The 64,449-nt window shown below is 36.2% G+C and overlaps 9 protein-coding genes and 1 pseudogene across 9 annotated transcripts; 5 read left to right on the top strand and 5 right to left on the bottom strand.

Annotated features, from left to right (window-relative positions):
- Positions 1-706: 706 nt before the first annotated feature.
- LOC139884052 (uncharacterized) lies at positions 707-1,141 on the top strand. Its single transcript, XM_071868134.1, has one exon. The coding sequence runs from the start codon at positions 707-709 to the stop codon at positions 1,139-1,141; it is 435 nt and encodes a 144-aa protein (XP_071724235.1).
- Positions 1,142-8,965: 7,824 nt separating this feature from the next.
- Positions 8,966-9,679, bottom strand: LOC139884051 (transcription factor MYB102-like; the record flags this gene model as incomplete). Its single annotated transcript, XM_071868133.1, has 1 exon — positions 8,966-9,679. A coding segment is annotated over one exon (714 nt), but the record flags the coding sequence as incomplete, so codon positions are not given.
- A 235-nt stretch (positions 9,680-9,914) lies between these two features.
- Positions 9,915-11,308, top strand: LOC139884050 (coumaroyl-CoA:anthocyanidin 3-O-glucoside-6''-O-coumaroyltransferase 1-like). The gene is made up of 2 exons (XM_071868132.1): positions 9,915-10,599; positions 10,806-11,308. The coding sequence occupies exons 1-2, from the start codon at positions 9,915-9,917 to the stop codon at positions 11,306-11,308; spliced, it is 1,188 nt and encodes a 395-aa protein (XP_071724233.1).
- Positions 11,309-22,972: 11,664 nt separating this feature from the next.
- On the bottom strand, positions 22,973-23,517 carry LOC139884049 (phenolic glucoside malonyltransferase 1-like). Its single transcript, XM_071868130.1, has 2 exons — positions 23,322-23,517; positions 22,973-23,232 (listed from the first exon to the last, which is right to left on the bottom strand). Exons 1-2 carry the CDS (start codon positions 23,515-23,517, stop codon positions 22,973-22,975), a joined length of 456 nt encoding a protein of 151 aa, XP_071724231.1.
- A 3,198-nt stretch (positions 23,518-26,715) lies between these two features.
- Positions 26,716-31,125, top strand: LOC139884048 (coumaroyl-CoA:anthocyanidin 3-O-glucoside-6''-O-coumaroyltransferase 2-like). The gene is made up of 4 exons (XM_071868129.1): positions 26,716-26,913; positions 27,837-27,894; positions 28,651-28,715; positions 29,734-31,125. The coding sequence occupies exons 1-4, from the start codon at positions 26,716-26,718 to the stop codon at positions 31,123-31,125; spliced, it is 1,713 nt and encodes a 570-aa protein (XP_071724230.1).
- A 2,808-nt stretch (positions 31,126-33,933) lies between these two features.
- On the bottom strand, positions 33,934-35,322 carry LOC139884047 (coumaroyl-CoA:anthocyanidin 3-O-glucoside-6''-O-coumaroyltransferase 1-like). The gene has a single exon (XM_071868128.1). The coding sequence runs from the start codon at positions 35,320-35,322 to the stop codon at positions 33,934-33,936; it is 1,389 nt and encodes a 462-aa protein (XP_071724229.1).
- A 638-nt stretch (positions 35,323-35,960) lies between these two features.
- Positions 35,961-37,361, bottom strand: LOC139884046 (coumaroyl-CoA:anthocyanidin 3-O-glucoside-6''-O-coumaroyltransferase 1-like). The gene has a single exon (XM_071868127.1). It carries the CDS (start codon positions 37,359-37,361, stop codon positions 35,961-35,963), a length of 1,401 nt encoding a protein of 466 aa, XP_071724228.1.
- Positions 37,362-38,418: 1,057 nt separating this feature from the next.
- LOC139884045 (protein THYLAKOID FORMATION1, chloroplastic-like) lies at positions 38,419-45,756 on the bottom strand (annotated as a pseudogene).
- A 6,620-nt stretch (positions 45,757-52,376) lies between these two features.
- LOC139884053 (uncharacterized) lies at positions 52,377-52,652 on the top strand. Its single transcript, XM_071868135.1, has one exon. It carries the CDS (start codon positions 52,377-52,379, stop codon positions 52,650-52,652), a length of 276 nt encoding a protein of 91 aa, XP_071724236.1.
- Positions 52,653-62,670: 10,018 nt separating this feature from the next.
- On the top strand, positions 62,671-62,931 carry LOC139884054 (uncharacterized). Its single transcript, XM_071868136.1, has one exon. It carries the CDS (start codon positions 62,671-62,673, stop codon positions 62,929-62,931), a length of 261 nt encoding a protein of 86 aa, XP_071724237.1.
- Positions 62,932-64,449: the final 1,518 nt, after the last annotated feature.

Here is a 64,449-nt window from a genome sequence, read left to right as displayed (position 1 = left end):
TGGCGCTTTGTGGTGCCAACTCATGCCTAGTCAGCTAATGGACTCTTATAATTGCGTCACGTGTCAGTGATATGTCACTTTCTTGGCCATGTCACAATTTTTCGCCTAGAAAATATGGAATTTTTTTGATGACGTGCCAATTTTTTTGACTATTCAGATGACATGTGTCATAAATATATTGATTCGTTAGCTAACTAGGCGCCACTAGGTGCCACATATGTAAAGTTAACGGCAAAGGAGTATGTACGGTCGCTAGCGAGAAACATGCGATTTTTTAGGCTAACAAAACGTGAGGAGTTGAAAAAGTGTTACAGGTATCACGTGAGGGACGAAAGTATATGTTTTCTCCTAGATTCTTAGGTAGTGCTTCTCTTCTTATCAATAAAATTTTTTGTTATTTATATTAAAAATATAGTTAGTGTTCTTTTGATTTTAAAAAAGGATGATAGTAACTTTTGATTTTAAGAATTATAATAAAGAACAAAGTTGTAAATTGGAAAGAATGTGGAAAGAGGAAAATTTGTTGGGCTTCATGGGATAAGCTGTGCATGCCTAAAAGAGAAGGAGGACTCGGCTTTCGCTCTCTTATAGCATATAATCTTGCCCCCCGACCAAGCAGAGCCGGAGAATTCTTAATCAACCGAGTTCTTTGATGGCCCGTATTCTGAAAAGCAAGTATTATCCGAATTAGAATTTCCTTGATGCAATGGTAGGAAAAAATCCTTCTGACCTCTGGCTTGCGCTGTGTGAATCTCGGCAAGTCTTGCTACGTGGAGGTCGATGGAGGTTAGAAAATGGCTTGAATATTCGTGTCTTTTCACATAGATGGGTTAAAAACTTGCCAAATTTTAAGGTACCTTTCCCTTCAATTATGATTGATCTTGATTTACGTGTCAGTAGTTTGCTTGAATGGTGTCTTCTAAAATGGAAGGTGTCTTTATTGAGATCTCTTTTCTCTAGTGATATAGTAAATGCAATCATTGTCTCTTCATTGCTGAGTTTGGAGTGTTCTGATCAACTTGTATGGTGCCATTCGCGTAATGGGGATTATCAGTTTAAATCAGGTTACTATATTGCGAAGCAGTTACTGACAAAATCTCGAGCTATTGAGGACCGGCCTGCCGTGTCGACCTTTACATAATGGGATAAGTTATGGTTGCTCAAATTACCTCCTCATGTAAAGTACTTTGGTTGGAAGCTTTGTAAAGGTCTTCTCGAAACTCGAATTAACCTTAATCGTCGGGGCATGGACCTGCCAGGCGCATGTGAGGTATGCATGAACCATCCTGAGACTGCCTTGCATTTATTTAGAGATTGTTGTTGGGCAAAAGCTTTATGAGGATTGCTTAATTTCATTCTTGAAGATCTTACTCTAGACTATGCTACTTGGCTCAATCATGTCTTTACTAGATTATTGGATGATGAACTCTTGCTATTTGTGGCTGCTTCATGGTGGATATGGACTAACAGGAATCGAACAATTTTCGAAGGGGCTCGTGGAAGAGTTACTTGCAGCAAGGAAGCTCTTAACCATTGGATGCCGGAGAACACAACTTTAGACCAAGTGCTTATTGTATAGCGCTCGAGCAGATCACAACAGTATCATGATCATTGGCATGTCCTACAAGAAGGAGTGATTAAGGTAAATATTGATGCAACCTTTTCCTTTGGCTTGACTACAAATAGTTTTGGATTTATAGCTAGAGATAGTGAAGGAAGGGTTGTGTATGCTGAATCTGGTTTGTTGGGTGTAATTGAAGACTCACTACATGCCGAAACTCTAGTAGCATGGCTTGCAATTATGTGGGCGGCAAGAATGGGCATTGATAATTATTTTTTATGTATAATTATCTATATCTTTATATCTAATATTTTGTATGTTATCGAGTAAATTAGTTGTATTTATTTGCATTTTATGTTCGTTGTGTTATTTCGTGTCATTGTAGGAACCAAGGTTGAATTGTACTAAAAAAAAACGAAGTTTTGGATTAGATTTGAAGTATTGAAGAGTTCAAGGGATAAAGTGCGAAGAAGGCAAAAGTTGAAGGATGTGGAGTGTAATAATGGAAAGTTAAAGAAAGTATGGCGTGAATTGGCTTGAAGCAGCCTGCCACGGGCATGTCCAACAATTCTCAAGACCGTGACTTCGTACGGCACACATGGCACTTGTGTGGCGCCTACGTGGCACGATCGTGATGTGTTGCTTCGTTGTTATTCCTACTCCTATTTTGACATGATTTTGAGCAAGTACAAATATCTATTTAACCTAAATTTGAAGACACGTTATTCTGCAGCAGAAAAAGACACTCTGACGAGAAGAAAAACACAGAGAACAAGATTGAAGGCGGATGAGTTCGAATCAACCAACGACCATTCATCTACTACTAATTCTATCTCGTTATTTGTGTAATCATGTATAACTCTCGCAACCTTTGATTTCCTACTATGATCATGAACTAATTTTATTATTCTAGGATTAGATGGAGCTTACTTAGCATGTATTGAATTCCCGTTATTTTAGTTATTATTTATGAACCTCGTATGCTTTCTTGTTCATTTACTTAATGCTTTCAATTGTTTGGCCAACTGTTGAATTGTTGGTTAATCTAGTGAAACCTGAGAGGGTAAATTAGGTTTAGAACGAAGAACAAGAATAACTCGATCAATTGAATTGATTTGCTATTAGGATGGAGATATACAAAAAAGTCGAGTTAACCTATCTTGATCGTAGAAATTAATGCTGTCAACTTCGTTAATAATTATCATCGAGAGATAAAAATTATTGAGGGTTGATTAGATTGTAGGATAGTCGAGAGGTCCCTATAATACGAATAGAGTCGTAGGTAGTAATTGGATTCATAGAAATTATAATCTCTTTAAGTACGGAAAAAAACAAGCATAGAAATTCAATGCAAGAATAAAATCAACAAATAAAATAATTATTTTTATAAATTATAATTGTTTTGTCAATATAATTGCAACTGAAGTAACTTAATTTTGTTATTCCTATTCTATATATACAACTCAGGCTTCTATTCGTGGCGATGAAAATTTCGTATTATAAATCGATCGTATAAGTAATTATTAATAATTCTATTAGAATTTTTTTAAAAAAATTTATGTGAAAATATTAGACTAAGAAGGAAAAAAAAATACGGTAGTTATACGCTTTAATTAAAAATATACGATAAACCGATTATAGTTATTTTGAGTTTATTTTAAGAATTATAATCTTATTGAAATATATGTATATTTTTTTGGTAAGTAAGTAATTTTCATACACCATAGCAAACTGCCGGAAACAAAGTATACAAAAATAAACACTATCAATCACAATAAAGCACGCAATGTATACAAAGCGCCATTGTGCTATCAAACTATCAAAATTCCTATTTGCGACACAAGTAGAGTAACACAAAACTAACTCTCTAGTGCCACCAACCACTCTTAGAAAATTAGCCGATTGACCATTAAACACACATCTATTCCGTTCCTTCCAAATGTAGTATATAGTCGCGCATAATATATGTTTTTGAAGCATAGCCAATTGTGACTTACCTACAGCCCTGCGACACCACCAATTTATCTCCCTTCTCCAGTGTTTAAGTGACCATGTCACAGAAGCAAACCTCATTACTTCAGCCCAAACCAAAGCAGAGAACGAGCACTAAAAAAACAAATGATCTTGTGTTTCATCCATCACACAAGAACTAGGACAAATAATATCAGAACATATTTCCTATCGATAGATTCGTTTTATAATAGCTAGTCGATTAAGGATGGCTAGCCAACAAACAAAACTATGTTAAGTGCTCGGACCCTTACCCCAAACCAGCTTTGCCCACCATACAGTTGGGGCTTTACTTTGGAGTACTTCATAGGCCGAGGAAATAGTGTACGCACTTTTTTTATTGGCAGTCCAGACGATCTGATATGGCATCAACGAAACGAAACCACTTTAGTAGCCTCCCAAGCTTCTGCAATTTCGAAGCTTATTGGTACATGGAGGAGCCACTGTCAGTAATATATATATACCTGGTTAACTTTGCAATCTCCGAGAATTGCTAAGATAATGCACCTTTCGTCAACCATGGATAAAACCAGAAAGAAACATTTCGTTCTAGCCAAAAAAATGTTTTAAATCACCACGCAGATCCAATAAATTTCCTTAAGCTATACTAATGTCAGGAAGTTTCTGGAGACCCCAAAATCTAAGCCTCTTCACTTTCGTTTCAGTAATCCACATGGCCCATAGGGAGGACTTTACAGTAAGAATAGTCCATACCTATTTTTCGACAGCCGCTTTATTCCAAGTAGCCAAATCAAAAACTCCAAGTCCTCCTTCTTGCTTTAGCTTACACACTGATTTTCCAAGCCACCAAACTTTTCTTTGACTCCTCTAATCTTGTCCAAAGAAAAGACCTACATTTTGCTTCAATAACTTTGATGATGGCTTTTTGTATAAGAAAAGCGATACACCAAAACACCGATATGTTATGCAATACAGAACACACTAAGGTCAAACGACCAGCATATGACAACTGTTTAATTTTTCAGCCACTCAATCTAGAAGAGACATCATCAATAAGTAACGATCGGTGCTCTTTCTTCAATTTTGTATAGATCAAAGGAACTCCAAGGTACCACACTAGTAGGACACCCTCCTTAAATCCACTGCCACGCAGAATTGTGACCCTCTTCTCACTATGTCCTCCATTAAAGTAAATATTACTTTTCTCATCACTAACTTGTAAGCCAAAATATCCATAAAATCTATCTAGCTGAGACTTCAATCATTGAATCGAGAATTCATCACCCTCTTACTGAACAAGAAAGGATCATCCGCGAAGTAAAGATGATCAATTTGTCAAAATCTATATTCTTCCTATTTGTATATGTGACGACAATATTCAATTCGATTCGATTCGTTACGGTTTGTCATCTTTGACCTGGTTTGGCTCGGCTCATTGCATTAATTTTGAAGAATTAATTCGAATTATAGCAGCCTTCATGGATTAAAATCAAGTTAAATATCTCTTTATAAATATAATCTCCACATAATATCTAGATATTCTTGATTTATGGAGAAGATATTTCAGAGATTGATTCCTAATTGGAATAAGAGTTTACATTTAAACTATATGTCTACATGCCTAAATAAACAAGTTAAAGGTAGAAAAATTTGGCGCGTGTTGTACTGTTCACGCAGTTATGGCCACTGTTCGTGCGTTTTACTGTTCACAAGAATACTATTCACACGCTTTACTGTTCATGAGCGCTATTCACAGTTACTATTCACGCGCACTCTTCACAAGAAGATCAGACGTCGTCTATCGAAGAGCTAATTCAAGGTAATCTTAGATTTTCTTGTTTGGGTTTCTTAGGACTGTAATATTGCACTGATCCGTCTATTTATAAAGACACATATAAAAGTATATTTTGCTACAAGTTAATCTTCTTCAAAAAGAGATCCTATAACCGGCTTGGTTGTAGTAGACTCTACTTAGGCTTTGGGTGTGTGTGTCGTTAGTCGCGGGCTAGCTAGGAAAATTCCAATTACTATCGGTCGAAGAAGTAGAGTTTATTTTACTAGGGGTTGGAAAGCAGTATAGATGGTGTAGTACAGTTGAGGATTGGCTAAGGAAAATTCCAATCTATACTTATAACCTCAGAAATAGTAAAACAGTTCTTGGACAAGGTCTCATGGATGTAGGAGTTATTCTGACTCCGAACCACGTAAAAATATCGCTTGTTCTTTCCTTATTATTCTGCAATTAATTATTCCGCTTATTGTTAAAGTAGCTGATGTTAGAGTAGTCCTGTGTTAAAATACACTCTACTCCAACATCTTGAAAATTGAACAATTGAATTAACTGTGCGATTAAGACGGTCTGTGTTTTTAGCATATATAATAAGATAAGATTATATAGAAATACTTATGTCATGTTTCCGTTAGATTCTTGCACATGTTGTTTATGTGAAGAAAATCAGAACATTTTTGTTTCTCCTTTCCAAGTCCTTTAACAAAATCGCCCCCATATTATATTATATATATAACACGCGTGAGGTTTTCTTGTTTGAAATTACTACAAATATGATGCATATGTACAACGTCGACAAACAAATACTAATAGACATGATAGATACTAATGTCAAAAGGTAGCTTTTGTGTGGTCCAGATCCCCTTCAATTTATCACATGGTATATATATATAACACTCTATATATATAAACACTCGGCCAGCTTCAATACACAACAGGAGATATGTAAGTAAGGAAATTCGTCTTTGCTCTCATTTAAAGTAGAAGTTCCTAATACAAATAAGTCAAAACTCGAAATTATATCGTGTTTTTAATGTGGTTTGACTTGATCTTTTCTTTGATCAACTCGATTGCTACGATAGTCTTCGAGAAAAATGTAACCTTTCCAATTCATAAATGTATTGAACGTGAAGGTTAAATAGTGTCTACTATACTAATTAGAAATTATGACTATCGATCTCTAATGATAAGAGTCATATGTCCATAAAAAAATAAAAAAAATCATTTTGAAAAATTAATTATGACGAGATGATTTCTACCACACCATATTAAGCTTGAATTGCTTGTACCATAATTTCGTACGCATTGGGCAGGAATTTTGCACGAGTTGTTTAAAGTGGAAAAAGAGACATATGTATGTGCAGACAAACTTTCACTTTTGAAACTAATTCCGATGGCTGGGAGTTGAGATTTACTATTACCATTCTTAATTAATTATCATTTTTCCAATAAATTATAAGTAACGACGAAGAGAGTATAAAAGTACATAGAACCAAATAGAAAATTTTATTCCAACTACGACATCAATAACCTTTTTGTTTTAATGATCTCGAGACAATTTGATCAACCAATCAATTTCCTGTAGAAATTGATCAATCCATTTTCGAAGAAGTAGACCCCGAAATGATTTAAGCCTTTGTACCCGAAATGCTTTAAGCCTTTGTAAATCAAAATGCTCTTTGCATTTACAAAATTTAGACGTCTATCATTTTGAGGGCAAGTCTTGATGAAATCGGTTAAGATTGTTCATTTGTGGCTTGAAGATCACGAGTTCGAGTCACATAAACGGTCTCTTTGTAATCACAAAGAGAAGACTGCAGCTACAACATCCTCCCTCATACTTATACGAATAAATTCTTAAGAATTTCTTGAATTCCATATATAGCTAGCAAAAAGTTCATTCGGATGACTTATTTATACTAATTTGGTAAGTATATTTCATTAGCAAGCCGTCCATTTACATGATTTCTTCATGGAAATGATTACAATGGAAAAACACGATTAATGAGCGTGTGTGTTAATATATCCCACATCGGTGAGGCACCAATGTTTAATGTGTCTTATAAGTGTTGGCAATCCTCCGCTCACTATGCTAGCTTTTTGGGTTGGAGTTAGGCCCATTTATATGGTATCAGAGCTCAATCCGTTTCTAGTGTTAGAATCCCAGCTGTGCTGCGCGTGTTGGCCCTAGGCCGTCTTAACTCCACGTTCCAACTGTGCCCGTGTTGGGCCCTTTCGTGTGAGGGAGTATTAATATATCTCACATCGGTGATGCACCAATATTTGGTGTGTCTTATAAGTGTTGATAATCCTCCACCCACTAAACTAATTTTTTCAATTGGATGTAATTTAGAAAGAACTTTTTCCTTGACATGTCACACTCACTTTGCATACAACTTTTGAACTAAATAGTAAAATTGGAAAAAAAAAGTTATAAGAAAGAGATTTCGATGCAACAACTTGACTAAATTTAAATATTTGATAGATCCTTATCTCTATAACCCCACATGATGTAATTACAATCATTCTAAAATGTATTTCTTCCATTTTTAATTAACAGCCACATTTTTTATAATATGATTATTAAAAAATGTGACTATTAATCGATGATGGATACAGTAATAACATTTAACTCTTCAACAAGTTTCGCGGGAAAGAAAATTCTAACCGATCCTTATCAAAATTCTAAGCTCATTGTTAGATTGAGAAATTTTCATTGAAGATTTTTAAGCTTCATTTGATATTACATTGTTGTCTTTGGACATTGAAATTTTCAATATATTTCTTATATATTTTACAAATTGGGATAGAGCATCGTTTTCTTTTTCTTTTTAAGTTAATCGTTTGTTTTTCTACCATTAATAATTTATGATTGTAGAATGTCCGCATCGATATTAATTTAGTGATTTTTTTATTTAAAAGTTAAGAATCTAACATCAGTGTATTATTATTATTTTTGAAGTATTTGCATCTAGCTATTTAATACCAATGGTCTTTCACATAATTGGAGTAATTTAACTAAGACCAATCTCTCCGATATCTATATATTGTGGTCATAATTACTAGGAGTGATTGTGCAAAATCTTCATTTTCTCTTAAAGTATAAGCAATATTTTTTCCTATAATAGTAGTAATTCTCAAGGTCTTGCTAGCACGTACACATTTGGATCAACAGGTATAAATGAAATAAAAGTCATAGTATATCTTTTGCATCTTTATTTGAATTGGCTGTACATTTTTTTTTTACTTAAACTTTGTAATTTCATTGATATTTAAAAAATTGAGTATATGAGATTACAACTCGAGATGAGTTAGCTAAATTTAAATAAAGATATCTATTTAAAAAGGAGTTGTGTAGACTTAAACCCATATGACAATAAAAAACTGCAATTCCGTCTGGACAAATTCAATGAAAGGAAAAATTACGTCTGATGGAATAGACTCCAAGAAGATGTGGAAAATGCCGTACATAAACAACAAAAATAACAAACTCTCCCATGGCAAAAATAGAAGGGAATGATATGCAGGATCTATAAGAAGAAATAAATAAATAATTTACTAAATTAAACAAATAAACAATAAATTAAAACAAAATACAATATGACCCCCACGAGGTCCATAATTTAAACTTACAATATCAGTCTTTACATAAAATCACTAATATCTAAACTCTCTGGAATCTCAAACTTCAACAAGCTGCTGCAATAGCTATCTCTTTCATCTTCAGTAGTATTCAAATTATTTGTTGACGATGAGTTCAGTGGAGTGGGGCTCGATATAGGCGTTGACATCAGAGAATCAAAGTTAAAACTCTGATTATACAAGTTTCCGTTGTTTAATCCTTGTAGACTCGAGTTCTCTGGAGCGGTTGGATTCGAACATCCATATTCGTAGTTCGGGTCATTAGGATTTAAATTTCCTTTCGTGACAATATTACTCATTGATGAGCAGTTAAAGTTGTGTGAAGATTCCCCAACATTAGATTGCGATAGAGGTTGGTACTGATTGTTATTATTTGCTGGTTGTTGCGAGGTTGTTGGGACTAATTGGGTTTGGATTTGAGATTGAGAATAGTTATTATTGTTGTAGAGTTGGTTTTGTTGGAGATAATGTAATAAATTTTCTGGGTTTTCTTGCTTCAATGTCGTAAGTGCTTTGACTACCCTCAAGATTTCAGGATTTAGTAGGGCTTCGTGTGTACCTAACAAGTTTGACAAATTGAGAATTGCAGGATTACACAAAGCTGAGGTTAGAATTGAAGAGAGGTCTAAGAGATCGAGCCGAGGAGCGTGTGTGACAGGATCAATTCCGTTTTTCAATAATCTTTTCCTAATATGAGTGTTCCAATAATTCTTGATTTCGAATTATTCATACAATTATTGTCAACTAATTTATTCTATGAATTCTTTTTATTTTTAGTTTCAAAGAACATTTGTCCGATTCTTGAACCAACAACCTATAGATGACAATGTAAAATATTAGAATTACGAATCTTATCTAACAACTCATCCTCCAGTTCATCAATCTTTCTTATTTATCCACACTATGAACATGCATCTTGATCAATCTTAACTCTAAATTTCGAATTTCTAAATGGAGCATAAGGTAGAAATTATCGATGAATTCCGAGTGGCTCCACCACCAGGCTCCCTCCCCTCTACTTTGAGACTGCCTCTTACTTTCCTTGACATTCCTTTCCTGATTAGATCTAAGAAATTTACCTTCAAACGTCTCTTCTTTTACGAATACCCTCACTCCCATCACGAATTCGCTGAAACGGCCATTCCTTTACTCAAATCATCTCTCTCTTTGACTTTGCAGTACTTCTACCCTTTCGTTTCCAATCTCATACTCCCACTACCGCCACAGAAGCCATACATTCTCTTTACGGAAGGCGGCGCCGTTTCTTTCACTGTTGCTCATTGTTCAGGTGAGTTTGATCATGTCATAAGTAACGACATAAAAGATGTCAAACTTTTGAGAAGTTTTGCTCTGACTTTGCCCCCCACACGAGTGTCTTCCGATGGCACACGTGTGGATTCTCCTCTTGCGGTTCAAGTTACTCTGTTTCCGAATCAGGGTATTTGCATTGGGATCGGGACTGACCACGCAGTAGCCGATGGAAGGACCGCTGTCGAGTTTATGAAATCATGGGCTTCCATCTGCCGATCCAATGGTGTTGTTGAAGTTGATAAGTTCCTGATGCCGTCGTTTAATAGAGATGAAATTGAAGATCCTTATGAGCTTGAGTCTAGATGGTTGCGGAAGTGGCAAGATCGTAATTTGAGTTATAATGGTCATGAAAGGCCCGAAAAACCGATCACCTAATTGACAAAGACAAAGTTCGGTCAACTTTCGTAATAAACCAATCCTTCATCCGGAAAGTGAGACAGTATATTTCAAATAGTAGTACTGATGACATTGTCCATTTATCTTCTTTTGCTGTAACATGCTCTTTTATGTGGGTATGTTTTATCAAATCAGTAGAAAGTGAAGATGGCGGCAACGACAAGTTGTGTTGTCTTTCTATCGCAGGAGACTTGAGAAATCGAATTGCCGGAATAACGACAACATATTTCGGAAATTGTGTAGCTAGATTTTCCGCGGATGTTAAGAGAAGTGAGCTAATTTCAGATAATGGACTTATTGTTGCAGCAAGAGCAATCGGAAAATGCATAAAAGATTTGGAGAGGGATGGAGCGATGAGAACAATGGAGAAGTGGGCGACGGCAGACGACAAACAAGTTTTTGGATCAGCAATTGTATTGGCAGTTGCGAGTTCTCCTAAATTTAATGTTTACAAGACAGATTTTGGTTGGGGATTTCCGAAGAAGGTAGAAATGCCTCATCTTGAATCTGTATTAAATGCAGTATCTTTTGCTGAGTGTAGAGATGAGGGAGGTGGGATTGAGTTTGCATTAGAACTCAAAAAGGCCGAGATGGATTCTTTCACTAAACATTTCAATCAAGGCTTGAAGCTGTTCTGAATAGAGTACACTCTATCATATACAGAATTTAAGTGTTTGAATGCCCTGATGACATTACATGTGTTTTTCATCATTCAGCTGTATAATGAGTGTTCTCGTTTTGTTATAGAGTGTGCCTTCCGCTGTGCGAGTGTTGTTTCCTTGTTTCTCTTGAAAATAAAGAAAGTTTTACATGAGCATATGATGCTTACAAATTTTTCGATCCAACGTAAACGAGTTTAATCGGATTAATCAGATTCCCGGGCATTATTTAATAGTTATCCAGTCTGGAATTCTTCAAATAAAACGTTTGCCATTATATGTGATATTCCCTATTGCAAATTTCTTTTTTTCCTTGTGGATTATTGTGAGGGACGGAATCAATCAATGATCTGCCGATAGATTTCAATTTTGGGGCCTCAATTTGCATGTATAGACAGTTTAAGAGAAGTTTCTTTTGAAGAACTCAGATGCAGCAGAGGAGAAAGCAGGCGCGACTCGACCAAACTTGTAGGAATTTAAATTCCCGATGACTATGACAGTAGGAATATGTTTTGATGACTTGACGACGATCAGATGGTCTCATTTTACGGGGACGTGCAGCTTTATTTTGAGATTTTGCATTGCTACTGCTGATAGAATTGAAGATTTTGAAGAAAGTTAATATTATCAACTGAAAATATAATTCTAATTCGAAACTCACACTAAGATCTTGAGCCGAAACAAAACTTTATTCAAGCCCGTTTCGTAAATCAACTAGAACCAAACTTGTAAACCTTACCGTCTTTATTCCAAATCTAATTTTGAAAATAAATCGAAACTTAATCAAACTGAATCCTTCATTAATACAAATTCAAGTCGGAATCAAAACCAAACCAAAACCTATTCTAAATATGAATCGAAACCTAATATAATTGTTTTAAGCTTTGTATTCAATAGTGACAGTCATGCATAATACAATTACTAAAGGATTGTGCACTTACAAATTTCTTTACAACTGAGCATTAAGGAAATCAAATATTCTAAAACAACAATGCCTTTGAGAAATGACCTCCTAAACATTTCATTAGGATTCCAATATGAGCTGTTGATGCAGGTACAGAAAGATCCGGCAAATCTGAGGGAGTCTATCGAATATAAAACTGGAGACGTAGGATCAAATTGTCGTTGTGAAACTTTATCGAAAGATGGAATTTTCAAACCAGCAGTTATCCATCAAATCCATTATATTAATCCTTCATTCTGACGGCTCCTGTAACTTTTTCATGTTTGTCAATTAGGTTCCCATATTAGCTTCGGTTGGCTCGGTACTCTCGTCAGCTTTTTCTACAGTTTTGCCAGTTTCAACTCCATCTCAGCACAATGCAGCTTCCTTTGAGATCTCCTGGCTTCATTTGAATGAACTCCAAGCATTCTAAGAGCTTCATAAGCACTTCTTAGGTCACTTTGCTCACCGATTATGGTTTCATCAAGCATCTTTTGTTCTTTACAACTTTAGTCTTGGTCATACTCATCATCAAGCATTTACCTTTTTTTTTGGGGGAAAAATTACCAGTGAACTTAGATTATTCGAACATTGAAATCCTAAGGGTCATAAATTTTTTCGTGAATGCAATTATTCACAATAGCTTCAAAGGTTTGTAAAAAGAGACGTGTTATAGACAACAACAACATTGCACAGATTATTTGCACAAAATTTATACATTTTCACAAACAGCTGGTATGTGCAATGTTTTCGTGCATTCTATCAGTTTCCTTGTAAAAAAGCTCGGTAAAAGCATCCATTTTGGCTTTATTGAGTTCCAGTCCAAACTCAATCCCACCTTCCTCATCTTTACAATCCACCATAGACATGTAATTATGAAATCCAGGATGAGAAAGTTCTACCTTCTTTGAAAACCCCCAACCAAATAATAGCATGGGCTTCAGCTCAAATCAACATCCACTAACCCCAATCCAATTCACTAATTCCAATTCCCCATCTATATTAAAATTTGCATTAGATATAATCCTTAAGTAGTTAGGTATTATAAATTGTATTATAAGTTCACCTCTCTTTGTATATAAAGAGGTATCTTGCTATTGAATAAAATACATCATTCTAGTTTAAACACTCAATTCTATCACGATATTAGAGCCACACGACTAATCGTCCAAAATACATTGTTTCTTTTTTTCTTTTCCCAGCTTGTCACCATGTCCGATCCTATAGCCATGACAACCACTTCATCAAACCTCATCATCATTAATCCCATCACACAAGCTCCTCTCAAACTCACTTCATCAAACTATATGGCTTGGCACTTTCAATTCTATAAATCTTTATTGGTTATGACCTCCTCGGCTTCATTGATGACACAAAGCCTCAGCCACCCCAAATTGTTCCTACTGATAGCTCCACCGCCCCAAACATGGCTAGTAGCTCCACCGCTCCATCCACCACCCCAAACCCAGCTTACTCGTTTTGGGTTCATCAAGATCGTCTCATTCTTAGCGCCATCACTGGAGCCTTGAGTCCTACCATCATACCATTCATCTCATTAGTAAAACACATCCAAGGAAGCTTGGGACAAACTTGAAGCGATCTATGCTAAAGCTTTGCGTGGAAAAATCAAACAGGTCAAAGCACAACTTAATAAAGTTTGTCAAAGGCCAAATGGACAATTATAGATTATATGTAATCTATTCGTGTTCATGTCGATCACTTAGCCTATCCAAAATCTCCAATGGATCCTGAGGATCTTACCGACAAAGTCTTAGCAGGTTTAGATGATTGTTACAATCAGGTTAAACTAAATGTCAATGCCAGGGATAGCCCGATTTCTTTTGATGAGCTGCTTGAAAAGCTCATTGTTGCTGAATCTGAGATGCCGCCAAGTTCCCCAGCTCACTTTCCAGGTACTGCAAATTCCACCAACCGGTCCTCGGGTAGGATCTTCACCTTCAATCAAAATACTGGTTCCTGGGGTACACAAGGGTCTCAAACTCCTAACCCTCGATCTCAAAACTCTCAGCAATCTGTTCACCAGAACAACCAATCATGGTTTACAAATACTACTCAGCAACCTCAAAGCAATCAACAAACATGGAATTCAAGCAATAATCAGCAAACTAATCGTACAGGAGCATGTCGAGGTTACCAAGGTAAATGTCAGATTTGTAGCATGCAGAGACATAGTGCCAGACACTGCCCGAGTGTCCGTCTTGTTCCGCTGACAACAACCCCAGCTGCTCCATGGCAACCGTCTGCCAATTTTGCTGCTGCATCTTCATCATCCGGTTCATAGTCCTGGTTGCTTGACACAGGGGCCTCACATCACGTCACAACGGATCTTGCCAACCTCTCCCTGCATAACACATATAATGGTCCTGATGACATTATAATCGGTGATTGTAAAGGTCTTTCTATTAGCCATATTAGAAACACTACTTTAAACACATCTACTAAGCATCTAAATCTTGACAATGTTCTTTTTGTTCCTCAAATGAAGAAAAATTTGGTGTCTGTTTACCAGTAATGTGCAACTAATAATGTTGCAATCGAATTCTCACCCTTTGATTTTTGTGTGAAGGAAATTTTAACGGGGAATCAAATTCTCAAGGGCGTACCTAAGAATGGAGTTTACGAGTGGCCAATGTCATCTACAGTCACTGCTTGTCCGGCAAGTTTTCCAGCGTCATCAGTTTCGTCCGTCAATTGGCACGCACGATTAGGACATCCTGCATCACCAATTGTCAAAGCTATATTAGACTCTTCTAGTTTTTCGTCAAAATCTATCAATTGCAATTTACATTGACACTCATGTTTAATTAATAAGAGCCACAAATTACCTTTTTCAAAATCGTCTCTTTCTTCCACCAAACCTCTGGAAATCATATTTTCTGATGTCTGGACATCTTTTGCATTATCATATGATAATTTCAAATATTATGTAATTTTTGTTGACCATTACACGAGATATACTTGTTTTTACCCACTTAAAGTTAAATTTGAGGTTAAAGATGTATTTCTTCGTTTTAAGAGTCTAGTCGAAAATTTCTTTGATCTCAAAATTAAAACCTTGTATTCTGATAATGATGGAGAGTACATCGCTTTAAAAGATTTTCTAGCCATGGCTGGAATTTCTTTTCAGATTACTCCACCACACAGTCCAGAACACAATGGAATTTCAGAACGAAAACACATGCATATTGTGGAAATTGGGCTTACTTTACTTTCTCATGCATCTATTCCTATTTAATTTTAGTCACATAGTTTTTGTACTTCTGTCTACCTTATAAATAGAATGCCCTCACCCAATCTCAACATGGTAAGTCTGTATACCAGCCTATTTAGACACAAACCAAATCTGTCCCGCCTTCGAGTGTTTGGTTGCCTATGTTATCCATGGCTCAGGCCATACACTCAACACAAGCTTGAATCTAGATCCAAACATGTCTATTCCTAGGTTACTTGCCCTCCCAAAGTGCCTACCATTTTTATGACAATTCTACTGATCAATTATATGTGTCTCGTCATGTCAAATTCATCGAGTCGGTTTTTCCATATAAAGAATTATCAAAACAGCCAGTTCACTTACCTGATTACTCAGCAGCTCTCTGGATACCTCCTGTAGTCTTTGTGTCTGTCCCAGTGCCTGCGTTTTCAGCTCCGTCACTCGTAGCTTCACCTAAAATTGCTAACCCTGTTAATTTTGTTCCTGCAGTTACTAGTGACTTAATGCAAAATAATCTTGAGAATGTGGCTGACTTACCATTGCCGCAAGCCGCTGCTGCACTTGCTGCAGCCTCACTCTTGCAGTCGTCCATTCAGGACGAGAATGTTGCTGTATCAGCTCCTCCGTCACAAGCAGTGGACAATCAGGTTCAAAACTCACATAATATGGTCATCCGTAGCAAGAATAATATCGTCAAGCCAATTCAGAAGCTATGTTTATCGACTCAACTGCAGACCAGCCTTGACTTTGAACCTACAACAATCACACAAGCACTTAAACATTCGCATTGGAGACAAGCATGTGCAGAGGAATTTAACGCTTTAATAAAAAATGGTACCTGGACTCTCGTTCCACCAGATAAAGCACGCAATGTTGTTGGCTGCAAATGGGTTTTTTGGGTGAAACGGAACTCAGATGGCACGATTCATTGCTATAAAGCCAGATTGGTCGCCAAAGGCTTTCATCAGCGACCTGGAATTGATTTTCAAGAAACATTCAGTACAGTTGTAAAACCTACAACCATTCGTATTGTTCTTACTCTTGCCCATACAAATGGTTGGTCTCTAAAGTAACTTGACGTGAATAACGTATTTTTACAAGGACCCCTAGCTGAAAATGTCTACATGTCGCAACCGCCTGGTTTCACGGACTCCGACAATCCTACCTATGTCTGTCATCTCAGAAAAGCTATTTATGGCTTGAAGCAAGCTCCGCAAGCCTGGTACCAAGCCTTGCGGCAGTTTCTTATTGATACTGGATTTAAAAATTCTTATTCTGATGCTTCTCTATTTATCCTTAACTCGGATGTTGGTACTATTATTCACGTGGTCTATGTCGATGATGTTATTATCACAGGAAGCAACTCTCCACTAATTGAAAACTACATTGCTCTCCTAGCTGTTAAGTTTTCTATCAAGGACTTAGGGACTCTACATTACTTTCTAGGGATTGAAGTTATTCTGAATTCTGATGGTCTGCTTCTATCTCAAAAGAAATACATTCAAGATCTACTTCATCATACACATATGACAGACTTACGCCTAATATGCACACCCATGGCCAGTTCACCGACTCTGACACTAACTTCAGGGACGACACTATCTGATTCTATAGAATACAGACAAATTGTGGGAAGTTTACAATACCTGCTGCTCACTCGTCCGGATGTTGCTTTTGCTGTCAATAAGCTATCTCAGCTTACTCACTTTCCGACAACCGATCATTGGTAGGCTGTGAAACACCTCCTACGTTATCTTGCTGGTACCATAGATGACGACATTCAGCTACACCAAGCTTCGAATTCCAGTCTTCATGCTTTCGCTGATCAGTCGACGTCTCAGTTGCTGCAAGCCTATTTCGACGCAGATTGGGCTGGTGACAGGGATCATTTTTAGTCAACGGGCGCCTACATTGTCACGATCCAAACCCACGTCATAACCGGCGTCGTAATCCATTCAACCATGGAAATACGACCAGCCTCAAAATACAAAATTCCGTCCAAGAATAACCAACAATAAGGTTTAATAATCACAAATCGACTTCCGACTTAAAACAAAAATCGGCATTATAACATCTATGCCAACAACAATCCCACAAGCCAGAAATCGCAAGTCATACAATCAAGTTCTACCAACACGGAGTTACACTAATTTCAAAAGTTTACATGGATAATTTACAAGTCTAGACTACTAATGTACATAGGGGATATACCAAAAAGGAAGATCCTAAAACTCCTGGAGAAAGTCCTCGAGTAGACGAATCTAGAGTATGGAACCTAGTCCTGCAAAATCTGAAAAGAAATATATATTTTTGGGTGAGTGGGGGCCACTCAGTAAGTACCGAATATAATATATTAAGCAATATAACCATAGTCTAATAAATTATAATCCCAAGTAATCTCCAAAACAGTTATAAAAACTGTTTTGAAACCATATGTGAAATTACAAATCGATTTATCATATAATTGAAAAAATATTGAATACTCCCAAATATCAATTTCACAAAGTGTAGTTCGTCAAAATACGATCCCATAATAAGTTAATTAAATCACAATATAAATTCGATTTCAAATCTTAATAAAATCACAACCTCTTATCACGGGTTAATCTTCATGGCACGTGCTCCCTAGAACATGTCTAGGTACGAGTAATGACACGCCACCACGTCTTTTGGCTTAGGTGCGCAACCTTTGGCCTCACCGTGGGCCCGTCATCATTACGAATCGGTCACTCTATCCTCAATGATAGCAAGTGACAGGACCCAAAACTAGATAGTCCTAAACTCGGTATACGGCCATATCCTACACATATGACAATCCAATCAAGTCTTGAATCTCTCAAAATAATCATTTTTAAGTCGAATCACGGTTCAAAAACCAATGTGAACTCAAATCAAGTTTTCAAAATATCTCGATATTATACATATAGGACATCACAATTCATGGTGAATCAAATCAAATTTTCAAATATATTTCGACAATAACATAGAAAACTATCACATTTCCTCAAATATCAATTCAAAATAACGTTTCCCAAACCCAATCATATACTATAGTAATTTATCATTAAGGAAATACTTAAGACAACGGTTTATTTGAAAACCGTTATATTACGTAGTATCTTATATACGGTACTTACCTCCCCAAAATGCACTACAATCTGGGACCACTCAAGTATGGTCACCTGCTCGATCTCCGTCACCTATAATATTAATATTATTATAACAATTCTCGATAATTAATAACGACCAATAATTCTATATGAAATGTCGTGAATGCATGAAATGCAAGCTAATATCATTTTCAATGCACTCAACCCTATATATCAAGAAAATTTATCATATAACCTTGCCAGAATACATTTATAAAGCTATAAAGCCCTATTGAAACATATATAATATGCAAGTACTCAAGTCTAAATATTTTTATAATTTCTAACACACAAAAATTTCAAGTCACAAAATCATACACCAAACAAGTTGATTTCAAAATTAATTTAACTTAACCTAATTAAACAAATAAAATACTATATTACAAAATTTAAACTAATTTATTAAGGAATAAAGATCTTTAATAAAAATAAGAGACTATTAATTAGATTAATTATGATTACCTTCGATTCATAAAATCACCTATTAATTCATTTGATTTTAAGATTAATTAATCTTAACTTAAAAAAATAATTAAAATATTTACTCTCAATAATATAATACAAAAATTAAATTAATTTATTAAAAATTAAAGATCATTATTTTTTGAAGCTTCAATCTTCCAAAACGAAAATAAAATCAAGCACTAAATTCCATCTTCTCCACGCACTCTATATATATGCTCAATTATACTAGTACATAAAGATGCATAGTATATATTTTTTCCACTCACTCGAGCTGACTGGTTTTTTTTTTTTTTTTTTTTTAACTTTCTCTTTTTTCTGTTCTTCCTCTGTTTCTTTCTTTCTTTTTTCTTTTGTTTTCTCGTCTGCTCCTTTGTCTCTATCTATATAATTAATTATTTTTTCTTTTGTTAAATCATGATCGTGGGAACATATATATATTACATATATTATTATATTATTATTTTTTATTATTTTTAAAGGGAAGCTAGAAGCTTCTCGTGGTTTTATTTATTTATTTATTTATTTTTGTTCCTATCTGCTATGGTCAAAAGTAACATATATATGTGTATTATATTATTATTATTATTAAAATGGAAGCTAGTAGCTTCCGGGAACATGCATATATATATATATATTTAATATAACACTTCAATAATGCACGTAATGTCACAATATCGTTTAATTCTAATCGTGCGTCTTATAATATGATGAATGCATGTATGCATGATATTAATTAAAAATTCTATGTCCAACAAATTAATATTTAGGGTGTAACAATTCATCTTCCTCGGACGCAATCCAATTTCTTGGAGTTCGAAAAAGTAGAGGTCCGTTGCTCTTTCTTCAACTGAGGCTGAATACTAATCCGTTGCTAATAATGTTGCTGAGCTTAATTGGATTTGTAATTTGCTTGCTGAACTCAATCATCATCTTCCTCGCGCACCCGTCATTTATTGTGACAACGTGGGTGCGACTCAGCTGGCTTATAACCCAGTTTTTCATTCGCGTATGAAGCACATCGCCATCGATTTTCACTTCATTCGTGACCAAGTCCAAGCTGGCGCTCTTTGGGTGTCTCATATCTCCGGCGATGATCAAACGGCATATACCTTGACGAAGTCTCTGCCAAGAGCTCGATTTGAGCTGCTGAAGTTCAAATTTGGGCTGCGTAGACGCCAGCCTGTTTGAGGGGGAATAATAGCATATGGGCTTCAGCTCAAATCAACATCCACTAAGCCCAATCCAATCCACTAATTCAAATTCCCTATCTGTATTAGAATTTGCATTAGATATAATCATTAATTAGTTAGGTATTATAACTGTATTATAAGTTCACCTCTCTTTGTATATAAAGAGATATCTTGCTATCGAATAAAATACATCATTCTAATTTAACACTCAATTCTCTATCACCAAACTCTATCTTGTAAGTTAGTGGCGGAGCCAGGACCCGACGACAGTGGGTTCATAAATATAAATTTAGTATTAGGTCCTTATAATTTGTACTTTTATATAGTTATAACTGTACACTTCAAATTTTGTGGGTTCAAAAATTTGGGTTAGTTTTAACTCATTAAAAAATATAAGGATTATTTTGAATTTCTTTTAAAACTTGGTGGTGTCATATGACACTACCCTAATATACGTGCCTCCGCCTCTGCTGTAAGTTGAAAATTTAGGAGAACTTAGAACTAAGAGTACATGCGCAGCTCCCAGAATTTGTTCATCCCTTGTGATGACCGTCTTCTCTGTGGCTATCAATGATCCGTCACTCTACAATTCTTTAATGACACTTCCTAAAGCTCTTGTTGTAGCAATAAGCCCATTAGATGCAACTACCTCACTTCTCTTAACATCAGCGGAACATGCTACTAAGCAATTGCCGAAATATGTCGAAGGAATACCATTGATTCACTTCCTACAGTCTGTCGGAAAACAAATACGGCATATCTCATCGTTGCCTTTGTCACAACTAGCTTCCATAGATTTGATCATACATACCCACATAAAAGAACATGTTACCACAAAGGAAGATAAATCGCTAATATTATTAGTGCTATTGTTTAAGATAAACTGTTTCAGTTTGTTGATATGGGTTCTTTTCAATACAAAAGTAGACCATACTTTTTCCCCATAAAGGTGATTAAACATCAATGTTTGGCTTTCATGTTGTTGGTGCCCTCCTGTGCTTACAGGCTCTGATAGCACTGTTGGAGTAGGCTCTGAGACCGTGACCACAGGACGAAGACACTGCCAATCACAGCTCAGTAAAACAGAAGCTAAAGGTAAACCTGTGCTCACAGTAAGAGAAGCACAGCAGTTGAAACAAATACAGCCCAGAAAAACAAAATGAAGAAAACGAAGATTAAAGAAACTTAAACTAAAAACAGGATTGTAATTATATCCATTTTGTGAACGATTTGATGCTAAACTTAAATCTAAGGCTTAATGTTGGTATCTAAATTGTTTGGATCCTAGGAAAACTAATTTCGGTTTTTGGGTAATCTATGGCTTCTCTCACCAATGCAACCAAGCTTTTAAAACTGTAAAAATGAAGAAAAATGGCGATTTCAATTTCTGATTTCAATTATCTTGTATTGAACGCCCACTTAACTTGTTTTCCAAAATAACAGAATGACTCTATATATAGGGTCGAACATGCTCGACGTCCTACTTGAAAAGGGAAAGCAAAATACAGCCTGAATTTTTAGAAAATCAGAAACCATAAAGTGAAAACTAAAAGTGGTATTCTCCCACACAATTTCGTTTTTTTTCTCCTAATACAACTGTAATTAACCTCTTGACTTGGTCACAAAGTATATCTGAGTAAATCCACACTGTAAACAGTAAAAATGAGCAGACTGTACTTCGTCTTCTTCCTTGCGAAAAAGCCATTTTTGTTGACTTTCGGGTTGACTTTTGTTCTGAGCTCAATCATGGTTGAATCTTCTTCTTAACTTCATCTACCTACTTCTAACAACTTCACTGAACTTCAACTTTAACAAAAACAACAATGAAATTTGAATTTCGCCGTTTGCTTGACGGCCAAGCTTTCTCTTAGCTACAGACCCATTTCACGATCGCCTTAGAACTTCAGTTTAAACCTTCAGCCTCCTTCAATGGAGTGTTCTCAACATTTTTCCGTCAACAAACACAGCTGCCATGCCTTAAACTGACAATGCTTGATTTTCGTTCTTCACAGAACAACTCGAACACACATTATAACTTCCAGTCTATCCCAGACAAAATTGAGCATACCAACTTCTTCGTTTCAACAAGACGAAGCTACCCATCAAACTAATTTATTGAAAACTGCAGAAATTAACGACTTAGACTGAAAAATAAAGATAGAACCCTAACCGATTTGGGGCTTTTCGATTTAGGGAATTGCTGGACAATTGCTCTTAGAAGTGTTATAGGCGACATCTTCCTGAGCATTTTGGCATAAGCCACGACCTCCGACTTTGCTCCGGTCGGTCCGCAGATCGTTTGCAGTGAATTCCGTCGAGAGCTTTTCTAAAACTCCACCCGAGTCCTCGAGTTTTCCTGCAGGTACAACCAAGTCCTCCTGTTTTGAACGGTGTGCAGTTTCGTCCTTTCTGCAGAAACATTTTTCTTCAACACTGCTCGACCTTTTCATGCACTGTTTTGCTTCAATCTTCTTTGAAAACTCCACTAGCATCTTGTAGAACTTTCCACAATTGAATTGTCGAAGACGGGCTTGTTTTCTGTCGACTGCTTCTTCTTCAAGTTAGATGACTTCTGCTGGAAGTTATCTCTAGCTTTCAATTTCTCCTTTTCTTTCTTCCCAGCTGCAGCCTGTGCTTCAATGACCTCAAGCACCTTGAGATGACCTACTCCAACACATGTCCTTTATCTCTCGAGTAATGATCCTGCCACTTTTGCAGCTGCTTAGATTCTAGCTCAAAAGGATCTTCAGTTGAATCACTATTAAAAGATGGCATCAAGAACTTATCTATTCTCGTGACACCTTTGGATCTGCATACAACAGCCCATGATTTGATGAAGTCTAGAAATGACTTTCCATCGGCTACAACATGATCAAACCCGACCCCAATGCAGATTCCTTGATTCGGGAAAAGGGTAACTTGAACTGCAAAAAGAGAAGCCACTCGTGTACCATCAGGAGTCGACACTCGTGTGGGGGCATAGACGAAGCAAAGGTGTGCAAAACTCTAGCACCTTTTGCCCGATCCCTTATGACATCATTGAAATGTCCTGAAAATTGAACGACCGTGAAAGGAACGGAATTCCCTTCGTCGAATAGAAAGTATGGCTTTTGTGGTGCTGGAGGGACGATGAGGCTGGAAACAAAAGGGTAGAAGTACCGTAAGGTGAGTGAGAGAGAAGATTTGAGGGAAGGGATGGTTGTTTCCATGAATTCGTCGAGAGATTGAGGGTATGCGGAGGAGAATATGAATTAAAGGGTAGAAGTACCGTAAGGTGAGTGAGAGAGAAGATTTGAGGGAAGGGATGGTTGTTTCCATGAATTCGTCGAGAGATTGAGGGTATGCGTAGGAGAAAATATGAATTTAAAGGTATTTTTATGAGTGTTAAATGCCAAAAGGTCGAAGAACGTGAGAGACAGAGAGAATCTTGTGAGATCCTGGTGGTGGAGCCACTCGGAATTCATCAATGATTTCCATTTCAAGTTCCATTGCAACTCCTTCTGACCATGATCGAGAATGCATCATGTATATATTGAGGCACAAATCAGCAGTGTTTCAAATTTGAAGAGTATGCAATATGATCTATGAGTAGCTAGGATTTTAATAATTACTACTTCCGTCCCAAAATAAATTTGCATGTAAAAGTTTGTATCTATTTTGTCAAAATAGATTTGCATGTAAAAGTTTGTATTTATTTTGGGACGGAGGTAGTATGATTTTTCTAATTCTTTTATTTGAACTGGATGAGTTGTTTGATGAGATCCGTGATTCCAATATTAGCCCTTAAAATTGTAAGTGTAATTAATCTGCTAATACTAAAATAAGCCCACTAGGAATTTCTCCAGGTTGTTAATTAATTATAGATCAAGTTGACAAGTGACATCCCAATATAGTGTTCGAATTTTAAAGTTGAGATTGAACCTGCAGGGAGAAATGTCAAATAATGTTTTAAATTCGTTTTTCTGTTCAACTATATTTTAATCTGAATTCTATTATCACTCTAGAACTGCCAGCCAAAATGTTGAAGTATACTTTTACATATATCGATGCAATTATGCAACTTGGTATTAGATTGTGTACTATAGTTGTTGAATGAGGATGCGTTTTGCCTATCGTTTTTTCGATATTTTATCGAGATTTATATTTTGGAATTTATCTTAGGATACGAGACATAGTTTTTTATAAATTTAAAATATATAATATAAAAGATACATTACATACTAATATTAAGTAAGTGAGAAAATAATTAACATGAATCATCTATCATGATATAATTCATAAAAATTACTATAATATAATTAATTTGTAAGAATCATATCGATGTATCATATCCAAATTCATTTACATCAAAATATTATTAAAAATATTGCTAAATCGTCAATCTACTATACTACTATCTTTGTCTCAAAATACATGATGTTTTGAATTGTTAGGTTCATTCACATAAACATGTATCTAATGAAGAATCTTAACTAAATACATATACATATGAATAAATCTAAAAACCCAAAAACATCATGTATTTTGAGACGGAAGAAATATCTTTTAATTCATCTCTAAATCTTTTAATCATCTTTAAGATTGATATTTTCATCACCATCATTCAAAATAATAAAGGCTTCAACATCTTTATTAAATGCATCAACCACATCTTCAATCTCTTTGACATCTACCATTATTTACTTATGTTTGATAAATTTCTAATACAAACTACCCATCCACAATCCTCTTCCATTAGAGACGAATTTATGACCTCTCTATTGAGGAAATGCCTAATCAATAGAATAACTTTAATATTAATTAATATCATTAATAGTTTTCGGGCCTATTTTTTTGACATTGAGTGTAAGGACCTTAAACCCATTCGATTTTAAGGAAAATACTGAATTTATTTAAAAATAATTTGTCGGTGTATCGTTTGTATCGTAAAAAATACCGAATCACACCATTGAATCGCGGGATTCAAATAGGATATAGAGCGAAAAAGGATACGGCCCTTTGATACGCTCGTTTTAACATAAAAAATGTCGAATTGTAGGATTTATATTGTGTATCGCGGGATACTTACAACTCAAGACTAACAACTATGATTACATTTAACTCAACACAGATCGACTGAACAATATACTCCCTCAATTCCAATTTAATTGTCCAAAAGCAGTTTTCACACATAATGATTGAAAAATTATTTTAAACTAAATTACCCCAACATAGAATAAGACCATCTCCATTGTAGAACTCAAATGAATTTGAGATTAAAATTGGAGCTCAACTTGTAATGGAGGAGAAAGTTGGGATGTCAACTTATAATCCAAATTTTTCTTTTTCAAGCTCTTTTTCCAGGGTTCCCCTCTCCAAAATCCAAGTTATATTTTAACATTAAAAAGTAGGATCACAACCTCTTTTTGCCAATCAATTATTTTTCATTAATTTTATTTTTTTATAAAATAAATAATTTGGGATGCGAGAAGTTGAGTTATGCAATGGAAAAATTGAACCCAAAATTTTTTAAACCCAAACTTTTTACATTTCTATATAGGTGTCTTTTGGTACAACTCGATATCAAAAATTGGTCTTAACAATGAGGATATTCTAAGACCGTGCATAAAGTCAATCTAATTAACTAATAACAAATAAAGATAATATATGAAATAATTGTCTTGTTTTATGAAGCGGATAATTGTTTTGGAATATTTAAAAAGTGATTTTTGGATTGGAATGGAGGGAGTACAATAATAAACAAAAAGACGTTTTTTCATCATTTTTTAAGAAACGTTTTCGAATTGCCTTTTCACGTTTCACATTTAAGAATCGCGAAACAGCATCCAAATTGTCATATTTGTGCAACATAGCATGTGATATCACCCAATTTTCGGCAACATTAAACAATGCTACCAGTTGATGAGTTTTAAGTTTTAACGAAACGAGTAAGGACTTTGATCGTAACTTTGATCCTTGTTGTTTTGTTTGTCGCCGTCTTGTTATTCGTTCATATTGTCGTCTCTTCCCTCGTCCTCTGAAACATAATCTCTCTCAACTCTAACTTGTTTGATCGTAAATTTTAAACCCTACTAGAGAATATAATTTCGGCGGTAAAGTGTGAAACTGAAAAACATTATAGTTTGACGAAGGAGAGGAAGGGCGTCGTTTTTCCGTCCAGAGATACAGGGGTTTGGCAAAGCAGTAAACATCGTCATTTTTATTTGTTGGAGACACAGAAGAAACTTGTCGTTTGCTGTTATTGGTGTGAGGTCGAGGTGGGGTAAGTTGGCTCTCCACATGTTAGATGATACTTTGACACGTTGTTACTTAACGGGACGTTTAGGGACAAGTGAGCATAACTAGCTAACAGACGTTAATTGACGAAGCCTCTTTGTATGCTTTGGGGCTACAAGAAGAAGTCGATAATGCTTTGCGTGGATATCCCTAGCTCTCCAATTTTGAAGGATTGTTCAGGGGGTCGTACTTTAACAGGGAATGGGAATGAGCTCGTTTCTTGTGCGAGGAGTAGCGAAGTAGGGAAAAAGATGACAGTTATTACTATTCTCCCCAAAAAGGTTTCTCTCAAAGCTAAACGTCAAGTCCTATCAACTAGTGGATGTGAGGTTATCAGGCAGAGATTGTCCATCAAGAGGTGAGCGGATCTTGTTAGTAACGTTAACAAAGATGTTACCATTCTAGCAAGATCACTGTTAGCCCGGAAGGAGAGAATTTTTTTAGCTGAGGGAAGTTTTAAGAGTTGTGGGGAGAATCTTCCATTATCCTTCCATCTCCCAGGGATTAGGATGTTGAAGATCTTGGGGGATCCTCTAGTGTATTGACGTATCATTCAAGGGCTCGGCCTGCCAGGCGAGTGAAGGTAGTGTGTGGCGTTAGACGCATTGATTCATCTTTGGTGGCCGACCTTCTGCAGCAGGTGTCTTTTTAATCCATCACGGTCGAATTTTATAAACGTAAAATCTCTTTCGTCTATATCTACTATTGAGGCTGCATAACAGATAATTTTGGATATGTAGGTATACACGACTCGTGATTTGAAGAATCGTGTTCCTCAAATCATGTATTGGTTCATGTATTTATTGAGTTTCCCGATAGGAAAGTAGTGGGGGACACATTGTGTGTGATAGTTGATTTTTTTTTTCTAATAAAGGAGGAAACGATTTTATTAAAGTCACGTCAATTTATCTATAATCTCTGGATGAAACTCACCCAACCCTCCGAATTAGGACAAAACCGTTGGTATTATCGATAAATATCATTTGCGACTATACTATCGGGACAAATTACAAAAGTCAATTATAAAGTGTAGAGGATCGAGTACATGCACCCTAGATCAATGAAAAACGCGAAATCCCAAGCATAGACAACAAGAATAACCATTAAAAAAAAACGATACACCTCATTGCAATGATACAAAAATGCCAAATAATAATCTCCACTTTCTCTTGTTCATCCAAAATTTGAAGCTTATGCAATGAGTTCTGAAATGTATAAGTGAAGATTTTATTTGCCACTTAATTTGTAACAGCACACATCTCGATACATGATAGCAAAGAGCATGGCATCCCATCTACAATTGCCCAAAGGTAAACATGTTTTTTTTACTCCATAAAGTCCAAGCTACAACTGCCCATACCACAAGCATGAAGTCTTGTTGCACGATCCCCCGTTGCCAAATTTACTACTAACCCATAAGTCTCCAGAATAAATAGTAGTAGAAATAAAATCCTTCACCAAAGCATAATGACAAAAGAACACACTTAGCATTAACGTTAGATAAAACCTGGATTTTGCAAGCTTGTCACTCGTCAGGAAGGTTTATCAAAGAAAACCGTGAAAGTTTGCCAAGCTTTTACTCTTCAAACTGGCTCCAAAGCTAGGGAAGGAAACTAGCTCCATAGCAAACTAGGCTTGCTGATTCATCATCTTCTCAATTTAATGATCAATAACTTCAGTTGCTTCCTCCACTTCAAGTGCAAAATTCATGCCCAATTGCAAACCCAAAGATGCAACAACTTCAGCTATATACTGGTGGCAATTTATTCTCACTGTCAACCCATTAAGGTCACTCCCGCCTTGAGTTTTGTAAACATTCTTCACAGATCAAGAAGAACGACGTGGTACTAACTCTTCTTCGTTGATGCTGATTTAACAAAATTAGAATTCGTAAACGTAATAGGCACAATAATAAGGTTACCCGTTACCAACTCTTTTGATAGTTGATTCTACTCATAAGCTATTCTTAATTGTGGGAAGGTTGAGGGTCTCGCCGTGCAGGTCTCCTGCAGGTTTAATGAGAATTGATCCTTTTTCTATAATTATGACTGAACCCCCATAATCAGGATTTAACACTTTTGGTACTGAATCTGTTATTGTTCCAAGTTTGAAGAATATGCATGATCCGCAAGTGAATTAATTATTATGATTTTCTTCTTCTTTAATTTGAAGAATCTAAATTGGATTACTTGTTGGATGATATATGTGATTCTTATTGATTAAAAATTGTCAGGTGCAGCTGTCCTGCTATTCAAAATATAGACCACTATCAATGTCTCCAAGTTGACATTTAATTTAATGATTCATAGCGCAGATGTGATCGAAATAAAGATTGAACCTGAAGCTAATAATCTGAAACTTGGATTCTTGGACCTTTTTTAATTTTTGTTCCAGTTTAACTATGTATTCAATTTATATGAATTTTAATATTACTCTGCTTGGAAATAAGCCACTTGCCTGATTTAAGCAGAAACTTGCAAGTTATTTTATCATGGAGTACAAAGGCAAATCTCCATAATTAAAAAATAATGCTAGCAATAAAAGAAATACCCTTCCTTATCAAAATACATACATTTTCAGTTTTTAGGTTCGTCAATCTACATATCTAGTTTATGTATAGTATATGAATACATGAATTGATGAATAAATCAAAAAAATAAAAACATCATGTATTTTGATGTAGAGGTACAATTAATTTGTTTATCTAGGCATGATCACCGCGCATTCCTAATCAAAATAAAGAATAAATGGAAGATATCTATATATATTTTGAAGATCCTAATTATATGGCCGGCATGTGATTCTCCAGCATTTCATTGTTCTCATGGCTCAAACTGAGCGATCAATCATCAACTAATTAATATCTACAGGAAAAAAAATTGTCTAGTGGAGGAGTAAACAATTTCGATGTGTAAAATGAGAATCATATATACATCCAAGTCAAACGCCATCCGTCTAAGAGGATTTTCAATCAAAAACTTAGAATGAAGTAAGATAGTTGACTTTGTAATGCGACAGAAACCATAAAAAAATTCATAATTAATGACCAAATAACATCAAAAAATAAATAATTAATGACCAAAGAGTTGAAGAACTGTATAAATACTGGATAATTTTCTTCATCATCAACATTCAAGAGGCATTGCTAGCTAGCTATGGCACACAAAGTGAAAGTCATTAATGAATTCCGAGTGGCACCACCACCTGGCTCCCTCCCCAGCACAATTTATCAGCCACTCACTTTCTTTGACCTTCGTTTTCTAATTCTCACTCATAGGCAGACCATGACAGGCCTCTCTTTCTATTCTTATCCACAGTCTCTTCACCACTTAACTCAAATAACCATCCCTTCACTAATATCTTCTCTATCTCATAATCTGAAATTCTTCTATCCTTTCGTTTCAAGCCTCATCCTACCAGCATCGCCGCAGAAGCCGTACATTCTCTTCGCTGAAGGGAATTCAGTTTCTTTCACTGTCGCTCATTATTCAGATAATGATTTTGATGAACTCATAAGTTACCAGACGAAACCTGTTCATGTTTTGCGAATGTTTGCTCCAAACTTGCCCCCACCACATGTATCACCTGATGGATCGCACGTGGAATCTCTTCTTGCAATCCAAGTTACCTTGTTCCCTAATAAGGGTATTTGCGTTGGGATCGGTTTTAGGCATGTGGTAGCGGATGGGACGGCCTTCAACAACTTCATCCAGTCCTGGTCCTCGATCTGCCGATCTAATGGTACTGTTGAAATTGATAAGTTCCCGATGCCGACATTTAACAAGGACGCAATTAGAGATCCTTATGAGCTTGAGGCGAAGTTGTTGCAAAAGTGGCACGATTATTACTCGAGTTTTCAAGAATGTGAAATCGATAACATCTATGCAGATAAAGTTCGATCTACTTTCGTGTTGAAGCATAGACAAATACGGAAACTGAAAAAATATTTCACAAACAACGGGTTGGTCAATTTATCTTCTTATGTTGTAACATGTTCTTTCATATGGGTATGGTTGTTAAAATCATTGGAAGAAAGTCGCTTTGATGCCGATAACAAGGTGTGCCGTCTTTCTATTCCAGCAGACTGTAGAAATCAACTTGGTTTACCCACAACATATTTCGGAAATTGTGTAGCGGCGTCCTTTGCGGTGGCCAAGAGAAGTGAGCTTGTAGAACAGAATGGATTTCTTGTTGCATCGAGAGCTATAGGAAACTGCATAAAAGAATTCAAGAGTGACGGAGCATTAAGAGGAGTACAAAAGTTGGTCACAGAAGTCGAAGAACAACTTCTTCTTGGACCTTCTGATCTTCTATTTGTAATTATGGGGTCTCCTAAATTTGACCATCTAAAGACAGATTTTGGTTGGGGTTCCCCAAATAAGCTAGATGTGCTTCATCCTGATTCGATAATTGCCGTAAATTTGAATAATTACTGCAAGGATGAGGAAGGTGGGATTGAGTTTGGGCTGGAACTAACGAAGGCCGAAATGGATGCTTTTACAAAGCATTATTACCATGAATTGGCAAACTCACTCCTGTGAATTCCGTGGAGAATTCACAGCTCTTGTTGATTGAAATTCATAGTGTAATAATTACATAATTGTGTAATAGAGTACCATGTTGAGTGCTAACCAAACGATTTGCATTGTTTAATTTATACAGCCACATAATTAATTAATTAATAAAAAATATTTATAAAAAAATATTTGGTTGTTCGATTTGTAATTGTATCGTAGATTATAATATATAAATAATATAATAATAAAAATGTTTATATTTTACAATTAGGTCATATAATTATACAAATTTAAATGTTGGAGGTTAGAATCGAAATCACCTAATGTCTGACTAAGTGTGATCAGAACTGTAGGAATTGAAAACTTTAAGAGCTCGGCGAATCTTACGCAATCTAAGTAGCGTATAAACGAATTTCAATTCAAAAATTTAAAAGAACAGTTGAAATTTTTTAAAATTGGGGTCTAATTTTATTCAAAGATGTCGAAAATACAGCTGAAAAGTGTTTAAATAGTTTCAAAATTGAAAAACAACTAAAAACGAAAATTATGAAAATAATCTAAAACGAAGACCGGCCCGTTTGAAGACCGAAACAACTTTTCGAGAGCTTTCCGAATCACTATTATAATTACGATTCTAACAACCGAATCTAAAATTATGGCTGTTTTAATCGGTTGACTTTTTTTCCGTAAATCTTCAATTATTTAATCCATTTCGCTTGGGTTTTTTGGCTGTCGACCCAAGTAATATAATAGTCCGCAATTCGTTTTACGTAAGAATCTGAGCGTCAAAATAGATGTAAATGAAAAACATGTTCACGACATTCAAAAAGATTAATTAAATAGATATATACTAATATGAAAAATGTTTTTTTTTTTTCTTGAAGTTATATATACGGAAAATGTAGTTATAAAAAAATACACTAAAATTTGATTTTTTTTAGTGGTCAATGATCAAATCACTAAAATATTCCTCTGTTGATTATTATAATGTCTTTTCATTATATATCATATCATGTATATATAACCATTAGAGTTGGCGTGGTAGTTTAGCGTCTCGTTCCTTAATCAGTAGGTGGAGAGATTCGATTTTCAGCTTCTGCAAATGAAAAAAATTTTGTGGACAGTTTTTTATCGCTTCGTGCACTAACAGTTGAAAGATTAGTCTAGAATTTGAAATCCTCACCCGCTGTGATTGCTTGAATTGAATCGGTTGAGTTTGGTCCTTAATATATTCTTGGCAAGTCTCCTTAACTAAGTACTTCATGAGCCAAGACTCTCCTGAAAACCAACTAATCGATTCCATCATCATTCTTTCCTCGGCTGTGAGAATATCCAAAAAGACCTAAAAAAAATATATCATGTATATATGAAGGTACTTGATTTCCGATAAACGAATCCATTTTGAATTTGATTTATCAGGTATTCCATATTTACAATTCTTATTGAAAGAGTTGTACCACTATAACAGTAGTACCAATCAATGGTAATGTTTTTTCCTTTACATTCTCGACGGAAATTCGAATCTTTTGGATGAACCTTTAACCTCTTGAAGAAGGAGACAATGACTTAATCATTAAATCGATGTTCGGATCACTGTCCTGATTGGCTCAATGGTAATGCTTTACTGCACGATATTCAATAAAATAATACTACCATTGAATATTGAGGAATGGTGAAAGAAACTGAATCCCCTTCGGTAAAAAGACCGTGTGGCTTTTGTTGCCGCGGAGTGAGGATTAGGTTAGAGACAAAAGGGTAGAAGTATTGCAAGGTCAAAAACAGGGAGGATTTGACCAGGGATAGTTTTTCAATGTGAGTAATCCGGGTATGCATAGAAAAAGAGCCGTTGCACGTGAGTGTTTCCCATAAGAAGCCATGGAAGGTCAAAGAATGTGAGAGGCAGAGTGGTCAGAGAATGAATGGAGCCTGGTGGCGGAGAGACCTGGAATTCATCGATAATTTCCATTATTTAATTTAAGGCGTGGCTTTGTAAAATGGTGTTTGCGAATGGGATTGTCGATATTTTTGTAGTGTGTATGAGAAATTATGGGGAGAGTGAAGAAAAAAAAGAACAAGTAGCCAGGACGATTAAAACTTAATTAAAACTTGACTCAACAAATTTTTAGTTGAATCATACTCACCGTCTCACATTTGAGTATGCGTATCAAATTTTGACATGGGTAAAATTCCACCTATCTTTGCATTCCTTTGCTTCAGTTTGTCAAGGAAACACATTTAACGGAAGAAGATCCAACAATTTGATTGTGACTGTTTCAACTCAATTGCTCTTTGATCTACAAATAAGTAATAACCACGCCTAAGATAACACTAATGCAATCATGCCAAATTAAGAGGGCTAAATCTATGGATCTTAAATATTACAAATGGCATAGTTTAATAGGCATGTGTAACAATTCTTATGTGTTACACATGAAATAGCTAAGAACTACTATTTCTATATAAAAATAAATGATGTTTTTCATATGAAACATCACGTATTTTAAGACGGAGCGAGTAGCCAAAACTTCAATTTACCCCGCACTTAATACTCTTATTTTAAAAAAATCAACTGTGCATAAAATAAACATAATCTTAACCGCTGAATTTTCTACACATGGAAAATTATCACTAACATTTTTATTTTATTTTTTATAGAGAAAATTAAACACTAATACGCCCCAATACAACTACACCAACAGATAGTACCTTGGTTTGGATAACAAACATGCCAGAATTAAACTGGACATTATTTAGAAAAAAAAAAAAACTGAACTGAACTTATTAAGCGCATAGAATAGCTAGAATGGAGTACTACACTTTAGCAGAGTAGCATTACGTGAGGTTCAAGCATTCTTCAAAATGTTTAGTAAAAGCTTCCATTTCTCTCTTCTTTAGTGCCAATTGAATCTCAATCCCTCCTTCATCATCCCTACTATCAACAATATATATTGTATTCGTTAAATCAATATGTATAACTTCCTTCTTCTTCGGGCATCCCCAGCCGAAATCTGTCTTGTAAATACCTAAGTAAGGAGAACCTGCAACTGAGGTAAATATCGTAGGTCCAAAGCCTTGTTTTATTGTGGTCCACTTGTCCATCTCCTTCGCAGTTCCATTACTTTTCAACTCTTTTATGCAGTTACCAATGGTTTGAGTTGCGACGATAAGTCCATTATCTCCCACTAGCTCGTTTCTTGGAACTCTCGGAAAAAATCCTAGTAAGCAATTGCCAAAATAATTCTCGGGATATGAGATTCCAAAGCGATTCCTACAGTCAGCTCCGAAACAAAGACAGCAGAACTTGTCACTGGCATTGTCGATGTTTTCTAGTGATTTGATCATGCATACCAACGAAAATGAACATGTTACTACAAAGGAAGAGATCTGTTCCATTCCATCAGTACTCTTGTCCGAAAAATATTGTTTCAGTCGTTTGATCTGGCTACTCTTCAATGCGAAAGTGGATCGAACCTTGTCTTTGTAAATATCATCATTTTTCGGGGTTCCAGTTACACCTTCACTTCTTGAATAAAAATCCCTCCACTGTTTTAAACTTCTGGCCTCGAGGTCATATGGATCTTCAATCGAGCTTCGGTCAAAAGACGGCTTCACGAATTTGTCGCTGACAAGAAAATCGTTGGATCTGCATGTCGAAGCCCAGGATTTCGTGAAATGAAGAAAGGCCCTGCCATCAGCGGCAACATGATGAAACTCAATCCCAATACAAACACCCTTATTCGGAAATAGGGTAACTTGAACTGCAAGAAGAGGGTTTACTCCTGTCCCATCAGGCGACACACGTGTGTAGAGCAACCTCGGCGCAAAAGGGTGCAAAATTGTAACATCTTTTGCTCGGTCGCTTATGACGTCATCAAAATCACCTGAACATTCAGCAACGGTGAAAGAAATAGAATTGCCTTCCTCGTAAAGAATGTATGGCTTTTGAGGAGCAGGGGGGAGGATGAGATTGGAAACTAAAGGGAAGAAGTGTTGCAGAGTGAGAGAAAGAGAGGATTTGAGAGATGGGACAAGGGTCTCATTGAAATGCTCAAGAGAGATTTCAGGGTATGTATAGAAATAGACAACTCGCATGTTGTGAGTTTGTTTGATGCATAGCCATGGAAGGTCAAAGTAAGTGAGAGGAAGAGAGATTGTAGTGGGGAGGGAACCTGGTGGTGGAGACACTTGAAATTCATCCATCACTTTAACCTTACTTCCCATTTCCATAACAATGATAGTTTCACAGAGTAAAAATATACCTGATGTTATGGTAAATTCCAAGATAGAGAAGATTGCGTGAGAAGATTGTGAGGGAAAGATAACTAATTTATAACAATATGGGTATTTCAAGTTTTTGGAAGTCTTGCACTGCACGTGCCTATCTGAATATTCAATAAATGCACTCCCCATTCAACAGCCACCATTCTCCAAACTGAATGTCAGATTAAGGAATACAGTGTGAAATGATAAGGATACTCAATCAAACCTGAACAATGATCTTCCCATATGAATGAATTTATCTAGAACTCAAGGACACAACTGAGCATCAGTTTTAGAGTAGGGAAAAATATGAATGGTGGCTGTTGAATGGGGAGTGTATTTACTCCCTCTACGTACACCTTATTTCAAACTATGAACTTTGCATATAATAAACAAAATCAGAGTTTCCCAACACATGGAAAATTATTTGAATATGGAGTAGAAAAATAATACACCCATGTAGTACCACAACAAGGTAGGGTATATAATCACTCATAATAACTAAGAACATCCCACTCATGGTAACTGAACATCATTCAAAAGTTTAACTTTTTAAGTGGATATATATAATTGCTAAGGTGAAGTACAATCAGCAGAATTTACAAAAGCTTCAGGCCTTCTTCAAAATGTTCAGTGAAAGCGTCCATCTCCTCCCTCTTTAGTGCCAATTGAATCTCAATTCCCCCTTCCCCATTCCTACAATCACCAAGAGATATTGTACTTGATAAATCAATGTGTGTGACTTCTGTCTTCACCGGACACCCCCAGCCAAAATCAGTTTGGTAAACACCCATTTTAGGAGAACCCGCAACTGTCGTAAAAATCGAAGATCCTAAAGATTGTCCGTCGGTTATAGTGACCCACTTCTCAATCTCTCTCAATGCTCCATTACTTTCCAATTCTTTTATGCAGTTCACTATGCTTCTAGCTGCAACAATAAGTCCATCATGCGCCACTAGCTCGTTTCTCTCAACCATTGGAAAAAGTGCTGCCAAGCAGTTGCCAAAATAATTTGTAGGTAATGAGATTCCAAAGCGATTCCTACAGTCGGCTACGAAACAATGGCAGCAGAGCTTGTCGCCGCCATTGTCACTACTTTTTAATGATTTGATCAAGCACACCCATGAAAAGGAACATGTTACTACAAAGGAAGAAAAATGTGCCATTCCAATAGTACTCTTGTTTGAGAAATATTGTTTCAGTCTCTCAATCTGGCTTCTCTTCAACACAAAAGTTGATCGAACCTTGTCTGTATAAATATCATCATTTGTTGGGATTTCAAAAACTTCACAACTTGAATGCCAATCCCTCCACTGTTGTAAACTTCTGGACTCAAGCTCATATGGATCTTCAATCGAGCTCCTGTCGAAAGACGGCATCAAGAATTCCTGGCTGTAGAGATAATCGTTTGATCTGCATATCAAAGCCCACGATTTCATAAAGTGATGAACAGCCTTGCCATCTGCTACAACATGATGAAATTCAATCCCAATGCAAACACCCTGATTCGGAAACAAGGTAACTTGAACTGCGAGAAGAGGATCAACTCTTGTGCCATCAGGAGACAAACGCGTGGAGAGCAGCCTTGGAGCAAAAGGGTGCAAAATTCTAACGTCTTTTGCCTGGTCGCTTTTTACATGATTGAAATCACCTGGATATTCCGCAACAAGAAAAGTTATAGAATTACCTTGGGTAAATAGAATGTAGGGTTTTTCTGGCTGTTGAGGTGGGAGGATGAGATTGGAAACAAAAGGGAAGAAATGTTGCAGGGTTAGTGAAAGAGAGGATTTAAGCGAAGGGATGAGAGTCTGAGTGAAGTTCTGAAGTGAGATATCAGGGTATGTATAGAAAAAGAGACGTTGCATTCTGTGAGTGTTTCTGATAAGTAGCCATGGAAGGTCAAAGAAAGTCAGAGGCAGAGAGATTGTATTAGGGAGGGAACCAGGTGGTGGGGATACTTGAAATTCATCAATAACTTTCACCTTGTGCGCAATATCCATAGCTATAATTCCAGTAGAGGAGATTCCAATAGAATCGTGATTAGGCAATGACTAATTGTTACAACCTACGGGATATTCATATTCTATGCAAACTCCTAAGAAAATTGAATTTTTTTTTTTTCTTTTCCCTGCTTATATGGAACAAAGTTCATTAGTAGTATATCTTTAAATCGAAGCCTCATTTATACAATAATCAAGAAGGAAAAGATAAGGAAGGAATACTTGGGCACGATTTGAAATTCGGAACGAGTTGGATCACTTCTTCAAACTTCCAGATCAACCTATCGGCAAAGGAACGAATGCACAGCAAAATCCCAGCAATTGTTTGAATTTTGTACAAAACAGAAATCAATTTTACCAGGAGTACATCCTCAACTTCAATCTAAGAAACAGAGAACCTAGGTTACAAAGTCAGCTGCAAACAGTAGAAAACTATATTACAGTCTCACCCGACGCCAGCAAGAAGGAGAAGACACTGAACAGAAAAGAAATTATGGACACGATTATTACACGTCCCAAACTGTGGAGGTGAAAGGAATAATAACAATGTGGGTCCTATAGTTTTCACAATGTTGCATTTACATCCTTGAAATTTATTTTTCTTTTCTTTTTTCCGTAAATAGTCAGCCCTGATTACCTGGACAACTTGATAAATGGTGGCTGGCGTAAAAATACTAAGATGGGCTTATTTAAATTGTCTTTGTGATTCAGTTGTGTTTACCAACAAACTATCCCATAAAACAGAAATGCAGGCAGTTGACCGACGATCGAAAGTTTCTTGTGCCACAATTAGGGATGGAAATGAGTCTAAAAACAAACTCAATTTAGTATACTATATGGTAAAATACAAAAAGAAAAAAAAATTGCTTTTAAATAGAAAAAAGAAGTTATATACAAACATGGTCAAGGAAAAAAAAAAAAGATGAATCTCACTCCAATCACCATATTTTGAAACCGAGAACTTACAAAAAAAGAAAATGGAATCTGTTACTCATACGTGAACAACAAGCAAAACATATCTGAGCTCCCCCATGTGTGGAGTTCTCCACATGACGAATTAATGGCGTGCATATTGCTCGGATAGCCCCAAACAACTTTTTATAGCCTCATTCGCATTCATCATTTCTGAGGCCCTTTCTTCTCTCTTTTTCTTCTCTCTGCAACAGAACAAAAAAGTGTTCGAGAAAAACCGTAAAAGAATGTAGAATCTAAAAATGTAGAACAACTGAAATTAGTCTTTTTACCTTTCCACGTATTCATTTAACAACTCTTTCGCTCAAAAAGGTAAATGACAGATTCATTTAATATGTCATCTTCCAATGAAGATGGAAGTTAATACTTGAAATAACATTTTAAGATTGGAATTAAGAAATGACCACCCTGTATGAGTAAATAATCATAGAAATAAGGTTTTCACTGTATATACTTGCAAATAAAGTTGTTTAATAGAAATTTCACAGTATACGTCAAACCACCTAAAAGTAAAACCTTTTGAAGATTAGAATTAAGATATGAACACCCTTTATGAGTGAATAATCATAAAACTGATATTTTTATTATAGATGCCATGGCACATTGGCAGACTAGTGAAAAGACCAACCTTGTCAAGTATTGTGGGTTCAGTTGCATTTGCAACCTCTAGAAGATGAAACAGTCCAACAGCAAAGAAACGAGTGTAGCTGAAACTTCCTTTACTCCCAGCTCTTTTTTTTGTCTTTCATAATCGTCTCCACTTCTCCATCTCTTGATGAAAACTCAACTAATGTGCTCGGATTCTGAGCCTTGGCCCACTCCTCCAACTTTTGTGCATCACTTCTGAGGTGTATAAAACATATAGATTCAATTAATATGAAAACGCTGCATAGGTTTCTTACAGTTCCTTCTAGAAACAACATGCATAATCCACACACAAACTTGTTCTTTACAAAAGCACATGGATGATTTTCCAAAGCATTAATGTAGCTTTTGATGTTCAATGTTGTCTAAATTTAGTTTTGGAAGGATAAAAATGGTGGTCAAAACTCAAAAGAGACAAACCTGTATTGTTCTGGGTCATCATTCAATGCTTTTATGTATGATTCAAATGTGATGTTCCGATCTTCTTCACTTGGGTATCCTTGCATGAGTTGATCGTAAACCGTCACAAATCCAAGACCAAAACGAACTTTTGTATTTCATCAAATGATGTTGTACAAGCAATTCTTGTAAGACTGTTGTAGATACTTGGGATAGGTTTCTTGTAAGCCTTGAGAAAATTCAACTTTGTTTGGGATACAGTGGGGGGAACATCTGAAAGTGTAAGTATAGAAACAAATCAATTCCAATGAATATAAATCGTAATAAAAAGAGATCAAAACCAGAGACATCCATTCCATAGCGTATACTTAAGTAGTATATATTTCAAACAGCAAATCAAATTGCGTAATTTGCTATAGCAGCATCAAATTAGCGAGTACATAAATGTGGGTCGAAAGCGATAGATGGACATAAAATATAAATTTCGAGTTCTGAAAATTCGAACATGCTAAATTCTAATTAAGAAGATCGAATTCTAAAAACTCGAATTTGGTTTGGCTGGAAATAGTAACATTGAGTTTTCAAAACTCGATTTTCTTTCGCTGAATGTAATAAAAAATAATATCAAGTTTGAATTTTACGAACTCGATCTTTGTTTTAAAATTATAAAAAATAACAAACTCGAGTTTTAAAAACTCGAACTTGGTTGGATATCAAGTTCGAGTTTTACAAACTCGATCTTTGTTTTAAAATTATAAAAAATAGCAAAATCGAGTTTTAAAAACTCGATTTTTTTAAAATAAAATTAACACAGTGGAGTTTAAGAAACTCGAATTTAGTTTTAATAAAAAAAAATTAGATAGGCAGGTAGTTGCGAGTTGAATTGTTGTTGAATGTTGTATCCTACTGCTATAAGAACTCCCACCGCAAAGACGCTTCAACACAAACCATTTGTTCTTCATTCATCTTTCTTAAACGTATCTTCTTCTAAAAAACAGACGATATCACAAACCATTTCTTCTTCATTCATTTTTCTTAAACGTTTCTTCTTCTTAAAGAACAACACGACATGTCTTTTTTCTATTTGAATTTGTATTGGAGGAGTTCTTTACAATTGGTGGATAATAAATTAGTGTGCTACGGTATTGCCGACTCACAATGTTTAATTAATCGTACCATGAGCTATGATGAATTTTTAGAATTAATGTACAATAATGTCAGTATTTTATGGAAGAGTCGATGCAGTTGTATCTCCAATTTGTATACACGGACGGCAACGGGGAGAGACAAGCTCATATAGTGATCCATGATGACGATTCACTATCGTGGATATATCGAATTCCGACGATTAGTCGTGAAGTCTTCATCTCCGTCGCTCCAAATCAAAATCCTAAAGAAATATCTGGATACCATACCGAAGTACAGTCAACTAGGTCTCAGGTAGACATTTGTGATAATGAGGACAATAATGAAGAAGAGAGTGACAAGGAAGAATTATCGGGACTCCCGTTTATTGAGTCGGAGGAAGATTGTGAGGAATACGAGACTTTTGACGACGAGGAATACTAGTATTCTGAAGACGAGGATTACATCAAGCCTGTTGGAACACATGTACCACCTAGTTATTATGTGTACAACAACATGGAAAGACCTAACATCGTAGCAAATCGCCGCATGACAGCTGCACCAACTAAGTATTCTGGCGACCCTAATTCCATAACGATCGGAACGAATTTTAGTAAGGCAAGAAAGAGATTAAAGATGCGATAACCAGGTGGTCGACCCAACGAGGAAGAGCTATTACGTTAAGGAGAGCACAAAGAAAACATGGGTTGCAGAATGCATTACACGAAAGCCCGACTATTTGAAATAGCGATGTCACGATATTGATTGCAACTGGAGGATCCGGGTTTCGCTGAATAGCGAAACTGATTTTTGGTAAGTGGTTGTATGGTGTCCTGAAGACAATTGTCACGGAGTAAATACTAGAGGCAATGACATGAATGTGTCACAAAGTAATGTTGTCTTATCATAGCGGACGCTATACAAGATAGTCCAAATAAAGAAATAAAGAGTATTCAGCGGGACGTTGAAAGAGTATACGGCATTCAAATTGGAAAGAAAAAAGCTTCGGACGGTAAGAGAATAGTGATGAATATGGTGTACGGAGATTGGGAGTCAAATTTCTGGGAGTTACCCTGTTACATGAAAGCGCTTGAAGACTCTAATGATGGGACAAAGGTTCGATGAAAGTTCCATAAGGTGGATGGACGCGTACATTTGACGAAAATGATTTTCAGGTTTGAACTGTGCTTTGATATTTTTTTTCATATGCTAAGAAATTTATACAACATACTTATTCATGTATATTTATTCAGGTATGTATTTTGGTCTTTCGGAGCCACAAGACTGACATTTAAACATAGTCTCCCAGTAGTTACTGTCAACGCTATGCATCTTCGTAGTGCATACAAGGAAAAGGGGATTGTTGCAATGGTCCAGAAAGCCAACACAAGGATTGTGCCCGCGCATATGCCATCATAGACGAGGAATCTACGCACAGTTCGTACTGGTTCCTTAAGTACCTGAAGAAATTTATTTTGAGGCGTAAGGTCACATGTATCATCTCAGATCGTCACAAGGGCATCCTGACTGCAATCGACAAGCTTGATGAAAAAATTTCAGCTTGAAGAGTTCACAGGTAATGATAAAATCCTAATTTCAAGATTGCCATATCAATTTTAATTTTTAATTTTGATTTACTACATTTGCACAAGTACTGTATATTGCACGTTTGTGCGAATCTGTTGTTCAAGATTAAAAAAACAAAAGGGGTGAAAACTCTAAGTTGGACCGTCGGTACCGAGATTCAGCAGCGTAAGTATTGTGATGCATGGGACGCTTTGCAAAATAAAAGTGAAGCCGCTTGTACGTGGCTTCATAAACTGCCGATTGAGAAGCGGACATTGTTCGAAGATGGATTCTACCAGTGGGGAATAACTACATCGAACAATGCAGAGGGTTACAACAACGTGCGGTAATGTGACCATTTGTTGCCAATTAGGGCCTTCATCCAGGCAATGCACGAAAAAGCTGTTAAGATTTTTGACGACGAGCGGATAAAAAGTGAATACTGGGGCAAAGTCCTTACACCGATATCTATGGAGAAGTATAAGATGAGAGCCAGAAAGCACACGGTGAAGAAATTCAGATCAAATGAATTTAAATACTCTGTGAGAACTGCATTACGTGGTCCCAGGTCTGGCGGTAATAAACATACGATTCGCTTTGGAGAGTGTAAATGCACATGCGGAAAATGGGAGACATACCGGATCCCTTGTTCCCATACAATGGCCATTGCGGCGATAATTGACTACGACCCCATGGATTTAGTTGCTCCGTGCTACAAAATGGAGGGATGGAATCAGCAGTTCAGCGGTGATTTAAACCCGGTGGACGATTCCCTGTGGCCCCGAAATCTAGACTGGCAGCTTTTGCCAGATGATAGTCGGATGATGTACCATTCTGGTTCGGGTCGGAAGAGATTTTTAAGACGAAAAGGAGCAATGGACTACGTCAACGGGAAAGGCCGCAGACCACCGGCTTGTAGTCGATGCAGCAACTTCGATCAAGTCATCACTGGCTGTAATAAAAGTCACCCGCCATCTGACAGAGTGCCTACAAACATGTTTTACGACCTATACAGACTCTAAGGAAATCCGTCTTCCGATGATGATCATGATGATGATGAATGATCAGACTTTTATTTATACAATTTATGAAGACAGTACTATATATCGTTCTTGTTTCATTTGCTTGATGTTTGTTTTAAGTAGCAGTTTGGGAATATGATCAAATAAGCATGAACTTCCTTAAATTAAAAAAATGCGATTCAACAATTCATTCAAATATGCGATTAAAAAAAATATTATGCTATTATTAAAAATAAACAAGTGAAGTTGAAAAGCGTATTTTATAAGTACATATGTAATCGATCTAAAAAAAACTAACGATGTCGATGTCCCCCTCCCACATGTTTAGGTCCACTACAACTCTCGGGATACCTAGGGGAATTCCTTCTGATTTGACGCAAGTTGTAATTGTGTCCAGGAATTTCATCCATCGGATCCTCATCGGGTTGAGCCTTATGCGGTGATAGGGCGTGTGTAGATGATCCCGCATAAATTCCAAAACCTAAACTGGTAGTTGAACCCATGAACCTCGAAACCAACACAGTTCATATCATCGAGTACCGGTGATTGAAATTGGCTAGAAAGGTTTACAACCGAATACTTACTACTCTTGGAATGACGACGCCCAGTATCAAGAAACTATCGTTCAATAGGCTGTGATAGACACTGTGGATCATCTAGGAGTGCAAACAAATCTCGGGATGCAGGATAATCGGAAAAGACCGGATATTGCGATGGGGCGGCCATCGTGTCAGAACCAGATCCCAGAAAATCAAATGAAACTCCTGTAAAGAATCCTCGGGATTCATCACCTGCTTTTTTTGTATGGAATTCATCTTGTGAGTGAGGAATCAATCCGAACCCAAGCCTGTCAATTTGTTCTCGGACGCTGTCTGGACAGTAATCCACATTCTCCAGTAAATCCCAGATAAACTTGTCTGTCCTTCGGACAGCCAACTCCTTGTCGTACATCGAGACGGAAAGAAAAATATGAGCAGAGCGGTGATGGGGCTGTATCCACAGAAGGTCGCCTTGTTTAGGTCCCTGCAAAACCCACGACGATCTCTAGGATCTACCTGACGTAGACCCCTCCATAACCTAAACGTGAATAAATATTTTTTATTAGGTCTATAACATACAACAAAATAATAAATAAGGAGTATTAACATAAGGCATTTAACAAAATATAAGAAGTCCGATTTGAAACTCTTCGAACTATAAGGAATCGATTTTTAACCATCGACCAAAACAACTTCAGTCCAATTGTTACATATTTAGAATTTAACGAAACAAAATTCCATAAACAATATATAATGTACTCAATTAATTAAATACTCCTAACACTCAATATTACAGTCATAAAATGATTTAATCAAACTACCGTTCAGTATACACAACACCATATACAAAATTTTCCGTAATAGAAATATACCACAGAAAGATCGAACCAAAAATTTGGTAAAAAAATATAAAAACTAAATTAATTTCATTTCTTATCTTATCTTAAATACAATAGCATGTAACGTCTATTTACAAATCACAAATAAGAATATAGAAGAAAAAAATCATAACTTAATTATCGTGGAAGGAGAAGAACGAACAATCTAAGAAATTTATATTTCGGTGAGTTTTGAGACGGAGAAAGTTTTGAGAATATAGAAGGAAGTTTTTGTAGTTTGTTACTATTGGTTTGGATTGAGAGTTTTAAGACGGAGAAAATTTTGAGACAGAGAGAGCTTTGAGACAAAGAGATTTTTGAGAGATTTGTATTTCGGTGAGATGAGATGAGACGAGAGAGACGTGAGAGTGAAAGGCTTTCTTCCGGTGAGACAGAGAAGAGAGAGATGTGGGGTAGAGGAAGACTGACCAAGATCGAGTTTTTGAAATCCAATTATGGCAAGTTCGTGTTTTTGAAACCCGATTATGGCAAGTTCGAGTTTTTGAAACTCGATTATGCGAAGTTCGATTTTTTGAAACTCGAATTTTATCTCAACGTAATCCCAAGTTTTAACCCCGCACTTAAACGTGTCAAAATCGACTTATCAGAAGCAAGATCAAGTTTTTGTTACTCGAACTTGAATTTTATTTAATAAGATAACACAATCATAACATAATTAGGGGGTAATGATGTTTTTAATGATGAAATTCGAGTATTCAAGACTCGATTTTACTTTCGTTTTCTTAATCACCCATTAATAAAATATTAATCACCCGATTAACAATGAAGATCGAGTTTTGAAAACTCGACCTCATTATTTTGTGTACCTCGCCAAAACAATCACATATTCCGTCTACCTATTAAAATGCATCCTTATTTATGTAATTAATACTCAAATTAACTCATGTTTGAATAGTTAACTTATCGGAATTGTCATAACTTGAGTTTTTTCAGCATGTCTACATAGCACAATGTTGGTATTCTACTAGAGAATTAAGAAGGGCAACCGCTAATTTTAGAAACTAGGGTTGTTCTTTAGTAAACGCTTGCCTGATGACATGCAGAGAACTACCACCCCATGGGAAGCTGTATTAGAGCGTCCGACGGGGCCCGGTAATGCCACGTACTACCGGCGCGAGATCCCAAAGAAGCTAAGTTTCGAGTAGAGGAAGAACTATTAAACTCTTCTATCTGTACAACTACACGATTGAGTCAATGCCGAGAAGGAAAGTGAAGCGACAGCCGCCATTTTTCAGCTAAGACAGAGAGGATATGCAGTCTGAAAATCTGATAATAAATCAATCTCTTCTTCTTCTTTTAATCTTTACATTAGGAATATCAAAGCGATGTGTTTCAATTTTCAGTTTTGTGAAGTGTTTGTTTCTTCGGAAAATGAGAGGGAGAGAAAGAATTACCCACTTCGTTGTGTTTTTGTAGGGACAACTCGACAAGTAGGACGTATTTTTACTTGGTACTAATTTATTGGGATAATAACATTTTTCTACCTCAACGGTACAAAAACTAACAAATTCCTACCTCGCGATTTTTTGTTAACACTTTGCTATCATTCTGTTAATTTTATTAACAAAATCATACATTCTGTCAAATATTGATTATGTGAAACCAAATTTTCGTTAAATATGTGCAGTCATCGCCAAACAAGCATCAGGTCATGTGCTGATTCGGCCAAAATGTCACGTAAGCATCATAAACCTTCCTAAAAAAATTTCCAGAATCCGGCTCGTCAGATTCCGGAGATTTTTTATGGCCATACTAGTTTTGACGAGAGGAAAGTCGTGGAGGCGTCGAATTTTTCAAATTTAGAACATTTTGGTGTAGACTAAGCTTAACAGTTCGGCCACAAAAATATGAATAAATCCAAATTGCATCTTAGTAATCCATCATCCGATTGATGCGTTTGTCTTAGATTAAAATCATCTCTATTACTCATTTTAGATTCTCAGGTATCAAAAAGAAGATAGACAAAATCAATCTAGAAACTTTGTATTATAATAGCAATGATTTAAAAAATATTCTCGAAACTTGGTTAACTAAAATCTTAATCAACATGATCAATTTGATAATTAGTCCCCCAACTATCAAGAGAAACCATTGACAGTTAATAACCTCTCTAATATTTTGAACAAGGTAAACTATAAGGGAATTTGATTCATAGAGATTTCTTTGTATCAAGAGCAAAATCTATTGAAACTTTTCTTTAATAAAAAAAATAATATTACCAATTTAGCTCTTCAATGTATTATTTCTATATTTTTCATTCTCATGTAATATCTCGTTTTAGGTTTTATTATCCCTGATGTATTTATTTTTGAATCACTTATCAAAATCTATATATTTTACTAATTTTTTATAATAAAAAGTTCACTTTGGGCTACTTAGAGCAATCGTATCAAATTGTCGCGCTTGAGGTTTTTAGGATTAAGGAAGCCTCCCAACTCGAGCTCAATATGGAACAACCTGCTCAAACTAAGGAGCAAGCTCAAGCTCTATTACAGTTATATGCTTGGTCACCAAAAGGATGCCTCATTCTTAAGGGATAGGCACAAAATGTCTGACCGAACCAAAATCGGAAAATCGAATCAAACAGTCGGTTTTTCTAGGGTTCGGTTTGGCTTTTCGGTTTTCGATTCGGTCTGAGAAATTTGAGGTTCGTTGGTCGACTTTGGACCGATTAACCAAAGGTTAAAGTGACCGAAAATTTGGTTATAACCGATACATTTATTTAAACTCAATAATATTTACACTCATATGTATTTAAGCCCAATAATTTACACTCATCAGTATATCTAAGACCAACAATATTAAAAGTCCATTTCTAAACTCTAACCTAATAAACTCAACCCTTAAACATGTCCACTACTCGATTCTTCCTCCTCATCAAATGTTGCTTCTCTGGTTACAAATCATCTTTCCTGCATAAAATCCATGACAACCACTAAATGGCTACCGACTGCAGCCGGTCACGGCTTCACCACCACTAAAGCCACCGCGTACCGCCCTACACCACCTCCAAGGCATCTCTTTCCTAAAACATCTATTATAGCTCAGATTTGTTATTAAAGTCGTAATCGGACATGCTTGTGGAGCTTCACACTACTAAATTCTTGAACTCCATTAGGTGCTATGTGTTACCAATCTGTGAATTGAATCTCAAGGCCGGTAGTCCAGTAATGTTGCTACGAAACATAGCCCATTCAAACGGCTTGTTTAATGAGATGAGGTTTCTTTTGACACAACTTGTAAACGCGTATTGGAGGCAATGATCATGCATGGTACTGGTGTCATAAAAAAGCTATTGATTGCACCAAATGAATCTATCCTCGTTCGAATCGAGGCTGCCGTTCAAATTTTACCGGAGACAATTCTCGATAGCAATGGCCTTTGCAATGTCAATAAATAATAGTCAAAGGAAAATCGCTAAATCATGTTACAAACCTGCCTTCAGAGATGGTCAATTGTACGTAGTTGTATCAAGGGTCACAAATTGTGCACGTCTAAAGATCCTCACACTTAATAAAGATGGAAAGCCAAAGAAAAGTTCCACAAATATCGTCTTCATTGAAGTTTTTCCAAGATAGGTAATTATGCTCTCTTTTTTCAAACTTGCAAGTTCTCTATCATTGAGAAATTTCAAGTCTAATAAATCATCGAAAAATTTAGTTAATGAATAAGTTTATGAATGCCCATTATAATGTATATGTTTTAAAAATTTATTGTCATACATCATTTAGAAATTCAATTCCTTGATTATAGATGAGATTATAAGACTCAAAATACTTTCACACCATAGTTGGAATACGTTAAAGTGATGTTTTTATCTGAATCGTTGGTATATGTGATATGCTATTTTTTATGAAATAGAATGTAGCATTTTCATATCGATAAAAGGTAGGTAATGTAGACTTAATTATAAAATTTATATCATATAAAAATAAAAAGATGCCCATAATAAAAATGATCCCTGTGTCCCACACGGATTGTTCCGCTAATTTAAAAAAAAAAAAAAAAAAAAAAAAAGAAAAAGAAAACGCGTTCGATAGTGGCAATCGCCATGGAATGCAAATGTGGCCGGAGGGAGCTAGGCAAGCTTTCAGAATCAACAATAAAATGGCCAGACAATTTCTAACGTTTATAATATTCTGATATACTCCCTCTTTGTTAGAATGTACAATATGTCGTTTTTTATGACTTTCTTTGTCGTTAAATAGGTGTCGTTTTTAGCATTCAAATTTTTAGCATTTCAATACATTATTTTCATATTTATTCCTCTACTAACTATCACTCCCAGTAATATGTACTCTCCCCTCACTCATTATTTTAATTAAAAATAAAAGATAAAATTATAACATAAAGATAAAATATGCCTCCATATTAATGATATCAGTATACGTGAAAATATGAAAAATGATATCTATTCTAATATGAAGGTAGTAAATTTAGTTTCGATTATGCGTATAGTAATACAAGTCAGTGAGCCCGTCCATTGGACGGAAAGTTCGTAAGTTTAATAATATGCTGATTTGAATAGGAAAAAATAAGACATGCCCGTTTTTATTAGGAATAGAAAAAAAGAATATAATGAATTTTAATTAGAAAAAAGTATTTAATAAGAAAATTAAAATATATATAGTTTATTATAATTTTATTAGGAATAAGTTTTTTAAATAATATATAGGAAATTGATTTGGAATAAAATTATTGTATTAGGAAAAAGTATTAGGCAGACTATTATTCGGAATCATTATTTTTTTAATGTGTTTTGATTTTCTAATTAGAATAGGAAAAGAAATAATCTTGCTATTGTCTATACAAGTCGGTAGGCCCGTCTGTTGGACGGAAAAGTCCGTGCCTTTAAAAAATAATAATTTAAATACATCATATAAAGAATTATATAATAATTATTTGTATTAAACATTATTAAATATATGTCAAATATTATATGTAAAGGGAATTATTTTAACTTTATATCAATTATAATTATTTTGATTTTATTTCAAAATCTACAATCCTATAAGAATTAAAAATTTATTTTGTTTTCAAAAATAATAAACGTAGTAAAATTAAAAGTCACATGTCAAGATTTATTTTGATAATAAAATTTATAATTGCATATAATCAATTTAGTTGTCCCATTTTTTGAAAATTAAAATATGCTCATTTTAATTAGGAATAGTAAAAAAGAATATAGCGGATTTTTATTAGGAATAATTTTTTAATAAAAAATTGAAAAAATAATATGTATTATAATTTGATTAGGAATAATTTTTTAAATAATATGCCTATTTGAATAGGAAAAAATAAGATGTGTGAGTTTTAGTTAGGAATTGAAAAATGAATTTTAATTAGGAAAAATTATTTAATAAGAAAATTAGAAAAAAATATAATTTATTATAATTTTATTAAGAATAATTTTTTAAATAATAGAGAAGAAAAAAATTCATGTATCTTATTTAATTTGCTAATAAAAAATTATATGTCGAAATTAATTCGACAGTAAAAGATATACATTTATATAAGTCCATTTTAATTAGGAAGAATAAGAATAATTTTGTAGGGAATAGGTTCCTATTTAGGAATAAAATTATTATATTAGGATAAAATAATTTGTAGAGTTTTATTAGGAATCATTATGTTTTGATTTCCTAATTAGAATATGAGAAAAAATAATATCATTAAATTTAACTTAAAACCTAATTAAACTCAAAGTTTTAAGATACATGTGTCGATTTTAATTTGATAATAAAATTTGCAATTGAATTTGTAATTGAAACAAATTGAAAAAGTCTCTCTATTGTCTATAAGATTCGTAATAGCCGATTGTAAAATAACAGAACTATTGGTTTCTTTCTTTTGAGTTGTAGCATCCAATAAGATTTTATTTAATTTTTCGGCAAAAACATCTCACAAAGTGCAATTGATCATATTTTTCCTTAAATACAGGAAAAAAAAATAAGTAAGCACCTTTAAAAAAATTAAATAAAAAATCATAATAAATAAAATGCAATTAGATCATTGACATAACTAAATTTATGACATGAATAATGATAAAAAAAAAATAAAAAAAAAAACCTCCAAATCCTCAAGAGCAAAGGTATCCAAATCCTTAAGAACAAAGGTAAACAACTTCATTATCTTGTCTGGCTTGACTATTTCCCTTATTTTTTTCATTCTCCACCTACGAAACTTTTGTTCGTACATGTGCGAATTTAGCATGGTACATATAGCTATATATATACACATATACTTGTGAAGTAGAGAGAAAAGAGAATAGAAATCTTATGATTAGGAATAAGTAATTGTTTAGAATTTTATCAGGAATAATTATGTTAGTATTGTATTTTGATTTAAAATTATAACTTGATTCCTAATTAAACTCAAAATTCTTATATTTATGTGTCAAATTACTAGTCGCTAACCAAACGTTATGTGTCGGATGTTGATTTTACAATAAAATTTGCAATTTGAATTTCCAAATTTAAAATTGAAAAAGTCTTGCTATTATCTATACAAGTCAGTGGGCTCGTCCGTTGGACAGAAAATCCGTACCTTTAAAAATTAATAATTAAAATATATCATAAAAATTATATAAAAATTATTTGTATTAAACATTATTTATTATACATCAAATATCATATAAAAAAAGAATTATTTTAATTTTATATCAATAATAACTATGTTGATTTTATTTTAAAATTTACAATCCTATTAAAGTTAAAAAAATTTATTTTGTTTTCAAAAATAATAAACATAGCAAAAATTAAAAGTCACATATCAAGATTTGATTTTATAATAAAATTTATAATTGCATCTAATCAGTTTAGTTGTTTCTATTGTTTGAAAAATAAGATATGCCCGTTTTAGTTAGGAATAGGAAAAAAGAATACAACGGATTTTTATTAGGAATAATAGTTTATTAAAAAAATTTGAAAAAATAATATATATTTTAATTTAATTTGCAATAATTTTTTAAATAGTATGCTCATTTGAATTGGGAAAAAAATGTGCCCGTTTTAATTAGGAATAGGAAAATCAAATATAATCGATTTTAGTTAGGAAAATTTTTTAAATTAGAAAAAATATAGCGTATTCTAATTTTATTAGGAATGTGTTTTTATTGTGTTTTGACTTCCAAATTAGAATAGGAAAAAAAATCCTTGACTTAAAATTTATAACTTGAAACCTAACTAAATTTAATGTTCTAAAATACATATATCAAATTATTATTTATCAATAAAACGTCATGAGTCATGTTGATTTGATAATAAAATTTACAATTAAATTTATAATTTCAACAATATTAAAATTAAAAGTCTTGCTATTATCTATATATAAAAAGATGAGATAAGATGATAATAATAATATAAGATTACCGAGATCTCTTTCTAAAATAGAAAACCTGAAAGGAGGAGGGGAACCATCCTTAGGAGATTTTATTTTAGACAAATCTGCGACAACTCTGTGTGCTGCTGGTTGTGATATATAAAATAAATAAATAAATACTTCTTACTTTATTCCAAACTACAATCCCCAATTTTGTCCCCCGATAAATATGACCATCTACTCAATGGAAGGATAATTACGTCATATGGCCGACCACAGCTTAGCCCACCGAACCATAAAATATACAGCTTGCATGATATTGATATATACAAGCACAAAACCATTTGCAAATCCCTGGTTTTATCCCCAAAACTTCAGGCCTCACTCAAAAATCATATCTCAATGCAGAACTATATACTGTGTCTGTATAATGTATATATATGTAAGCCCATCCAACTTAATTTCACATCAACCCAAAATATTTTCATACAACAGAAAGAAAGAAAAAAATACAATCATTCATTCATCATGAGTTCATCAGCGAGCAAAGCTTGGATTGTGGCTGCTAGCGTTGGAGCTGTGGAGGCTTTAAAGGATCAAGGAATTTGCAGATGGAATTATGTTCTAAGATCTCTAAATCAACATGTAAAGAACAACCTCAGATCGTATTCACAGGCCAACAAGCTTTCTTCTTCATCGTCAACATCGGCTATGGTTTCGAATAAATTGAGAGAAGAGAAAGCCAAGAAATCAGAGGAGTCTTTGAGAACAGTTATGTATTTGAGCTGTTGGGGTCCTAATTAATTAAGCTAGACGACTAATTAATTAAGCCTCTTAATTTCATTATTACTTGATGAAATTATTGTAATTGTACATATTATGGAAATTAGCATAAGAAATTTTAACCGAAATGGCTATGGCATTTTTAATATGTCGAACTGATTTCTAGCTCTTTGCAATTTCCACTAAAAAACTGTTGATTCCAATCTATGTATGCAAGGTTATAAACTAAAAGATATTTGAAGAATCACGAATGATTTGTTTAGATGATATATGGTGTTAACATATCTAATTAATGAAACAGAGCCAAAAAATCTGAATACATTTTTAAATTCATAGTCAACTCAAACTTTGTAATTATTCCAAGTTTTTGAAGCAAAACAATATATTATATGTGTAGAGAAATTTGGCATGACATGTGTGATTCTTTTGAAGATGAAAATGTTACTGATTGGGAAAAGGCTTAGAGAAAGATCGAGTCCGATAATTTAGGGAATCCAATAATTATTAGGGAGCTCGATAATGGACCAAGTTCGACTCTTTGCTCGGCTCCGAGTCCTAGAGCGAATCCGATATTCACACAACTCGAAAGATTTGTATCGACCTCTCTCTCTCGAAAAAGGTCATTTTCGAGAAAATTCTAAAAATTCCCTATAAATAGCTCTTGATTTGAAAAGTTTACAAGTTCATTATTATCACACGGAAAACACTTCCACTAACTACAAAGGATTGTCCAAGAGACAACTCCCAACGTTTTACATTCATCGGCATCTCTCTCTTTAGAGAAGAGCCAATACCACGAGACCCCTCTCAAGAGTGTCGGCCTCATGGTGAGCCTTAAAGGCCCGATTAGACCGTAGACACTCAAATACTCTCCAGAGAGTCCTCCTCTCCTTCGAATCAAAGCTAGCTACAACCAAACAAGATAGAGCGTGCTCTCCACTCTACTACACCTCTATCCGTGGATGAAACATTTGGCGCCGACTGTGGGGATGTGAAATAAAGGTTTTTTTGCTCTTTTCAAGTTTAGTTTTGGTCAGATCTATATTTTCTCTATCGAAAATGCCACCTAGGACTCATTCAGAGATTATGCGTCCCGACTCCGACTTGGAGGTCGAGCCACTCCGAGCAGTCGCTCCCTCCCCGTGTCGTCGACGTCACGGCAGGTCTATTTTGGGTATCAACAACAACACAAACTCGAAAACTAATGTGTTCTCTCAAAATGATTCTACAAATAATGTGTCACGCCCTTGTGATGACTAGGACCAACCTCTACACTATCGGCCGGATCCTCTAAAACATTTTTCGATCTCTCTCCTTGACAGGCTCGCGCAATTGACGTTGATGCTCATTTGTTTCCACCTCCCTCTCAAGGAAACCTCCTCATTGGTGACACATCTCGAAGGCCTTTCGATGGTATCTCCTAATCATGATGCAAATAATGTGTCACGTCTTGGCGACGACCAGAGCCGATCCCGTCACTTTCGTCCGGATCTCTCGAGATATTCAATCGGCTCTTCTACTATAGTACATAATATGACGAACACTGATGCCATCAATGACAACTTTTTATTAGTAGTACGTATGGGAGACCTCTCATTGCATCCTATAGCGACTACAAGACCAAAAATTCCCTTAGTCATCGGTCTTCCTCTTTTTATCGCTCCCCCTCCCACCAAGAAGGCTCGTAATCATTGGTCTTCCTCTTGGGTTGGTCTCCCTCGCACCATGTGTCACGGAAGCAAGACCAAAGATGCCCTTAGTCATCGGCCTTCCTCTTTTTATAGGTCTCCCTCCCATCATGTGTCGCCGCAACAAGACCAAAGATGTCCTTAGTCATCGGTCTTCATCTTTTTATCGGTCTCCCTCCCATCATATGTCGTGGGAACAAGACCAAAGATGCCCTTAGTCATCGGTCTTCCTCTTTTTATCTGTCCCCCTCCCACCAAGGCTCGTAATCATTGGTCTTCCTCTAGGGTCGGTCTCCCTCCCACCATGTGTCGCGACAGCAGGACCAAATATGCCCTTAGTTATCGATCTTCCTCCTTTTATCGGTCTCCCTCCCATCATGTGTCGCAGCAGCAAGAACAATAATGCCCTTAGTCATCGTTCTTCCTCTTGGGTCGACCTCTCTCCCACCGGATGTCGCAACAACAAGACCAAGAAGGAGTCACCAATAGCATATTGAGCGATCCACTTAACTATGGAAATATGCCTAAAGATACGGCTGAGAATCGGCCTCCCTACCTCGAGACCATGCAAGAGCTTGAGTTGAAGCCGACTCGAACATCGGTCGGTCCGTCTAAGCTCTTCGGCACAGTGGATTGTATCATGGAAGAGGAAATCTAAAGGTGCTACCACCTTTTCGGCTTGGATGCAGTGCCAAGAGCCTCACCGACCTCTTCGGTTTAGGTCGAGAGCCAAGAGCCACTCCGACCTCTTCGATTCGGGCAGAGGGCCATGTGCCTCCCCTCCCGTCGATTTTGGTCGAGCCTAAAATTTTATTGGTCTCGGTCTCCCAGAGACGACACTCGATCCTTCTCCAAAATTTGTTGGTCTCAGTCTCCCGAAGACGGAGCGCGATCCTTCTCAAAAATTTATTGGTCTCGGTCTCCCAAAGACAGAGCCCGACCCTTCTCAAATTCATTGGTCTCGGTCTCCTAAAGACGATGCTCGACATTCCTAAAAATTAGTTGGTCTCAGTCTCCAAAAGACGGAGCCCAACACTCCTAAAAAATTTGTTGGTTTCGGTCTCCTAAAGACGGAGCGCGACCCTTCTCAAAAATGTGTTGGTCTCGGTCTCCCCAAGACGGAGCCCAACCCTTCTCAAAAATTTGTTGGCCTCGGTCTCCCAAACACAGAGCGCGACCCTTCTAAAAATTTTTTTCGTATCGGTCTCCTAAAGACGGAGCCCGACCCCTCTCAAAAATTTGTTGGTCTAGGTCTCCCGAAGACGTAGCGCGACCCTTGTCAAAAATTTGTTAGTCTCAGTCTCCTTAAGACGGAGCCTGAACTCTTAAAAATTTTTTGGTCTCGGTCTCCCAAAGACGAAGCCCGACCCCTTCTCAAATAAATTTTTTTCGGTCTTACTCTCCTAAAGATGAGCCCGACACTCCAATGTTGACCCATCACGCCAACCGATCAAGCAAAAGAGGAAAGAGCGACCACAAGTCGCAAAAATAAGCGCAACAAAAGTAAAAAGCGTTATAAAGAATGAGACATACTTTGAACAAATGAAGAGCCTCTCAACGTGTCTCGAATCCGCATCCTAAGGGAGCTTCTTCGACTGCCTTGTCGATTCGGGTCGAGTGACATGCGCCTCCCTTCTGTCAGATCTCCTCTCATTGGATCCCCTCGCTTTGGATCCATAGCATAAGCCAACAATTAAAGACTTCCCGTGGCCGATGCCAATCACGAAAGCATAATGGCCGAAATCAACACTTAAAGACTTTCCATGGTTGATGCCAATCACGAAAGTACAATGGCTGAAGCCAACCCCAAAGACTTCCTGTTTGGCCGATGCCAATGAAGAAAGCACCATGGCCGAAGCAAACCTCAAAGACTTCCTGTGGTTGACACCAATGAAGGAAGAACCATGGTCAATGCCAAAAGACTTCCTGTGGTCGAAACCAATGAAGGGAGCACCATGGTCGAAGCCAACACTTTAAGACTTCTCATGGCCGATGCCAATTATGAAAGCAATATGTCTGATACCAAAATTCTAAGACTTCGTATGGCCGATGCCAATCACGGAAGCAATATGGCCGCAGCCAAACTACTGAAGCCCCAAGAGACATTTGTCGATTACACAGATCTTCGGCTAAAACTACTACACTTTGATGAAGCCCCAAGAGTCTTAGCTAAATGGGATTCATCCTTACGCTTTTAGGCCAAATTTCAAAAGAAACAAGGACGGAGACCGATAAAAATAAGTTTGCGTTCGTCGGGACCCGACAATCCTCAAAATTTAGTCGTCCCACCACAAACAAGATAGAGACCTATAAAAATAGAAAGGAGTCAAACTCGCCCAAACGCGAAACTCCTCAAATCTTAATCGTCCCGATCTTCCGTGGCAATCCTTAGAATCGTACAACATTGAGTAAAGCCCCGGCCCTATGAGACGAGCCAAACCGACACGAAAGTATCGGTCCACCTCGTTTTGTTCTGGTACTATCACGTTCGCTTCAATCGAAACGAGTCAAACCAACGTTTAATTGATGTGGATTTAACTCTTTTCGATAGGGGCAATCATGTAAAGCGAAGTGTAAAATTCAAAGACCCACGAGAAATAAAATAAGTCATCGAACTATCACGAATAGCCGATCACTTCATTTCATTCGGGAAACTACCATACAAACAGGGAAAATTAATGCAAAATTCACTAAGTATGCGAAAAATAAACAAAAAGCTAGTAGGATTAAAAACTTGAAAAGAAAGTTATCAGAAAATATAAAGATATCAAATACAACCATCCAAGCATGAAAAAAATTTATACAGTCATCCATAAATATTTTTCGAAACAAAAGACAAGAGATAGAAGAGATGAGCGAGGAATAAAATCATTAGGTTGGCTCCAAGGCGACTCAAGTTCGGCCTAGGGATAAGTCGGAGGGACTTGGCTCGGGACCACGGGCTGAGGTCTCGTCGAGTCGGGTTCTTTCTTCGGTCTCGGCTAGGCTCGGGTCGGAAACTTCCGGCTCAAGTCGATCCTCCTCCTTGTGATCCTCTTCGACAGCCGCAACCCCCACATTATCCTCGGCCAAAAGAAGCTCTGCATCATCATCAAGGGAGTGTGGATTTGAGACCAAGGCCTTCACGTTGACTTTGGGAAAAAGCAGCCGCTATGTCATCCAAAGCTTATTGGTACATCTCCGAAGTAATCCGACCCCTAGCTTCCTCAGTGATCGGGAGGATGTCCTCTTGGAATTCCTCTGAGACGCTGTAGTCCTCAATGGCATCCTTCGCCGCCTCATCAGCTATCCGAATAGAAATCTTAAGGTGGGAGACCTCCTTCTCGACAGTAGCAAGTCTCTCTTTAAGAGACCGATTCTCCCTTGTCAACGCAGCAATTTCGTCATTAGTGGCATTCAAAAGATTTTCGGCCCGTCGCTCATTTCTATGGGCCGCGGCGAGTCGACGACAAGCCTCATACCCGTGGTCTTGAGCCTACACAAAATAAGCAAAGAAATGTCAAAAAGGAGACAAAGCCTGATAAAAAGATAAGACCCGATAAAATACTAGACCCAACAAAAGACCGGACCCAACAAAAAGACATGGCCCGATAACAAGAGACCAAGACCGATTAAAATAGACGAGACCCGATGCATGTTTCAATAAAAAATATTCAAATAATGGAATGAGCATCTTACCATCTTATTTAGAGCACAGACATAAGATGAGAACTCGTCTAAATGCTTGCCCTCTGTCTCGGCTTGGTCCTCCATGGTAATAGTCCTAGCTGCAAATTCAATGGAACTATCGATATTGTCCGAGAAGGCGTTGGTGTTGGGGAAAGGGAGTCGGATGTTCCAACTATCGGTGCTGCTTTAGACGGCCCGGAAGTGTCGGCCTTCCTCCTTAAGGGTCCGGCCCTCTCAACGTCGGCCTCGGTCTCCTTGGTCGGTTCCTTCTTCTTGTTTTCATTGATCGCCTTCATTCGTTGTTGCTGCTCTCGCTTGTGCCTTGCTCGCTCCTTCAACTTGTCGATCTATACAAGAAAAACATAAATCAAGAAAAGATTAGAGCCAATAAACAAACAATAGCAAGCACGAGGAATAAAAAGCGAAATAAAAATATCGGGTTCCCTCCCATCAAAAGAGGGAACCAGACTCTAACCATGTAAACGATGAAGCTAACACTGATTGTCGTCTCATCGCCATGAGAAAGACAAAGCCCGACATTTTTTAGATTAATCGGATCCTTACTAGTCTTGGGATGAGAACAGATAAAATCTTCGCAAACGACAAAGGATGACGAGCGGATCCGACACTTACCTGATGCATTCGTCACCCTCCTTCCAAGCCTATGTAATGAAGCCTCCGCAACGACGGAGCAATTTTCCTTGTGCCTCCTCTATTTTGAGGACCCAACCAATCTTTCCATGTCGGTTTGGCTCTTTTCAAATCGCCCTCATCATTAGACTCGACGACATGCATCAACCCAACTCATGTCATCCTTCGTCTTAGGAAGAATCGACATATCTTCCTACACAACATTCTCATTGGAAAAGGGGCATCGCCATCATCGGTACCGGTACGTCATTTCGTACATTAGATCTTCATCAATGTGGAATCTCCACTCTGATTCTTTCATCATCCGTAGATCCACCATCCTCTTCGGTCTCCCTCACATCGGTCTCCCTTACATCGGTCTCCCTCCTCCTCGGCCTCCTCACCGCTCACTACGACCTTCCTCCTCGAGACGGTATCACATCCACTCGAAGTGTCACTATCGTCAATTGGGCTCCCCTGAGCACCTTGGTTTGAATTAGCTTTAAAAGTAAAGGAATCCCAACTGGGTATCACAATTGGAGACGGAGACCGAAATGACTCATGCCGATGGGATCCTCGTGAGTCATGAAGACAAAGACCGATGATTTTAGGTTGTCTAGAAAAAGACTGATCGGTCCTTCCCTCCTATAAGGCAACCCCCTTAGCTCCAAGCTCTTGCCCGCCTTGGCCGAGACAATTCATTTAAATCGGATTAGGACCAAAGCCGAATGCCTCCCTCGATGCTTGCCCGACATGGGCAACGCCTTCTAAGAGACTAAAGACTAAAAGATGTTGGTTGTGACATCGGTCGCACCTTTTCTAACCCAAGTTCACCGATCCGGAGAAGACGGAGTCTGGTCTTTGAGAGAGAGCCGATGATTGGAGGAAGAGTGACTAGTGGACCGAGCCCTATAAATTGGTCGGCTCCGAGTCCATAGAGCGAACCCGATAAATACACAACCCGAGTAACTTTTATCGATCTCCCTCTTACATCTCTCGCTCGGGAGAAAAAGTTCATTGAACTACTATCTAACTCGGTTCTCTTGTCATCAAATGAACTACCCCGATCTAATAAAGAAGCCGTCATGACCTCGAAAAATTATTTGGACACACTCAGACAAATATGAAGACACTAGAAGATACTCTGGGGAAAATGATAGGCGAAGGGCTTCCAGAGAGAGCACGACCTTAGACCGAGTCCGATCCCTTCGCCGGCTCGAGTCCAAAAGAGCCACACTGACACACATGACCTATATGAGACTATGTGTCAGTCTTACTCTCAGACAGCCCGAGATCCAAAAAGCGGACCCGACACACATGACCCACGCGAGATCATTTGACGGTCTCCCTCGCAAGCCTCCCGCTCGAGGGCAAAAAGACTTGATTGAAATTCTATTGCAACATGATATGACAAAACATGCACAACATTTCGGAGCCTCCAAAGGCATTTCACAAAGATCTACATGGCATAATTTTCCACAAGATGAACCACATATGCCATGACGAGCTAAAAATTTAGAGCATACTTAAACTTTCTCAATCATATTTTCCACTAAATGAAGTACGTACGCCACGACGAGCTAAAAGTTTAGAGTGTACTAAGACCTTCACAAGTGATGCCGACACTCTAGGCTACGATGGGTTAATACATCCAGCCATGAAGATGAATCTCCATACAAGAAATGGGGCAAATGATAGGGAAAAGGCTTCCGGAAAGACCGAGCCCGATAATTTAGGGAACCCGATAATTATCATGGAGCTCGATGATGGACCAAGCCCGACTCTTTGCTAGGCTTTGACTCCAAGAGCAACCCCAAAATCAAACAACCCAAAGGATTTGTATCGGCCTCCCTCTCTCGATTCTCGGGGGCAAAAAGGTCATTTCCGAAAAAATCCTAGAAATTCTCTATAAATAGCCCTTGATTTGACAAGTTTACAAGCTCATTATTATCATACGGAAAATACTTATAGTAACTACAAAGGATTGTCCGAGAGACAACTCCCAACGTTTTACATTCATCGGCATCTCTCTCCTTAGAGAAGAGCCAACACCACGAGATCTCTCCCAAGAGTGTCGACCTCGTGGTGAGCTTTGAAGGCCGATTAGGCCGTAAATGCTCAAATACTCTCCAAAGAGTCCTCCTCTCCTTCGGATCAAAGCTAGCTACAATCAAGAAAGATAGCGCATGCTCTCCACTCTACTACACCTCCATCCGTGGACGAAACAGTTACTAAAATGTTTGGTTTAATTTCTAAACAGATCGCCATTCCAGCAGATCGATGAAAATCCACTACTACCATACAAATCAAATATCGACTCATAAATGATAATATCTCTATACCAAATAAATGGTGTTTTGAAATTTTACGTTTAATCCAAATAGACATGTGTTTGATCAATAATCTTCACCAAATGCATGTTCAATGAATTTAAAAATTCAAAACAGTTAGTAATTTAACAACATTAGTCTAATTTTAAATCAACCCTTACAAATACAACTTGCTTGTTATTAAAAGAAAAATAGCTTTCCAAACAATATGTTGTTTCAAATAATTGGCAAGTCGAGTTTAGGCATAATAATCTGAGACAATGAAGGAAAAGAAGAGTGTTCTCTTGCAAATCGACATTTGAAAAAGGAATCATATGGATATTTCAATGGCTGAAGCTTCCGCTATCCTCTAAGGTGTTTGTTAAAATACAATATTGAAAGATAGATTGGGACGAATTTTCTTAATTTTATTCCACACATTATTGTTTGTACAAAGGGATCTATTTATAGAACTCTGTGTGATTTCTCTATACAGTAACTTTTAACTACTATGAACAGTAAATAACTAACTTTCTCACAACTCAATCGTGTAGTCTAAATGGACTTCAGCCCAACTTGTTCAACATTCAGCCCATTGTACATCAACAGCTCCCTTCACACTTGCTTCACAAAGCGATGTCATTCTCTTATTTTGTAACGGCTAAATCAAGTTGAATTATCCACAGTGTTTTACTGACAATCTTATTCAGCATACAGAGTGTCACTTTTGAGCCTCGTGCATTATTAGTTGTAAATGCCATCAACTAAAATACCATGTACTTTTGAGTCTTGTAAAAGTATTATATAAGTAGAATTCAAATATTGCCTTGTACTTTTAGCTTATGCAACTTTGTTCATCTTACAAACGGACAACGCATATATATTACCCCAATCTTTATTTGTTGAAGTCGACTCAGATTTGCAATAAGATAACATTTAAAAAAAAAAAAAAACTCATACTGCCGCGATTTCATAAAATTACTGAGCTAACAAACATAATCTTTATTTGGATTGGAGTGTCTTAAGTTTTGTAAAGTAGGATAGAAAAATGAAAAGTAAAATAATTTTTTTTTATTATGAATAAGATGTAGACTATAAAAAAAGTATACTTAAAAATTTCTTAATATCTCCGACACTTCGAAGCAGAAATTTTTAAATCTATAATTTTTAAATAAATTCCGATATTTATTTTTTCTAAACAACCGATCTATTCGATCTTAATCTAAGTATACTTTCAAAATCTTGATCCAAACAAAGGCACACTTCACTCTAGTTCTAGGATCTTCTAACCGACTAACAAAGGAAATAAAGGGGGTGAAATAAGAAAAAAAAAAAAAAAAAAAAGAATAATAAAATCAGTTTTGTCCCTAAACTTCATATAAATATCTCATGTCCATGTCTGTGTGCGGCTAAAATCAATTTAATTTTGTCTCTATAAATTTAATGAAATCGACTGGTTTTGTAAGGGCAATAATGTCACTCCATCAAAGCTAAGCTACCAAACAAAAATAAAATACCATCAGCTAGCTAATGCTATTCAGCACAAAACCATTTGCATTTTCCAACATAGCCTATGGTATTTTTGGAATCCGACACTAGTTTTCCAAATACCATCCATATTTTCCCAATTTCCATACACAACTATATATAGTAAGAGAAACCCCTCCAACTTAATCAACAAAATTAAATCATTCATCAACACAAAATTTGACAGAATTCAAAAGATTATTCAATTCAATCATCATGAGTTCAACAAGCAAAGCTTGGATTGTGGCTGCAAGTGTTGGAGCTGTGGAGGCCTTAAAAGATCAAGGGATTTGCAGATGGAATTATACTCTAAGATCTCTAAATCAACATGTTAAGAACAATATGAGGTCATATTCACAAGCCAACAAGTTATGTTCATCGGCTGTTGTTTCGAGTAAGTTGAAAAAAGAAAAAACAAAGCAATCAGAGGAATCGTTGAGGAAAGTTATGTTCTTGAGCTGCTGGAATCTTAATTAGATATCTAGTTAACTTAGATTAAGTAGACTTTCTTAAAATTTGAGATAAACTATGTATTGTATATGTGTTTAGTGTAAAAGCAATTGCTCTCTTAATTATAATGAAACCACCACAATTTTGGTCATATAAACAAACTATGCTTATTCTTTTAATTTTTTGTCCTTCTTTTCATATACTTCCGATTTTCAGCTGCTGTGTTTTCCTTTCTGATAACTTTACAAGGAAAAAAAGCGTATGGCAAACTGAAATTTACATTTTTTGAAACTGGTTAGCGATAGGAAACATAAAATTTCAAGAACTATTGTTGAACAATTGATGTAACATGGTTAGTTGATTATTTGATTTCTGAATCACTCAAGGATGGATATCAAGAACTTTCAAAAGAAAAAAGGGATATCAAGAAAGTCCGGTGAGCACTCCATCCAATTTATATATCTGTTTTAACTAAATCAACCAAATCAACGGTAAATATGCTCATGATAGGAGTTTATTAAAAGGTACTCTTCCATTTCACAAAATAAATCCAAAATTACTTTTTTAAATTCATTTTATATAAATCTAAATGAATTTTAAAAAATTAAAATAAATATGAAATTTTAATGCTAAATTTATCGTCATGTTGAGATGTAAATAATAATAAAAACAAAATTAAAACAAAAAACAAAAACCTGCCTCGCATCCATAAATAAATAAATAGATAATGTCCCCAAATTTATCCCCACCAACCAGTTTGATATAATCAACTCGTTGCGATTAGGAGAGGTTTAGATATTAAGATGGTTATGGATTGGGTTGGATTGGTTCGGGATCGGATCCGGTCAGGTCTAGGTCAAGGAAATTGAAATCGATTATGATCTGATTTTTTTTAGGATCCAATGGGTTGGTCAACGATTTGGTCAAAGATCTATATATCATTAATGAATTCTAAGACTTCTTATCACCGATGCCAATCACGGATGCAATATAGCCGCCGCCAAACTATTGAAGTAAGCAAGTTAAACCGATTGATTTAGTACACATTTTACTTTAGCAGTGAGAAAACTAAAACATCAAGTGGAATGATAAACTGCAAAAAGGAGAAAGTAACGATGGCACACGATATTTTTATGTGGTTTAGAATCAGAATGATTCCTACATTCACGGGACCTCGTCCAAAAACTGATTCACTATAAGAAAGGTTTATAAGTACATGGAATGTTCTCACGGCTCATATTTTGCTCGCCTCACCACCACTCATCTCAAGTCGGTGGAATGTTCCAACGGCTCGCCCCCAACTCGCCTCACCACTACTCAATCAGTAAACCTAATAGTCAAACAGACTCTACTTTTTCGATCGATAAAAATAGGAATTTCCCTAGTTAGCCCGCGACTAACTATACCTACACCCAAAGTCTAAGTGGAGTATATTGTAACTGGCTCAACTACAGGTTCTTTTTTATAAGAAGAATAACTTATAAATGAATACACTTTTATATGTGTCTTTATAGAATAGACAGTCAATAAAATCTAAGCAAGAAG

Source organism: Rutidosis leptorrhynchoides, unplaced genomic scaffold (genome assembly GCF_046630445.1).
Source record: "Rutidosis leptorrhynchoides isolate AG116_Rl617_1_P2 unplaced genomic scaffold, CSIRO_AGI_Rlap_v1 contig496, whole genome shotgun sequence".
Taxonomy (NCBI): domain Eukaryota; kingdom Viridiplantae; phylum Streptophyta; class Magnoliopsida; order Asterales; family Asteraceae; genus Rutidosis; species Rutidosis leptorrhynchoides.
This window is presented reverse-complemented; position numbering and strand designations above follow the sequence as displayed.

Excerpts from the sequence above, each read along its gene's own strand:
- LOC139884047 (XM_071868128.1), bottom strand. The coding sequence starts at position 35,322 with ATGGGAAGTAAGGTTAAAGTGATGGATGAATTTCAAGTGTCTCCACCA.
- LOC139884052 (XM_071868134.1), top strand. The coding sequence starts at position 707 with ATGGTAGGAAAAAATCCTTCTGACCTCTGGCTTGCGCTGTGTGAATCT.
- LOC139884050 (XM_071868132.1), top strand. The coding sequence starts at position 9,915 with ATGGAGCATAAGGTAGAAATTATCGATGAATTCCGAGTGGCTCCACCA. Across the intron at positions 10,600-10,805 it reads GTTGCGGAAGTGGCAAGATC|TAGAAAGTGAAGATGGCGGC; the intron begins GTAATTTGAGTT and ends TTATCAAATCAG.
- LOC139884049 (XM_071868130.1), bottom strand. The coding sequence starts at position 23,517 with ATGGAAACAACCATCCCTTCCCTCAAATCTTCTCTCTCACTCACCTTA. Across the intron at positions 23,233-23,321 it reads CATAAGGGATCGGGCAAAAG|TTCAAGTTACCCTTTTCCCG; the intron begins GTGCTAGAGTTT and ends CTCTTTTTGCAG.
- LOC139884054 (XM_071868136.1), top strand. The coding sequence starts at position 62,671 with ATGAGTTCAACAAGCAAAGCTTGGATTGTGGCTGCAAGTGTTGGAGCT.
- LOC139884053 (XM_071868135.1), top strand. The coding sequence starts at position 52,377 with ATGAGTTCATCAGCGAGCAAAGCTTGGATTGTGGCTGCTAGCGTTGGA.
- LOC139884046 (XM_071868127.1), bottom strand. The coding sequence starts at position 37,361 with ATGGATATTGCGCACAAGGTGAAAGTTATTGATGAATTTCAAGTATCC.
- LOC139884048 (XM_071868129.1), top strand. The coding sequence starts at position 26,716 with ATGCTTTGCGTGGATATCCCTAGCTCTCCAATTTTGAAGGATTGTTCA. Across the intron at positions 26,914-27,836 it reads TATCAACTAGTGGATGTGAG|CACACATCTCGATACATGAT; the intron begins GTTATCAGGCAG and ends AATTTGTAACAG. Across the intron at positions 27,895-28,650 it reads CCATCTACAATTGCCCAAAG|GATTTAACACTTTTGGTACT; the intron begins GTAAACATGTTT and ends CCCCATAATCAG.